This window comes from Anser brachyrhynchus, assembly GCF_964034855.1.
Source record: "Anser brachyrhynchus genome assembly, chromosome: 4".
In the NCBI taxonomy this organism is placed as follows: Eukaryota; Metazoa; Chordata; class Aves; order Anseriformes; family Anatidae; genus Anser; species Anser brachyrhynchus.
In genome coordinates, this window is record NC_137698.1 from 62874928 (window position 1) to 62947016 (window position 72089).

At 37.2% G+C, this 72089-nt stretch overlaps 2 long non-coding RNA genes across 2 annotated transcripts; both read left to right on the top strand.

Annotated features, from left to right (window-relative positions):
- Nucleotides 1–10018: 10018 nt before the first annotated feature.
- On the top strand, nt 10019–24202 carry LOC308193869. The gene is made up of 3 exons (XR_013950017.1): nt 10019–10964; nt 11556–11687; nt 23347–24202. It is a non-coding gene; the product is annotated as an uncharacterized lncRNA (long non-coding RNA).
- Nucleotides 24203–24871: 669 nt separating this feature from the next.
- On the top strand, nt 24872–34049 carry LOC308193870. The gene is made up of 3 exons (XR_013950018.1): nt 24872–25400; nt 29099–29192; nt 30065–34049. It is a non-coding gene; the product is annotated as an uncharacterized lncRNA (long non-coding RNA).
- The last annotated feature ends 38040 nt before the right edge of the window (nt 34050–72089 follow it).

A 72089-nucleotide genomic window follows, 5' to 3' on the forward strand; every position in this document is an offset into this window, starting at 1 on the left:
TACATACTAGAGCCCTAGAGTAAAAGAGTATTGGGGTTAAAGAAACAGGAGGAAAGGTCCTTTTGAGGACTCAAATCTGATTAAATGATATGAAACAGGTGGTTTTAGGAAGGAAAAGAATCAGTAGTGGAGACTGACAGTGATCAGTGCTGGTACTGCTTTTATTCAACACCTTCATCAGTGACCTGGAGAAGAGAATGTGCAGTGAAATCTCTGAGATCATGGACAATATCATAGTCAAATCCCACACTGATGGTGAGCTCTGGGAGGACCTTGCAAAACTGAGTGAGGGAACAAAAATAAGTCAGATGAACATCACTATAGATAAATGTACTGCAACACGCCTGCAGAAAACTGACTTAAAACATAAACACCGCAGATCTTGGAACTTGTAACTCCAGCTCAGAAAAGAGATCTTCAGAGCAGTCATTGATTTCAGTTCTCTAAAGCAATTGGCTCAATGCACAGTGTCAACCAGAAAACAAACAATATGTCAGGCATCATCAGTAGTGGTTTTGAGAACAAGACAGAGGGTATCATTTTGGTGCTATGTAAAACATTAAAGTACACACATCTGAAGCATGCATCTGAAGCATGAAGCGTGCTATTCTGCTCTGTAGAGGATATAGCAGAGCTATGGAAGAAGAGGGCAACTGATATGATTAAGGGGGTAACAAAGCTCTTGCATGGTAAGGACAGACTAAAAAATCTGGGACCTTTCACTTGGGAAAGGAAAAAGCTGAAAACAATATGCTTGAAGTTTGCAAAATTGTATGTGTTATTCAAGAAATACTCCAGCACTATATCTGGGTACACTCACTGAAAATAGGAAGAGGTTAAAAAGAGGTAAAAAAAAAAATTATGACATTTTTACATAGTAGATAGTGAACCTGTGAAACTGTTACCACAGGAGGCTGTGAGGAGAAGCAGATGGTATTACCAGGTTGAAAAGGGGCTTGGAGGACTTTCTGGTGAACATGTTGAAGGCAGATACTAAAGACAGAGCATGCAGGGGTGTATCTCTGAGATGCGTAACCCAATAACAGCAGCTGCTGGTACAGTAGGAGAGGTTTCAGCTGCGGGTGGTGGCCAGCTGATGTGCTCTGCCACGCTAGGAGCAGTCCCTGCTATGGCTGGAGATGGAGGACTGGACTGTGCTTTTATGTCAGATTGGGTATAAGGAAAGTTTTCCTTGATGATTCTTTGAGGTTTTGCTCCAGGTACAATCTAAATAACATGTGAGGGTCTTGTCATAGATCTCTACATGAAAGCAGAAGGGATGCAGTACTTCACAGGCTGCAGAGCAACCCTGGGTATATTCTCAGTAGTGGTTCATGGATCAGGGTGATTTTGGTTGCAAAATGGCACAGAAGTAGTTCCAATGACTGCTTTGAACTTCGTAGGTTGAAAAGATTGAAGAACAAAAATTTTCCCTTGTTTGCATGGCTTACATACGTATTTTTATTTTGCATGTATCTATTGACATTGCCACACTTCTATTCAGAAAGTATTTAATATCTTTTGTGGTTTTGACTGCTTAGATGTACTTGTTTTCCTGAATTTTTTCGTGTCCGGGTTTTGTTGTTGTGAATGCCTATTTTGTTACTATGGTTTTCAGAAAGTAAATGACACCACATAACACAGCTTAAAATGAGGGAGTTTTATAAATTAAAAATATAAATTTTAATTTGGATTTTTATTTACTACAGTCTTCAGAGTAGCCGTGCCTTGCCCTAAATATTCCTTTCTGTTCTTGATATTTATGCCTTTCAAATAGTTAGCTTTGCTGTCTGAAACATTTTCTTTAATTTTACACTTGATGTGTTACTGCCAGGGGAAGAAAAAAAAAAAAAAAAAGATACTTTCACATCTTTCACGTTTGCAGATGATGTAGTGCCAAAAGAGTTTCACTATTTTACAAATGTGCAGATCCCAATGGTTGCCATAGGGTTGCCTAAAAGTGTGTATTTTGGTCTATTAACATTCACATTTATTTTGAGTTGTTGATGATTTTGTCAGTCTCTAAGGGATGTCTACCTTGAAAGCTAAAGATAGATCATGCTTCAGGTTTTTAAAATCTGTTTATGTGCATCTTGCAGCATATCGATTCCAGTGTTAATTGAGCTGTAACAAGCTAAGAAATACTCTAAATTTGTTGAGTGCATGTTTATATGACAGACTTTTGCTGGCATAGCTCTGAGCCAGGTAAATTGAGCTCTGCTGGCTGATCCCACTCAGAGTCACATGCCTGGATTTCTCCGAAATGAGACAAGATGCTACCACCTGTAATGTTCTGCACTATCCCATTGCTATAGGTGAGCAGAGGCAGCAGATAGGAACTTGTGTCTTTCCATTGGGTGTTCCAGTTCACATTCTGGCATATTTACTTGAACTACTAGTTAAGACAGGCCTGTGCTAATATAGTAAACTATGAACTGGAGTTTGCTTTTGTTGTCTCTGCTGTGGGGGCACTTACCTCTGGGAAGTGGGTAAGGTAAAAAAGTGCAGACAATATTGTCTTCATCGCAGCAGTTTTCTTTACCTAACAGTTATGTCTAAAAACTGCATTTTTATTAGTTCTACTTTTTTAAACTCATGTAAGGATGAAGCTGTTGTAGATTAGTATAAAGCTTTGGTTTGTCAATATAACAACATCTGTTCTACTGTTACACTGCTATAGATCATGTTATACTTTATAAAATATGCAGGCATATATAACTTGTTTATATAACAGTAACGTAATACCTTTATAGATGCAGTCTAGCTGATATGTAGGTATGATCTAATTGAAATAGTTGCCTTGTGGCTCACCAAGGATGGGAAAGCAGGGCTTATACTTTATTGATAGGATTATTTCTCACTTTAGTTATTCTCAGGACTGTATTTCACATATTTTCCCCTCCTCCAGCAGCCAGAAAAAATGGAACCCTCTTAAATAAATGTTTCACAGAAAATGTCAAAATAATGGGCAGAAACAAAACCTCGCTGCATCCTTTACTGATCATTGTGAAACTGTTTTGTGTCATGCAAACAGAAGAATGAGACTGCTATTGTGATTTTATGTCTTCTCCTTCAAAGGGGTACACGCATGCACGAACTTTCTGTAGAAAGGCATGGGTACTGTACCTGGATAGTCGTGTCAGCTCTCAGATACTGACTAAATAAGCAGGTGGGTGGTGTCAAATTCTGTGTTGCTGCAGCTACATTACTGGTGACACCTGAACTAGCTGGTTTTAATCTAGCTTGTGGCTGCTTATGAGATCTAGAGTCACTACAAAGTAGTCAGACCATGAGTCGGGCTGAGGGGTAGGTCTACCGGTGGGGTGAGCTGTCTGTTTCTGCAGCATTCCTTTACAAAGGAAACCAGAAAGGTGTTGGTATAAATTTTGCCTGTGAATGTTGTAAATTCCAAGATTTTTAGATGTTTTGGCACTGTTCCTGGATACACACCCTTCCAGCCTCAAGATATAGTTGTGAAGTTCTGATTGTGCTGTTTGTGGTATGTCAGAACAGAGACGCTTCTTTGGTGCAGTCACCCTCTTCTCCATGCTGGTATGTTTTCAGTTTTAATATAAAAGTCAAGCCCTAGCTGTTAGCCTTGAAAACAGGCACTGGATGCAGGGACCTGAAACAATATCTCTGACAGATGTGACGGGCCCATTCATTTCAACAGTATTAATGCTGATACCTAGTTATACTGTAAATGTCAGTGGTGTTAACTATTTCACTGCTCATCAGAAGCGTGCCAGAGCAGGATTTTAAACAGCTGCAAAAGCTGCTCAGAACCACGGCTCATGTGGTACCACTAGTACCAGCGTGAAAGATAAGCCCCTTTCTACCTTAATCAGGTGGCAGCCCACTGTCCCATTGAGGCAGTAAGTCTTCCCCTTTCTGCTTTCTTCTCTTTCCCCCTAGTTGTCATCATTTCCTTATGGTGAACAAGGGTTAATAAGCACTGTGAGACATACAAAGTTTATTGAGGTGTTGAAAACGAGAACCCCATAAAGCTTATCCAGGCAATAAAGTCCAAGTGATGGGAACCTATGACCATGGACCCTAGTTCATTCTGAGAATATCTGCACTAAAAATAGCATATGACTTCTGCAATAGTAGAAGAAAAATAGATTATTCTGCAGCCAAAACCTGGAAGGGTAACGTTTTGCTCTGATGCTGTTGAGTGATTGTAGGACAATAATAATATGCCCTTGCTCTTGGGGAAGTGCCTAACAGGAAAGAAGCTGGCAACCAGTAACAGCAGAACATCTATAAAGTTAAATTCTTTATAGAAAAATGGTGGAATCATTAAAACAAATCAGAAATAACTAAATGTTGCTGGCTCATTACAGCATACTGCACAGGGTTAAACTTCTAAATAGTACCACTCTGTATTTTCCATAGAGCTGTAAAGTGTAATGATAAACCAGAGAAAACTGTTGTTTCCTTTTGATCACCCTTATTCGTAACATGAAAAGACAAGCCTTATTTTTATTCTTCATGATGCTGTTCAGTAATACCTGTTTTGAAAGGGCTACCAATAATGCGGCAGAGTCACTGCGGGTTTCCATCTCGTTGCCCTACCTCTGCACTGATCAATTCTTCTCATACCCTTGGAAGAGGAGTTGCTGCTCATCCTTTCCTGCTGCTTTAGTACATAGGTATCAGCGAGAAAACTCATTACTAACCATGAATCAGAGTACTTGTCTTATTTCAGTTTTGTTTCTTATCTGGTTATTTATGATCAGTGTTTAATTTTCTTTCTTAATTGATGCACTTGTAATACCAGGAAAATTCATGTGGACCCCTTCCCCTTTTGATAAGCCAGGAATAAAGAAGTAAAGTTACTAAATATGTACAGTGTCACAGTTGTAAGGCATGTGGTTTTAATTAAGTTTTAACTAATTCCCTTTATCTTGTCATAGTAATTATGACTGTACAAGTCATGTCACATTAATATGTGAAAGCAGCACTTTGGCATGGCTGGTCAAGGAACAAAGCCTTTATGACCTGCCTTGTTAAATTAAACCAGAGAGACTGATCAACTTGTATTTTGCTACCTTCTTTGATAAATTATGTTAAAGGTGAAGAAAAGTGCTAAAGGGCCAACACACATTGGTGTTAAATAATGCTGAACTACAGCAGCAAACAAATTGAGAGGAGAGAACTCACAGGCCTTTTAAATTTACGCCCTAGGCTTTGATAATGAAAAACAAAATGACGTGTAGCAATGAAATAGTTTAAGTGAATTGATAATGCTTGAACAAATCTAAAGTTTATCCTTTTTTTTTTATTTTTTCATATGATAGAGTTGGATACTCTGGAGTTCCAACTAACTTTTCCACCTCCTGTTCGGGCAACGGATGTATTATACAGAATATAACACTGAAGTTAGTTAGGGATTCCCAGTACTTTAGCTAGTCTCTACTACCAAATCACTGAGGTACTTACTGAGAAGAGTAAGTGCAATGCAGTCTTACCAATCTTTAGTAGGGTATAAGGTCCACTCCTTTTGGAGTAAGCTGCTTTTCACCTTTGACCTTCACAGGGAAGTTGTACATACACGATAACTTTTTGTCGTAGCTCACTTACCAGTAAGTTTCTATCAAGCAAGCTCTATCAGCAACCTGTTAGGCTAGGTAAATTGCCTTGAGTTTTGATTTCTGTACTGACACCTTTGCTGATCTGTGTATATTTGAACTATATCACGACAGTGGTTCCTCTTGTTTACAATGTGAAGTCGTGCTCATAAAAACTAGCAAAAGAATGAGAACAAAACTTTGAGTAAAGTTCTTCATGGGGGTTGTCTGCTTCATGCTCTCACCCCCCACCTCCCATGCACACTTTGAAGGAGCAGGAGAAACGTTCTTTTTCATGATATGCCAATAATTACTGGAGGTGTCCCTCACAACCCTTCTGACTATGTCAATCCTGATCTTTTTGAGACATTTTCCATTAGAAATTACTATAGTATTTGCTTCTCCTGGTTTTGCAAAAAGCCGCTGTAGGGACCATTTTTGAAGACTCCTGGCTGGATTCTTAGCTGGGGTCTGTGGCCTTTCCACAACAGAGACTTTAATCAGTTTTGAAATTCGTTTCTCTGTTCCATGAGGAATATGCTGAGTAATAACAGCATATCATTGTCACAACAGCATATTATTGTCACAACAGCTCGCAGGCAGATTCAGGAAGACAACCTTATTTTCTTTTCACACATCCACATATATTTCTTTCCAATATCTTGAGACAAAAAGGAATATATATATATATATATATATATTCTTTTCCAGACAAAGACAAGGTCATGTTTTAGGTCCTTATATCTGTATGAACCTTAACAGTCCTGGTGGATGGCATATTTCAGAAGAGGAGATAGTGTGTAAGAAATTACAGTGTGGCTCCATTTTGCTACATACAAATTTTAATGTTGTGTGTTTAAGTTCACATACCTCCTTGAATCAAAGTTAGTGTGGCAGACAAAGATGTGTGGTCTGACCTTGAGCAGTAAATGACCAGAAAAATAAGAACTAAGAATAAGAGTTCTCTTTAGGAGTCTGGAAAAGAAGATGGAGAGAGCAACCTATTCCTCCACATCAACATCAGGATGCTGCCTCTAATTGACACGCTGCTAAAATGAAACATAGCAACAAGATGCTGTGAGAGCCCTCAGTTTTCAAGACCTGAAAGATTATCTCATTAAAAAGCATAGCAAAGATCATAGAACTCAAATGGGGGAAAACATATTAATTTGGAGATGCTTGGATTAAGCTTTTCAAAGATTATGACAAGCAGATGGCTGGTATGAACTTCAGAAAGGTTCTATTTTCCTGACCATTTCAGTCAACAATTCCTAAAGCATAAAATACTAAGCATCTTGCAGCTGCAAAATAGACACCAAGGTCTGATCTAGAAAACGTGTTTTACTGAATTAATTATACAGAAAAGTAAGCATACACTTACTTTGACAAGACAATTTATAGGCATGCGCACATTGGGTATGGAACTATTCTAAAAACTGCGTGCTCAGAAAGCATTTAATCCAACTCTCTTATATTTCCTATGTAGTTCATTTTGGAGTTAAATGGCCCAAGGGCAACTTTGCAGTGGTAAGCAGAGTTACTGAATGTTTTTGGTGAATTAGCTCAGGCCAATTTGCAAAGCTCTGGGTCCTAACATTTTCCACCAAAACCAAATATAATTTAATTCTTTACAAAGTTTTCAGAACAATGTACATAAATACCATCCTCCTTCTCTACCACTAGATTGCCAACTAGCAAGACTTAACTTGCTAGTATGCTAACTTGCATACTTACTGATGTTGCTGTTTATTGCTCCACAATCTGCAAACAGGAAGCACCTGGGAGATTAAATCTCAGAGTAGGTTGTTAAAAAGGCAAGAAATCTGAGAACCTGACAACTTAGAAGGCAGAAAGAGACTGTTGATATACTCTATGAGGATATATGAATATATATATGTTTATATACACATAGTATATGAAACATCAGATTTATGAATCAAGCCACTGATTGGCAAGTTTCCTTCTTAAACAGAGTGAGATTGAAATTGGTAGAGGGTGGTGATTCAGAAAATGCAAGTGTTCTACCTCAGCTGGTAAAGAGGGAAGGCCTAACTACATCCTGGATACATACTAGAACTTTTCCAGACTTTTTGTAAATCAAGCTTCTAATATTTTTATACTTGCTTATCATTAATTCTGGTGAAAAAGTATGGAAATTACTTTCTAATCTCCAGGTAATTATCTCCCACTAATTACTGAAACATGACAGTTTGGGGATAGAACATGGATACCCCTTTTGTTGTTGGGAGGAAAAAACTAGGAGAGTTTTAGGAGAGTTTTCAATGTATCCATAGAATAGTTAGAATTTCAGGATTTGAAGATTTTTGTTTGTTTGTTTCTTTTCTTTTCCTTTTTTTTTTTTTTGGTTTTGTGCTTGAGTTTTAAGTGAATAAACTTCTTAATATTGTCAGTTCACTTTCTATTAAAGAAAGATTTTTTGCCAGCTGACCCTGCATTACTCTAAGCAATGAAAGACTTTAATCAGATGCTGCAACGTGCCCATTTCCTGCAGGCTTCTAACATGAATTGGAACCTGCTGGAAACAGAAGCTGACTTTCTCAGTAAGTCGTTGTTCAAAGTGAGCAAGTGATTTCAGGAGTAGCACTGTTTATCCTCCAGCAGGAACTGAATCCCTACGTCAGGTAAAAAAAAAAAAAAGGAACAAACAAACAAACAAACCAAAAAAAAAAAAAACAGGGCCAAAACACTAAGAGTGAAAACAGAGATTAAGGAAATAGAGCCTAACATTGAGAATGGGGGTGGGGAGGGGTATTAATGCAGGGTCTGATGGAGTCTGCTCTACAGAATCATGCTTTTTACTTCAGATTCTCCTACCTTTTTGCAGGGTTTGTCACTGTAGAGCATCTGCAGCAAAAGGTGTTCTAGCACTCCCCTGCATCTACCTTGGCAGCCAAAATCAGTTGTTTGCCATAATATTTAATCTTGTTTCCATCACAGAGTACCTAATAGTTGATCAGTCTTACCTGTTCCCAGTAAATAATTCAGTTCATCATCAAAGTCAACAAAAGAAACCCAAATCCACCTCTGGAAGTTAGAAAGCTGTATCTTGAATAATCTAAATTATAATCAGTATTATTTCATGTTATTTAGCATTCTCTGCCCACTCCCCATAAAATGAGGGGATATTTTTCTTTATAATATATTCAGAGAAGAAAATCTGTATCTTGTAGGATTTCCAGAGCTAATGGTGTTATAAGATTTCCCCCTCACAGACGTACCCCACCCTTCCCTTGGAAAAGGACAAATTACCTTTACCCCAGTACATTTCACTTGTCCTCAAAAGGGAAAAGATTTGCATTTCCAGTCCCCCACTTGAAGCAGGTTTCACAGCTTGGAGAATATGAAACATAATATACACTGGTTAGGCTCAGCAATGTGTGATACAAAAACAGTGGAACCAAGAGCAAGAGATGCAAAATGAACAAATGAACATTTGTGTCTGTATATTTAGTGGAAGGGAAACGGAAATAATATTCCAATCATAAGATGTTCCTTTTTAATTTGTAAGTGTTAGCACTGAAGCTGGTCAAAGACTAGCCTAGAAAAAGTCCCTCCTTGCATGTCCTGCTTACTCAGCTCAGTGCAGCAGCTGTTCCAATAAGCAATTTGATGTTTAGCACCTGAGAATTTGCTCTCTCCTTCAACCAGGATTGCAAGCTCAACAAAATGTGCAAAAGCATGAAGTTTCATAACTCTTTCTCCCTAATGCAATAACCATAGAAAATCTGGGTTATGTTGCAGTCATTAGCTTTCTAGTAAAATTAGTTTTTATATTTTGTGGCTTTCCTTTTTCTCCACACAACAAAAATCTCTTCTATCCAAAAGGAAGTGTTTGAAAGGAAAAGAAGGGATGGGGGAAGGGTATGAAAGAAAGGTGGGGCTACTTCTTACCTACAAATGACTTGCTAAATAAATACATTCCTTAATTGTAGCCAACAATCAGCAGGCTAGTAGCGTTTATGGATAAAAGTGGTGAAATAACAAATATGTCTTTAGTATCTTGTTTTGAATTATTTAGAAAAACAAAAGTATTTCTTTCTCACATTTGAACTTTAACATAAATTATATCTGTTCTTGAATGGACTTCTCTCCAAACTGCTAGGTTTATTTTTCAGTTTTGTCAGCAAACTTTCGTATGAATTTCAAATTTCTGGAGTCGTGGATCTTGTTGTTTTCTCATTATTGCATCGGAAAGGTTGGCCTAAATGTACCCTAAGGTTTCAAGAAGAAGAAGCCAATATGTATGTGTATATATATATATGTATCTATTTTTTTTACTTTTTATTTTTATATTTGTAAAATTCAAACCATAAAATCCCTAAGGAAAAGACTTATTTCTGATATAAAAATAAATAAATAAAATCTATTTGTCTATATTACATTCTTTTTCCTCAAAGAGTGGCATTGCTTCCCTAACACACTGACTCTCCATGGCTCTTGGGAGCCAGGATTCATGGGAGCCGGGGTGCATGAAGGATGTAGTCTGAGAAATAATTTATTTTTTTTGACAGAATGAAAACATGAGAGTGCTTCCCCCAGAGAGCCCCCCAAAATGTGGTTAGAGCCTTCTTTTCAAGTAGACCTCCTAGTGAGTCTAAGCACAAAAGGCAATTCTGGGAATGAGCTTTGTTGCCAAGCATTGAAGGTCTGCGAGATGGACAGATGGACAGGGTCTGAAGGAAGAAAGGGAAAATCGTGGGGTTGATGGGGGAGAGGACTGTCTTGAAGTAATCTCACTGCATAGAGCAGTTATTTGTCAAATGGTGCATTGCTTTTTATCTTAACCATATAGTAGGCAACCAAGCCACAAAGTGATAACATAAACAAATTCTGATGGAGATAAGAGCATTAAAAAAAAAAAAGTAATGAATCATCCGTTTCATTTATAATTTACTGCAAAAAAGGACTTTTTCAGGATCTGTATGAGCAAGAAGACATTACTGTAAGGTCTGTAGCTGTTGCTCTCAGAAAAATCTTGGTGAAAAATATTGCCCCAGAAGAGATTAAAGCAAACCCATCCATGTCTTGGAACAAGAAGATAGGTTTGAAGCTTGTTAACATATTTACCAGCATTACCAGGTGTTTCTGGGCCTATTTTCTGTGAGGCTGTAAGGCTCCAAGGAGAAAGGAGTTGACGACTGAAGACAAGGTTGTCAGTGATTGCTGGGTTCCTGCAAGTGTAGAATGCAAACAGAGAAGGTGAGAAGTGACATAGTGTTGCCACCAATATGGGTGGAGCTTAACAGAGGTTCAGGAAAAAACTGTAGGATTTCCATCTCTGTGAAGAGAGATTAAGAGCTCTTCATTATCTTGTGCCCATCAGCCACAGCACAGAAGGAAGAGAATTTCACAAGATTATGGACTTTCCTGGTATGTGATGAAATCTATATCCATTTCCTTGTGACCAAGATATCTTGGCTAGTTTTCATCAGAAATAAATTGCAAAACACATATGAAGATTTTTCTCCCTCGTTCCTATTGGTAGATATCACAGATCTGTAATTTGCTTGAAATTATTCTGTTTTCTGTTTCCTCTATAGATTTCAGTGAGTTTGCATTTTAAATTATTTTGGTCACAGTAGAGACCTTCTGCAATGCCTCAAAACTACTGTCTTTCTAGGGGTATGATTCTGAAAGAGAATTTGGAAGCCAAGATTTTTCTTTTTTGTAATTTTTTGAAAAAAAAAAGTGCTGATTTTATAGTGAAAATTGTCTTCTGTATTTGTGGACTTTTCAGTCTGATGTTCCTAAGTATTGTTGCTTGAATGGGGGAAGATGATCCTTTAACAAGAATCAGTAACAATATGTGTTAGCATATTACTTATGTGTGTAATGTTATCTGAGTATTGATGACAGTGTTATTAGAATAGGGACGGTTTTTAAAATTCTACTCTAATTCTGAACATTTCACTTTTCTTTTGTGTTTCTTTCTGTTTTTCCCCTTTTGTCTTGTCTATTCAGACTATAACTTTTTTGGAGTAAGGGGATTATCTCTTGTTATGATGGTTGCACAGTGATGAAACTATCAGAAATCCAATTCTCTGGAGGCTTTTCTAGACAGTGCTGTTATATGTGAAGTCATCTGGCATTCAGGTACAGTCTGGTTTTACTTCTTCAACGCCTTCAGAGACAAAAGCATTTTGCATCTGTATGCGGATAATAGTCTGGAAATATTTTTTGGTTCTCATTATTAATTCCATGGACATGCATATGCTATCTCTATGTTCCGCGTTTTGTGATCACACTACAAAACTAAAAATACAGACTGTTTTTGAGAGGGTTGTCAAGTGAGGCAGGCAATACAAACAACACAAGCAGTGCATTTGCCAAGATTGGTAGATTCATTGTTCTGGGAAGAGGAAGAATTTAGTTAAACCATCTGAAATGACTACCTGTTTGGAATGAATTGAGATTCAGTGGCAATTTAAGATGAATCAAATGAATAATATATACAATTGATAATGAAGTTTATGCAGAAGTTTTCTCTGTTCCAGTGATCTCAAGTACACATAATCAGTTGATTATTTTTTTTTAATTTAGTATTTAAATTAGCTTCAGTTTCCTCTGTTGCAATACGAAACTACTTTTGTCTGAAACTCAACAACTACACAAAATTCCAGTTGAGTTGGCTTTTAGCTTAGGAATCTCCTTTGCTTTTCCTGTGTTTTCCAATTGTGAATTTGAAGTTTTCTGCATGTGCACATGGTGCCACTTATAAGTGAAGCATCCTACACATTCATTTATCAGGTTTTACTGCTATGTTATTGTTACATTTTCGTAACTAGAACTTTCACAAGAAGAAATCTTCAATATGACATTAAAATATCTACAGGCATCGTTCATAACATTTCAGATGTGAAGACCTCACCAATTGGAATGATGTTATGTAGAGCTGAGGTGGTTATTAGTTAAGTATGTGGTAACTTCTATTAGCTAAAACAAATTTTAGACCTTTATTACAAAATAATGACTGAGTAGTCCGGCTATACTGACTACTAACCACATTTTGGCTTGTACCCACCCAAATCCACCATCAGTTCAGGTAATCCTGTCTCTAAATAGCAAATATGTGGAGGCAAAAGTGTATCCTGAGAAAGTAACACTAGATGTTTTCATGCTGTTGGCTCCAGTAGGTGTACTGTCAGGACTAGATCAACCTCTGCTGTAAGAGAGTTTGACCATTATCCTAGAAGTCCAAATATGACCTCCTTCCCCCAGTGGACAGAAATTAAGTCAAAACCAATATAGTTTCATAGAATGTTTTGTTACAAAAAGAGAGGCAGGAAAGTCTACAACATATTGGACTAGGGAAGAAAACCTGACATAATGTAACTACTACTACTTCTTCTTCTTCTTCTTCTTCTTCTAAAACTAAGAGAATACTTGGGAAACACAAAAATCTGAATCTCAGTTTACATTTATTCTTTCTACCACTAAAGTAATCCTCATCATGGACAGAAGTCTGTATGTGGTACTATGGAGGCAAAGATAGTTACTTACATAGTTAAGTAATTCAGAAAGTAGTCACTGCTGAACAATTTTCATTTTGAATGCCTATTATGCAGTTTGAAATATAAAAGACAAGAACCATATTTTTGTTGCTAAGTCCTGCTGAATAACAAATGTTGTATATAAAATAGAGGTGTTAACTTTATTTTATTTTTATTTTATTTTATTTTTTTTTTGGAAAAAGACAAGAATATCCATCAAAGAGTTATAAAATGTAACCTGTTATTTTCAAACGGTTCCTGCACAAAGCTTTCTGGAATGTATTGTAACACCTGTAAATGTTTCTGATGCCTGGGACCCAGCTCTTCTTGGCACAAATACTAAAATGGACATGGACTTTGTCCTGAAGGAGACTTTTTTATGTAATATGGGACATAGGGGATAAACCAAGGTAGAGAGAAGGGAGCTTGGCTGGTAATTTTGAGCCATTAATATGTTAGGCATGTCAAAATGCCCCGTGGAGCCACATAGTGCCTTAACCAAGGATTAATTTATACTGAACCATAAACTAAAGATAAAACAAAATTGCTGTGAAATGCTAATAAAAATTCTTCTTCCAAAGCTACTCTATCGAGCAAATCTTAAAAGAAGAAAATGTTCCATGGCTGAAGACTGATTAAAAGGCTAAAATGGAATGGAAGAAAGAAAATCATGAAAATTCAAAATAATACACAAAACAGAACTGCCAATGCTAAGTACGCTAATAACCTTATTGCTAAGTCACCAGTTTGCAGATCCTATGTATTTCATAAGTTGTGCCTTTCTGTAAAGATAATGCCACTGAAATAAATGGGATTCAGTCAAGGTGAGGTGGGGGTTAATCATCTAATCAAGACCAAGAAGAGATAAACCTCAGTTTAACCAAGATTCAAATGAATAAATTTAGGGCTTGACATTATGGTAATTAACACCAGAAAAGGGACTGTCTTCTTTTGGGAAATGAGTGAAGTAGACTCTGTCTAGAAATGATGGTCTAGCATTTAACAAGATTGGAAAAATAGCCTCCAAATTGATCTGGAGGGGTAAAGATTCATTTGTTAAGGGAAGCCCCAGTGTCTGCAATATAAAAACTCAGCACTTATCAACTGATCAGCTGTTGACTGTAAAAACTGAGGAACAGATTCAGGGAAAGGTTGTTGTGATTGCCAGTATGTTTAAAATAGAGTAAGGAAAGGCACTGTAAAAAGCCCAGAGTAAGAGAGTTCAGAGTTCACTTTTATCTAAACAAACAAACAAAAAAAAAAAGAGGGGAAAAAAAAAAAGAGAAACTAAAATGAAAAGGCAGAAAAAGTAATGTTAAAGTTGGAATATCTACAGTGTTTAGTAATGATAGGTGTATTTGTCCTGTAGGAACTGGAGATAAAAACTCCAGAAGAGAAGAATATGTATAAATAATAGTTCTCTATGAAATTCAAGTACAGAGATATGCCTTTAGTTTTTACCTTAAAGTCAGAGGTACCATGTTCTATGTGATGTTATAAGTTATACATTACCAATTGTAGTTTAAACATCCATATACATTTATGGGGTAAATAGTATCACTGCTAGTTTCCCTTAGAAGACCAAACAAGATATTGTAATAGATGGTCTTATCAAACGGAGATGTTACAAAATGTCTTGGCATGCACAAAAATGTTTTTGTGCTTGACACCTACAATGCTGTCTGGTCATAAAGTATTGCAGTAAAATGGAAAAAAAACATACAGTTTGCTGCAGCAAAATGAAGTGCATTTGAAAACCATTAAAACTGACCAAGACTTGACTCAATGCACTGGGCTCTCAAAGGGGGCGCGTGTTGCCTGATGAGCTGAAGCCAAAGCACTCACCCTTCAACTGCTGACCTTCTGAAATGTAGCATGATTATTTTCTGAAAGATTAATTACTTTCAATGAACAAGATGTTGGTGTTCTTTGTTTGTTTGTTTTAAACAGTTTTAAAAATGAGAACTTTGGTAAAGAAAAGTGCAATGAGAGCAGTCTACCTGAAAGGAAGCAGCACTCTGGCCCTGAAGAATCAGTAGGGCTGTGTATCAGAATACTCGGGAGTTGTGCAGGACAGGTTTTTCTAGCAGAACAGACTGGCATGTTCTGAGAGGCCAAAGAGAAGGAAGACCACCTGCCCTCTGTGTCAGGAAATTATTCACTTCACTGTAGTAATATGCTTCTTTGTCTTTATCCCACATGCTAGGTACCTGATTTTTCAGGAACCTCTGTGTGAATGAAGTAATTTCTTTGTGAGCTTTTGTTTGGAAGGAGAGGGATAGGCAGCTTTGGCCACTCTTCTTCATTGAAACCAATATGAAACTCATTTTCTATTAAGTTCAGCGGCTAAATATACTGGCTTCTTAATTTTTCTCATAAAAAGGAGTCATTGGTGGTGCCTGGTGATATCAGGAGATGAGTGATCATTGGATCCTTCTGGCTCCTGTGCAAACTGTTAGAGAAGGAAGGATTGGGCCTAGCAGACTTTTTAAATTTCTTTGTTCTCTGTTTAAATCAGACATCAGGTGGTTTCACTGACCTCCTGAAAATTGATTGATCAGAAGAAAACAGGCTCTGCTGCAGCCAGCCTGTGGAAAATCAATGAGCGTCCTTGGCGATGCAGCAAAAAAGAAAAAAAAAAAAGGGGGAAAAAAAAGAAGAAAAAAATAACAAACAAACAAAAACAACCCCCAAAACACCCTGTGAGTTACTTTGAGTTTCACAGACTATGCCCAGCTGGGCAGCCATATGGTAGAATTTGTAGCACCAAGCTTGGGAAAGGGCCAAGCATTGTGGCTGCTACTGAAGGAAAAACTTCCTCTTTGGGGGCATCCTCCACAGCTGCATATTCAGGCCAGCAGCACTAAAGATCTTTTAAAACATGAACACAGTATGCTTGCTTGCCATATATATCTTGTACATTTCAAAAATACTGGATTGAAAAAAATGATCTAATGTGACTAAATATTCAGGGTGCATTCATCATGAAATCTATTTAGGATAAAACTTGCCTGCAGGAAGATTATATAAAAACATTAGTTAAAAAGTCAAATGAAATAGCTCAATCAATGAAATAAATTATGCTGGTTAACAAAAACAATTGCCTGAACTACAAAACTTGCAATATTTCTATCTTAACTAAACATTTTTTTACTTTATGGAGATTCAGAATTATACTGTGTTTTGTTTTGTTTTTCCTGTGTTGTTGTTTTTGTTTTGGTTTGCTTTGGTTTGTTTTTAATAGACCACAAGCCTAGTGCAGAAGCCCATGTAAAGGCTGGGGACAAAAGGTCTTGGCAGTGGAATGAACTTCCAGAGGAGATTAGGTGAATTGAAAGTCTGACTATCTTTAAGAAAGGCTTTAAAACCTCTCCATCTGATAAAGATTTTTTCTATCAAAACTAGAATGTCACTCACAACACCAACAACTCACACTTCTTAAATAATCATAATTTTCTAAAATCTCAACCAGAACAGAGCTTTTCCACAGCCTCGACAGACAGAAGGGCCAGAAATTCCACATGGTTTACCAGAGACTTCATTAGCGCTAATCTGTTTTATGTAGAAACATTCACATTCTCCAATGGCTGGTGACAGTACAAACACTCAGATGAGAGGAGGAGGGTTTTAAATGCATTAGAGAATTTGTTTTTCTTCTTCTTTTTTTATTAGCTTGCCTTTCAGTATAAAGTCTGTAGGCTTTCACAAGTACTGATCACTTACAGTGTGAGGGAGGCTGAAGCCGTGTTCTGGATGAAATCATTTTGAAATGTCTGATTCTGATACATATAAAAAAGACAAGAACATGATGACTTTTTTATGGAATTATTTTAAACAGAATTATGTTTTCTTAAATATTTTATACCAGGAAAGTGAAACTGAATATGAAAAACACTTGGCTAAGAGCCAAGTCCTTTCTCCAGGGTCATGGCTTTTATAGCTAAATTTAATGTAGAATTATTTCATGGATGCTGGGAAAAAGAATCTTTCAACTTGCTGAACAGCAGGAAAATTATTCTTTACTTGTAACCTCAGGCCTCTGCTGAGGCTCTGCAGAAGGAAACGTGCACTGGACCTGCTCTTGCCTCCTCTCGTCCTCTCCTCCTCACCCCACCTCAGCACAAGATTTGCTGCAAAGAAAGTTCAAAGGAGGATAATGAGACAATTTTGCAGATGCTTAAGGGTACTCCTCCAAGTGTGAGCAGTAGCATGGAAAAAATGCAAAGGCGTTTATTTTAAAATACATCAAATAGGCAGGGTAGGCTGATTTAATGGATCAAGTCCAGTTGCCCTCTTAGCTGTGAACAGAAGAATTTGGAAGTGGTGATGGGTGGCACGCATCAGATGGTGTATCAGATAAAGACTGTACAAAGATTACATAATGATCTAATCTAATAGCACATTGAAAATAATATGACCAGGCTTCTAACTGTGTTGTGTTTAGGAGGAGGAAAAGGTCCTATGTAGTTCCGTTGCACTCTACAGGCAGTCCCCTAGCAGAGTAACAAGTAACTTCATATTTGTTTAATGAACGATCCTATTAGTAGTGCAGGATAACAAAATCCAAACATTAAAAATCTTGAGGCAGACCTCCAAAGAGCTGTGATATGAGCACTAAGTGTGCATGTTTGTTCATAAGTGCGTTTATATACAAGATTATGAACTTGTGTGCTTGTGCTTCAAAAATTTAGTGGTATTGGGTTATATTGGTGGGCCTTTTGATTTTGAACTTTTCTGTCTAGTTTCACTGTATTGGTGTGACAGGGTTATCAGCTTTTTTTGGGCTGCCTGATGTTGTGAGGCTTCCAAAATTATAATTAACACTGTGCCTGAGGATCATTGCATCAGAATCTACATCTGCTTGTCCTCAATCCTGATGCCCATTCTGAGAGAGGACTAAAGCTTCTCTTATTATAGTCAAATTATGTAGTTCCCACATTGATTACATTTCTAGATCCACAAGTTCTTACACTCCAATCTCCTGTATAATAATCTGTCTCAGCATTGCCTCTTAGTTTCATCATTGTTTTTCTTTCAGGCCTTGGGTTTCTTCAGTTTCTTGATGGGTGTTAAAGAAGTAGTTAGGATCCCCAGCTTCTCTGTAGTGCCTGGTGTTAGAGAGGGCAGGAGAAGAGACTTTTTTTTTTTTTTTTTCTTCTGTCAATAAGAACCAGATAAAGGAGGGAAGAGAACCTTAAAATGCTGGGCTTTTTCTGCTGTCTTGGGCATTTTCTGCTGTCCCTGAGAGTTCGGTGGGGAGAGAAGAACTACGCTAACCTTGTCCATCAGACTTGTCTCTTCTCTTGACTTGTCATAAAGAAATTTCCTTCTGTTGCTCCAGTCATTTTTGATAGGTTTGGAAATTTTCTACTTTTCTCAGCCTGCCTGAACTGCACAGGAATTCTTGCGATGTTGTAGAGTTTTGGAGCCTTTACACAGTACAAGATCTGCTTGCTCCCCATGGGTTCTGTATTAGTGCTCCCCAAGACTTCTCTGTTGCATAGGGAATGGAAAACCTGCCAAAACAGAGACACTGCTCAGAAGCTTAAGATCTGTTTGTGAAACATTTTGGTAATTATGACATTTGTGTGCATACTAACTAGGCAACCAAACCCCTGTGTTAGAGATAATAGCTGATAAATGGCAGACAGTTTTTATCACTGCATTTTTTTCCTGGAGGAAGTACAGTTATCATTCTAAGAACAGAATCACTTCATTTTCGGATAAACAAAATAGACAAGCAAAAGAAAGATCATTAGGTGGCCCAGTGTGTCATGTTAGATTTGTCCACATAGTTTATTCCAGATATACACTGCAGGGGCATAATGGGGTGCATTTAAGCAGCAAGCATTGTCACAAGACTGCCCAGAGTAGCAAGTTTCAAGGATTCAAGAGATACCATAATGTGAAATTGGATGAAAAACTCAGTGGTTACACATATGGAATAAAAAGTGATTGTAAGAGGAGCTATTTCAATTTAGGTAAAGTATTAAATGGGGTCCCTGGGGATCAATACTTGAATTGGTATTGTTTCTAATCTATAAAAATGTCTTAGTTAAAAAAAAAACAAAAAAAAAAAAAAAACAAAAAACCTAACTGCAAACCTATACAATTTGCTGGTAATAAAAACATGGGAGAAAGTGGAATACAGAACAGTCAATGAGTAAATGTAACTTTGAACTAGGTCAGCATATAGCAAACAGACTCTGTTAAAGAATATATAGCCAAGCAGATGGGATCTCAGAACTGGATAAATCGACAGGAATAGAACTGTACTTGGTTAAGAAAAATTTAGAATACAACACAAATGATTTGTGCTAGAAGGCAAGAAGGATCGGTCCTGTAGGCAGCCTGAAATGCAGGAGTTTCTGACTCTAAAAAGTATAGACTCAAAGTAATATTTCATCTCCAACAAAGGAAAGCAGAAAAACTTGCAAACTCTAGTCAGTCTTGGAAAAAGAACTTCCAAATTAATTTAAACATGAAATCTGATCCATCTTACTCTGCACCCTGGAGAAAGCTAGGGAAGTTTGAGATGAGTGCTGGCAAAATCTACTGCAGATCAATCTAGATAGCCTACAGTGATCTAGCCCATAAACCTGAGCCAGGATCAGCCATATTCTGCAATTTCTTCCAGCAAACTCCACTAAGGACACCCAGAAGAAACAAAAAGATGTGTCAGAATTTTTATTCAAACATTTAAAAATAATTTGTAAACCACTTTTCCCTATGGATTATTCACTTTTCCCCAGTTTGCTTATATGCTCTGCTAAGTTAATGCTTTTTCTATTTGTTACTTTTGTTATATGGGATTTATCTTTTTGTCATTTTGCTTTGTCTTAGTCATGGCCCTACTAGATTGCCCAGAGTTTCCAGTCACAATCTTATGTTATTTTTCCCCAATTTGAAGGATAATATAATTAAACCTAAGTACCATTTATGTATTTTCAAGTATTTGTATTTACAGTCAATACCCAGATATATCTGAAGTTCATGAGTTCGCAAAAATTGTATGTTTTTGTTGTTGTTATTTTACAAGGATATGATTTTTTTCCCTCATACATTACTTTATTAGGACAACCTCTCATATCATACATGAAAAATGTTTGAAATACATTGTATTCCTTTCCTTCTACCAGTATTTCTTGTTTGGCAGGTGGTAAAATGCTCTCTTTTAACATACCTGCTCCTTGATATGTAACTTAGCCATTCATAAAATATGGTATCTATCTTTGTTATTCTTTTTGTTTTTAAAGCAATATCTATGCGTGTACTCACTGTTACCTGTGTCTCCCTGTTATGCCCAGAAGAGCATGCCTCTTGGGCGCTTCCTCTGGCTTCTGTCACAGGTAAAGAACAATATATCTCCAGGTGATGGAATTAGCTATATTTCGCTTTCTGGAGTAAACTTTGTCCCCAGAAGACTGATTCAGACTCTAATCTTTTTGGCCTACCTGCTTGATGTGATTGAATATAGGATGAGTTTTTAGCATCTTTTTCCTTGGCGTTACTATAGGTTTTCTCACCCATGTGCTTAGTACTTAGTTCCCTCCTCAGAGGGAACAGTCGTTCCTGTAAGTTGCATTGTTTTACCCATTTAGATTATATTACCTGCTCCTAATTACTCACTGGTGCATGGGCTGTTGACATAAAAGGAGGGAATGTCCTGCTTGATTAAAATCAGGTTACAGACTATTCATCTGTATTAGAGCAGTGAGCTGGCAGAGGTGATGCTGTTTTCTTGTCAGCAGCCTATGTTGCTGGAGCTTGCAAACTATTACAAAGCAATAAAATCCATTTCATTTCATTTCTTCTTTCTATTGTTTCAACTTATGTTCTTTGTCATAGCCGGTGCTAACTTTGGAACACCCCCAAACTTTTCCATGGTATCTTTCTTCTGTTGTGTATACTTAATGCTGACTTCAGTGCCAAAGAATCACTTACCTTTCATAATCCCATAATCTTTGTTACGTATTGGACAACTATGCTGTGTTGTAAATTCTAATTGCATAGTTCAGGGTTAATTCTGGCTTTTCCAGCGAACACTTGTTTTTTTCTTCCAGATCTCAATTAGAATCTTATCTCATATCTGGTCCTAGTTAGACTTGCAAAATTGGCTTAGATTGATCACAACCCGCTCTGTAATTCCACATTCTTCTGTGCCATGATTAAAAGCACATACTTCATGTGTTTCATTTTTACAAGGAATGCAGTGCTCCTCGAGTTTCTGTTACGGTTTCATAGCTGGACTTCTGTGTCTGATAGCTCAAAACTATTAAACACTTGTGCTCTGAATCAGCCAATGCTACATGAAAAATCAGACCAGCTTCCATGTGTCTTCTTATTATTTGGCTCCTCTTGTTTGCACGTGCATATGAAGCGCTGTGGGAACTTCCTTAAGTTTTTCCCTTTTGTGGATATTCCCAGCTTTTATCATGCTTTTAGTAACTTAATTTGTCCAGCCTGTGTGTAGTTCAAAACCCAAAAATGTCATTACTGCATCCTGAAATCTGAGTCAAGTTTCTGGGCATGGTGCAAGGTATTACAGCAGTTTAAGCAGAGGTAGCTGCAAGCTGCCACCTTCCGAGAGGCCCTGTGCTTGTCCCTGATGCTGCCATGAAGTCCTGCAACCATCCTGCTGTATCACCACCATAGGTATGCAATCACCCAGACCTGAACCAAGGTCCTATAACTAAGTTAGTATCTTCCTGTTAGTTGAGTGAGATTGCCTGTTTGACTGAATAGGCGGAAGGAAGATGTGGGAACGTCCATCTGTTGAGGAATGGGGTAGGTGCAAGTGCACCTTTCTGCACCAGCTTGCTGCTTAAATCAGAGCCATGGGCCTGCATCACCCTGTGTCTCAGTTATAGCTGCTGCTGTGTTCCACAGCTGGAGATGTAAGGTACAAAATATTTCCTCACCGGCTGCTGCTTGCCTGTGCCTCCCACTGCAACATCACCTCTTGGTTAGGTAAATCTGAACTGTTACAAGCATAAGTATGGTTAACGCTGGCAAATGCCTAAGAAGTTTTAGTTTTCTTGCTTTTGAGCATTTTATTTTTTTTTTTCCTTTTTTAAATTCTGGACTATATTTTTATACTGGTATTTAACAAAGTAGAAAAATTACCTCCACACGGATAGTAGGGCAAATCACTATTACTTGTATGTATTACAGGTTGGAGTTACTTATTTGATAGGGCATAATTAAAAGTAAGAGACTCTTAGAAAAACAAAACCTTTCCCTTTCTTTTCACCGATTCTCATAGCATGGCCGGAGATGTACATGATCCAATGCTGAGGTGATATTTATTTTTCAGTAAAGAAAAACTAAATGAAAAAAACAACCTCTTTTCTTTCTGTCACTCAAATTTCTACTGAAACATTGTTGAATTTACCTACATAAGGCACAGGCTAAAGAATTCTACTGCTTCTCAATATACTTCCAAGTTTTAAACCCCAGCTTTTTGCTATTCTCTTCATTAAATTAAATGCAAGTCATATTAAAAACAAGAGTTAACCTGGTGTGTTTAGGTGGACATTTGAATGGAGGCAGGGAAAAGTAAAACAAATAATGAAAAAAAGTTTTTTTCTAAACCAATTTTAAAATCTTCTATGAAATGAACCCCTTTCAGGGTTCTTTTCTCAATTTAGTTGATACCCAGAGCCTGATGAGAGGGGCTGTGATGTGCAGTCGCTGTTTCAGCTGGGGAAAGCAACATTTCTCATGAGACTCCTTTGAACACAGCACCCCATCTGCTTCATAATGTCACTGCCTATTTCTAGGGCCGCATGTGAGACACAGCTGGTTGGAGGTCTAAGTGGTAGAGTCTGGTGTAGGGGGTCCTGGAGCTGGAGAGAAAAGCTTCTGTATTGAACTGGGAATGCCATTATGGATGGGCGCAACGAGAGGGGGATTCTCACCGATCCCAGATGAGTGGGATTCTGGAACAGCCTCCCAGCAGGACTAGAGGGACAAGAAACCTAACTGGTTTCAGCATCAGCTTTTATAAACTTATGAAATTGATTATATACTGTTATTAGTTAGTAGCAGCGGATAGGACTCCGTGATTGAAGATTTTACTACCAGATTTAAACTTTAAAGCAAATATATATATATATATTTTCTCAATTGGAATATGCAGATGGAATGGGGATGAAAAGAATTCAAAACCCAGAAACCTTCAGTACATCTGAATAGGTTTCCTCAGAGGCTTAACAGAAGGTTAACTCCAGAGCATAATAAATGCTTTTTTTTTTCTGCAGTACTGCTGGATACATCAGTAACTGCTGCAGAGCGCTCGTATGCTGTCATCTTAGATCTGTCACATCTGCCTGGGAACTGGAAGTGTAATCTGCAGCCCACCAGGTTACCTGGCCACCTTCATTTTACCAGTAACCTGTGCTGCCATAATGGTAGACCCATGGCAAATGGGGCACCGACCTGCCCATTGCCAATCTGAGGGGAGAGTAAAATAAACTGTACTGTACATAGAAGAAGAAACTTCATGGTAAACAGACAGCTTTCATGTTTAATTAAAAAGATGGTTATTTATGTAAGGCTGCTGCAGAATTTTTAGTTCCTGCACTAGAATTCCATAAAAATTCAGGCAAGTGGGATAGAAATGGTATTTTATTGGTACAGGATTTAGGCCCTGGCTGTTAAATGTGGCTTTTCTCCAGTGAAAAAAACAGAGAAATTCCTGTATTGTTTTTTGTCCTTTGGTGAGAAAATTTACAAGTAAACCTCAAAGATTGACAAAAAGAAGTGAAAGGGGAGAAGTGAAACTCAACAGATACAATTTTGGACCATGTTGAATTTAGAACTTGATTAGAAAGAGTCAAATGCTTATTCATGTTTATATAGTAAAAATATTCTGAAATATGTGTATTAAAACTTAAAGTTATTTTAAACCAATTTTAAACAATGTTTCAATTTAACCAAACACAGTTTAATCTTTCTTTTAAAAAATACTGCTTTACCATGAGCATCTCTCAGAACAATCCTTTATATTAAATGCAGAAAGCTTCTAAAAGGCTCTGATAGCAAGACTGTGAAGTGCAAGTTTACATGCAGTGTTGAGGATATTCATTAAAATTGTAATTAGACTCACGATTAAATTCAGTCGCAGTAGAAACTTTGTGTGTAAGTGTTGCTACAGGAAGAAACCTCTAGTCTGAAAATTAGTTCAGCAGTCTGAGCTATTTTAATTATGCAGAGTTGATTATCATTGGAGAAAGAAACCTTTATTACCACACCAGAATGCTGATTCCCTTCCCCCCCACCACACTGCCTGTTTTTCTGGGCTACAGTGTGGTATGTTTTGATAGCCTAATGATGTTCTGTGTAAATAATAGGAAAGTTAATCTGAGTAAGTTCAGTATCCTAATATTAACATTTTATTAACTGACCATTCAAACGGTCATTTAATGTAGCACCCATCTTGCTTATTATGTTACAGCGGTAGCTTCTAGTTGCCTACAGAAACTTGGATTTGTGGGGAGATGTTTTTTAATCTGCAGAATTGTGCAAAGCTGCATTCCAAGGAAACATCTTGTTTCCATTTTTGCAAACCTAAAGCTAGTGACAGAGATGCTGATGGATGGCTCTAACTGTCTCAAATGTCACAAATATACCTAAATTTGGCAAATCTGAGTATAGCAGAAGGGAATGTCCCTCCCCCCATTCATTTCTAATTTGATTATCAAGAGAGTCCCCTATCTTAGCAGCAGACGTTATACATAAGTTTAGAAGAGCTTGATTCCCTGAAATGGAACCCGACTCTATTTCAAGTCAAAAAGCAGAGTGCAGCACACGTACTCCTTGCCAGCCCCTTCGTGTGCAACTGTCCTATGATGGTGTGGAGGTGAGGAGAAGCTGTGCAGAGATCTGGGGGCATGGTGATCCCATTGCAGCACTCTGCCTTGCTCCCTGGGTGACTTGCTTAGGCTGTGATGGCCAGAGAAGGGATGTAATTATTGCTCTGGTCCCAAGGGTTCTTCTGGTCACCCCTTAATTTTCATCCATTGCTCTGGAATTTAATTTCCAAGCTTCACACATGGAGTAGTAGTGTAGTAGTTTAGGTTTTTATTTTTTCCTTTTATTTATTTTTTAATTCTTATTTTTATTTTTTTTAGATGTGAGATTTAACAGTACCTTTGGGATTCCTTTGTTTCTGATTTTTTGTTTTCAACGTCTGCTGCCTTTCAGATGCATGTACCTTTCCCAAATACGCCAACTTTCTCTGAGATGGTCCTTCTCTGTATGTGTATCTGTGATTCTTGGAGATGTCTAAATATTGAAATATAAGCCCTGTAAGGTATGAACTATTCCTTTTACTTGTCATAGAGAAATGGAAATGTCAAAATAAATTGACAAATTTAGCTAGATATACAAATTTATAGCCCAACCACCTACTAAGGTACTCTGATATGATAAATTATGCTTCTCCCTATCTCTATATTTTTGTGTTTAAATAAATATATTCTTATTTAAAAATCAAAACATTAAGGAGGACTTGGATTAATATATCCAAGTGGGCTAATTCGTTTGGAAAGGCAGGGTCAGACCAAAGGAAGAATAGGCAGTTCATGGAAGGTTGTGGAGAGCTTTGTTATGTGATGCAATGCAAACCTGCAGACATCCTTCACCCACCTGCTATTGTTACTGTTGCTAAAAATAGAGAAAATCCTCTGCTAAGACTTCAGACCAGAGATTTCACACTGTTGTCACCTCTCACCCAACTATCATAAAAACAGAATATACCACCTTTCTTTTTTTCGTAGAATGAACTGTTCTTTATCCCTCCCCCAGAAAGTAAGCCTTTTGGGATATACAAACTGAAGATTAATCCCTGAATTCTGTAGGTGTTGCAGCATGGCTAGTTTTGTAATTACAATTGTTTTCAATAGTGCAACTGTAGTAGGTGTTATCTGCCTACCATTGATGGTCCTAGCCTGCTATTATGGATGTTCCTTCTCCGCACGTTGTCCTTTAGGGGGTCCTATAGACCTACAACTCCGTGGTCTGATGTCCGTATTGCTGGCAAATGTATTTTGAAAGGTAGTTGCTCTCTCTAGTAGAGAGCAATCCTGGGTGAATATCTGGAGTTTTGAAGACTAGATAGTGACATGTATGAGCTGTTCTTGGCAATAGTCAAGCCATGATTTTACTTTTTTTTTTTCCTTTTTTTTTCCTCTTGGTAATAACGTTGCTAGAAAGTGCTCTGAAGCATTTCTCTGTGTTAACCAAGATTAGTTTGTTTATCTGCACATGCATATCATTGGTACCCAAGAGTAGTTTTTCCTCTGCATCCTTGGAAGTCCTAAGTCCAGTTGTGCTCCATGACCTTTGGCCAGAAGTAATGCCAAAGGCATTCAGAGGTTACGTTTCTTCTTGCAAATTTGGGCAAGTATAAGCACCTAGAGTAGGCAAACATGGTTCTTAATCTTTGCTTGCAGTTTTTTGCAGGGTGTGTTGTACTTGATAGGGAGTTCCCGATTAAGACAGAAACATGGGTCTACCTGTTGGATATTCCATAAAATCCACAAATGTCCCTTTACTGGGAGGGGACTTTCAGGGGTGGGCTGGGGGACTGAAAGAGGAAGACAGAAGGCAGCAGCAGTGCAGATCTCATTCTTGACCTAGAAGTGTTTTCTGAAAGGTTTTCAGACCTGTGATCGCACTTGAAATTACTTCTACAGGCATTGTAGTAGTTTCTTTTTTTGTGGAACCTACTTGAGTAGGTTTTAATTTTATACAGTACAAAGCACATGGTACTGGTGTTGGTTTTTTTAATTGATTTACAGAATACATTTTTTCTTCCATGTTATTTTCTATCTTGCTGTCGGTATTAGAGTAGTCAGTGATAATCATGTATTTGCTGTGCTTCTGCTGGCTGCCAGTTACTATTATATCTTTTTATTACAATGGAAGCTCTTAGTCATATGTCATCTCTTCAAGGTGTTTTTTCAAATACATAAGTTTTTTCCTTTATTCTAGCAAATAAAGAATCATCTGTGTTTATAATAATGTATATATCTTTCTCCATTGAAATATTCAATGCAGCAAAGATATGATTTTAAGAAATATTACTATGGCTTGATAAATATGAACCTTACCAGGTTTGACAGTAACACAAGTGAAGATGTTCTTTAGTCTGTCTCTTTGTCTTCTTAAATAGCTCTCTGCAGATCATGGAGGATAGATTGACATGAAAGTAATTTAAATAGCCATTTGTATCACTGATTTAAAACCTGAAGCAGGAAAACTTGTTTTAAGTAACAGACTTTTAAGAGGCTTTTTTTCCTACAATTTCTCTGATGCCTTCTGAAAGAAGAGTTAGTTTTTAACAGAGGATGGCCAATGAAAATTGAAGCTGCCATTGAGTGTTGATTTGTTGCAAAATATTGCCTTTACAATAAAAAAGACTCTTACTGGTTAGACATATTCACATTATTTAAGGTATTCCTCAGTAAAGAAGCATATACTCATGTTATCTGAAGGAATTTCAAACACTGAATGCTTTATTATTCTAGTGATTTATGTTTTGAACATCTTTGGAGGTGATTGGAAATCATTTAATAGATATAATATAGTACTGTAATTTTTAAAAATCAGGTAATTTGAACATTCTGAACATTTAAGTAAATATGTTGACCAAAATATGTTTCACATGTAAAATATAATTATTTAAACAAACAAGTGTTTTCTGCAACTAAGGAACTGAAGTAGTAGCTTTGGATGTCTGAGTCTGCCAGGATTTTAGAATAAATAGATTTCATTCACTAATTTTGAGTTTTAGCCCTGAACTTGGAGAGGGAAAATAAGTTTATATTTTTTTCAGGTTACAGATGATTGCTTTATTTTTCATTGTCAAATCACTGAATTCACTAGTTAAATAAGTAGAGAAAATATCCCCTCTCCCCTGGTCTTCCCAGACTACTGTCACAAATTCTGATTGAAACACAAACTGTAGTATTGAAGTTTAAATGGAACACTTAACCCTGCTTTGGACCTTTCACATAAATTGTCATAACTTCAATTATTATTTTAAATAAGTTTATTTTTCTGAATGAAAACATTTATTTAATTTCAAAATATGATTTTCAAATAAACTGCTTAAACATCACCTAATTACTCCTATTAATTTGGTTTAATGTTTTAGTTATCCCTATATAGATGAGGAGGGTATTTACTGGAGCTAATGATAAATTAACACAAACAGCCAGTAGAAATATCATATTAGAAATATTCCTACCCACCTCTTAACTCCAGCAGGCAGAAATGAACCACAATCTGTGCAACAGACATCTTTTGAATTCTGTCATTTTGCCTGGATTGTGCTTCTTTCTGTCAGGAGGCTGAGGGACATGCACTTGAACTGAAGAGGATGGGAAATTAAAAATGGGCACATATAGCCTTCATCCTCTAAACTGTGCTCTGTGAGTTGGATAGTTTTTGGTCCCCACCTGTGTCAAGAGGATGCAGAACATTTTAGCACACACAAAATTAACCCAAGTCCTTGGCTTTCAGCTTGTAGATATAGTGGAATAAGTACATATAGCTTTAACAAATATAAATTATGTGTTTTTTGCTTAAAGGGTCTTCTATCTTGAGTCCATAATGATTAAGTGAACACATAGCTTGAACCATCTTTTGGCAATGGTTCTTTAATGATGCATCGTGCAACAACATCCAGCAGTGAGGAAATGTGAAGGGAACAGGATTTGTTGTTAACAGGCTGAAACTCACTTCCTCATCAAATTTGTGATGTATGATTACTGGGCACAGTTGTGATGTCAGTGAGAAACTCTCACTCAACTCCCCGTCTTTTTTAAAACAGGTGGTAAAAGTTCATTTTTCTGCTTGAGTATCTTTTCATTGCTGAACAGAAAAATCATGAGTAGGTGTTATAGAAGGAGGTAAAAAGGCATCTAGGATTAAGGCCTCACAGCTGTTTGACAGTATATATTAAAAGATCCCTTTGCCTTTTTAATTTTTGATTTTCCTTTCAAGTTTCTCTGGGTACCTCGGTGGAATTGGAGGAAAAATTATTAACACAATACTACAGCTTGCAGTTGCAAGGGAACTGTATTTGTGCACTAGGCAGGTAAGCTAAAAATGGCTTAAGGGAGTAGCAAACATTTTTGGTGTGTGTTTTAAGTGCTTGAGAGTGAAGATGTCTGAAAAACACTGGGGGAAATAATGAAGCAGATGAACCTGTCTGAATATTTATTTTTCCTCAGCCATGTTTATATACTAGCTGGTCGATGTATTTATTTTAAAACTACCTCATAACTGCATACCCAAAATAATCTCGTGGGTTGCTTCCCTTGCAGTTTTTCCCTTATGGGCAGAATTTTACTTCTTTTCCTCATGTTATGAAGTGTGCAGTCTGCCATGAAACCTATGTAATTTTGTTTTCCTAGACCAAGAGCTGGTTCAGAGGTGGCAGTGTAGAAATTTAACTCTCTGTGTACAGTATAACAGCACATTGCTGTGAAGGAAATGACTTAAGAAAGGGGAGGGCTGGCGATTTGCCTGTGCTCAGGATCTCCTGTATGGAGAAGAGCAGAAACTTCATGGGAGGGAGGGGAGGAGAGGAGGGCTCTTTCCTGCTCTCCTTGCAGACTAACTGTGTGCCAGGCTCACCATGGACAAGGCAGGGGGTTCTGTGCAAATGAGTAGAGATCACCTATCAAATGTGTTTCTGGAAGATTTTAAGCTGCTAGTGTAGACAAGACAGTGATATAATTTTTATGTGTTAATTGAGGAGGACAAGTACTAGAAGCAAAGAATAACTTGTCCTTCTCAACTTAGGGCTGTCCAGACTTCAGGTCATACTTAGCAGTGGGTTTAAAATACCCTGCAGTCTCTCCACCTGCCCAGCCCCTGCCCTAATGTTATGATGAGTATCTGCAGATCACCAAGATTAAATTTAAGTGATGCTAGACATGATATCGCCTGTCTGATTCTTTTCAGTTTAAGAGAAGGAGACTGATACTCTGCAAATGATGGCAGAAGAAGAGCCTGATTCTCCATACCAATGTCTCTCAGTATCTCCTGAGAGACTCACATAGCAATTCAGCTGTCTCATCTGACACTCCTTTTCCTTGCTTCAATTACTTACTACTATTATTTCATGCGCCAGTGTTACTATCTTCACTGACAACCCTGTACTTACCACTTATTTGAGTGAGAGGCACCACTTGTCTCTCAAGTGTCCCATAATACTTCATACTCTACCTCAGTTCCTGATGGAAACCAGTTACCTAATGGAGAAAAAAAAAGGGTGTCACAAGTTGTGTGACATTACAATTATAGTTCCTGCAAAAATTGTTCTCACTAAAGAAAAAATGTAAAAAAGGTAGTCTGGAGTCAATAGACTCCCCCTGACGCTTATTGGAATGCTTAACTTTCTGTAAATATTATTTGACATTTCTTCACCTATGTTGATGTGGGAGTGACAACTTGATCGATAGATGGAAGGGCCTCATGGCTTTCTGCCTGTCTTTGGTTCTCCTATATTTGCATACCAAGTGCTGCTTTGCTACCCTCTGAGGCGAGCTCTCAGATAAATCAGATGAAGAAATGACTGTGGATCTGCGAGCATATGTGAATATTCTTTTTGTAAGTATGTATAAACGGAAGTGTGTTACTGTGGGAAAAGGTGGTGTTAGAAAGGGAAATAACATTTACTGCTTGCGAATTCTGTGTGGAGGGCAAAATGTACCTTGTTCTTCCGGAGCTGTTTGCAAAACAAAATTTGTTCCTTTTTAAATTCAAATGTAGAAAACAAAGTCTTCTTACTACCAAGAACTTCCCCTGCACACCTCCTACCTCTTTACCAGGTCTCCAAATATGCGGGCAACTCTTCTGACTAAGAACTTGATGATTCATGTGCTTTCTGGAAGGGTGACCAAAAGGATTTCTTCAGTGATAAACAACAGTTTTGGAGCTACCCCAGGTATCATTGCAAGGGTTCCTCTGTGCTCTGTAAACCCAAATTAATAGAAGAAAGTAAAACAGCACTTGTAGACAATCAGTATAACGTAATGAACCTTTTGAAGTTTTATTATCCTCTTTCCCTATAATTCAGGTAGTTTCAGAGGACTTGAAAGAATCAAGAGTGTTTTTTTGACTGCTTTCATACTCAAAGTGTCACAAAACAGTTTTGGAAGAAGAAAAGAAAAATAAGCAAGAAAAGACTGAGTTTTAGCATTGTAATAGGAGATACAGTCAGAACCCTATGTTTGTTGATTGATATTGTGTTAGGCAGCTCAACTTTCCACCTTTTCAAGAAAACAATTTTCAGAAGAAATAAATATGACAATATAAGACTTTTAAAAAGCTAGAATTTCTCTACTGCCCATTCAGAAGATTGCTTAAAAAGAATCCACCAGTTTGATTAGAGGCATTGTTACCACATAGTCTATGATCTTTGTCAACTTTTGAAAAGAGGATTTAATAGAATACTGTCATATTAACCCCTTAAATGCACTATTCCTTTCAAAACAACCTACATTTGCCCAGGTTCTCTGAATTTATGCAACTATGGAGAAAAAGCCAAAATGGAAACATAATTATAAGCAGTATAAGGAGCAACAGTTCACTGAACCGTGCTACCACTACTGGAATTAACACCTGAACCTTTCTCTCACCAGCAATCCCCAGGATTCTGTTAGCTCAGAATCATCGATTGCACTACCTCTTGCAAGCACAGAAATCAGACTGAGAAGCAGGCCTGCCTCAGACAGAGGAGCTGTTTTATACAGACAGATTCCAGGAAGTAGCCCAACAGCCCCTGACATGATGGGCTTTGCAAATGTCCTTCTCAGTAAGTGGTTTCATATTGATGTTGGGCCATTGTAAAAGGTGCATAATTGTTGCAGTTGTGCTGAAGAGAAAGGTGAGCTTCAAATTCCTTTTTTTTTTCTTTTTTTAATGTTTGACTTTGGGGATGCTGTTGAACTATGTAAAGTATTTGAAAAGGAGGAAGGAGTGAATTGCAAGATTGTATGTGGCTAAAATATATTTTCATTGCCTGAGTCCTTTCCAAAGTGCTTTTGAAGATGCTTCTCAGCATGCTCAACAAAAAACATACCTCATTAGTAGTCACTAGATGAAGCTGCACTTTCTAGTAAATGGGCTAGCTGGGCAAAAGCATTTCATGCCAGAGACCGTTTCAATAAACTTTAGTAGAACAACATAGTGAAGGAGCATGACTAGGCCAGGAAATTTCTGTATTGCTAAAACATGAGAGAAACATTACAGACAATTGCTCTGTACTTCACTGAACAAGATACAGTTTTACTTCAGCTGAATTCCTGAGTGAAAGTTCCTGGTCTTTCTACTGAACAGGGCAAAGCTGTGTTGAGCCATTCAGCATTTACATATTCTATTAATTCATTATATATCAATAGGAATAGCATTGAGAGTTACAGTGAAGTCTTCCAAGTCTGAGGTATGGGGAGGGTGCACAGAATTTGTGTATTTTATCAGCTTTCTGAGACAGCTGGTGTTCGTTTTGGTGATTCCTTAATGCAAGGGGAAAAATTATAATAATAAAGAAGACTCCAAAAGCATAGTTAATAGAAAAGAGTTCACATGAAGTTGTTATTTGTTAGCTATTGTAGAAAATGAAAAACAACGTAGACTTCTGCTGGCATCTCTTATACTTCTGAATTCTCCTGTAATACCCATGGACTTGGGGCAACAAGGGTCAGTCAGGAGAAATTAGACATGTTCCTGGGCTTCAGCAGCCCTGAGTCATCAGTTCTAGCAGTGAACAAATGTTAAAAGTAGCGCATACATTACCCTTCACTTTGCATATTGTGGACAGCTCTCAGAGACTGTTAGTTACATTAGACCAAACTGCTGCCATTAGAATAAGAGTGATTACAATACAGTTAACCAGTAAATACCTAGAAAACTTGATGGAACAAGCCAGACCTGAACATTTAACATGTTACTACACCAGTTTTAGAACTTACACAAACCTTTAAAGATTATTCATGAGGGAACACTGAAGAAAACTCCTCCTCAAAAGACCCTTTTTGCATTAAAGATGCTAGTAATGTCTCTGACCTTGTTTCCGAACAGTAGAGAACCTGGGATTTGGTAACACTTTTGTTTTGCAGCAAATATCCAAATAGCACCGAATGAGTTAGCAATGTTTCATGCAATTTATGTGCTCTCGTCTTGCACCTTGATACCATGTGTCTGTGCTCCCATGCAGCCGTTCTTTAGCTCTTCCATGTCCTGGATGGAGCATGAATCTTTGGCTGCTGGAGGCTGCTGTTTGATCAGTGGCATTGGCAATGGGAGCTGTTCTTTCCGTTATGTTCCTCCTGAACCACTGCTTACTTTCCTGAAATAATTTTTGTTTGTAAGCTACATGAAATGTTCAGTGGATAATCATCACTGAAAATGTGAGCTAAGATATTTTTTTAGACTGTCAGGAGGAAACAACTTTGTGGTGTTTAATTTCCTTTCTTTCTGACCAGCTAAAAGTGGGCTGTTCTGGAAGTGGTTCCTGTAGAAGTTAGGATCACCACTCTTTCAGTTACAGCAACTTCCCTGGATTTGCAAGTGCATTTCCTTGGATTTAGCAAGTGCTAGAAGCTAGAATATTTAGCTAAAAGTACTTTTCCAGACAGATCTCTTTGGCTGTCTTCACACAACTGCTCTTTCATCACAACTTGCCAAGGGACCCTAAGGAAGAAATTCTTTCTCTGGGAAAATTTCTTCCATGGCTTTTATGTCACTCCATTCCCACTATGCCTGTATGGACCTCACCAGTAGAAATTTTTCACAAGAGGATGTCTTTGTCTTATATATGATTAAAAATTCAACTATTATAATCCCAGTAGGAAAAAAAAAAAAAGCAGGAACAACAATGATTTAGGTAGTCACCAGATGTCCTGTTTTCAGCATTATTGCCCCAAAACAAAACTACAAGACTAGAGTAAACCGTAGGTCTTAAATATGAACTTGTTTTTTGCCTCACTCTGAAAAAGTAGAAACATCACAGGTTGATTTTTAGGTCTTACTTAAGTTTCAAGGGTTAGTAGATAAGAATTCTTTTGTTATAAACTGGCCATGAATAAACTATAGCGCTATTTTCTGACAGTAACTACATTTTAAAAATCATGCTAGAGACTCTTTTGGAGCTAATTTTTTCAGCCTGTTCTGTGGAGAACTCACCTTGATAGGATTGATTAATTCATTACTTGAAAGTTCTCCAAATATATGAATTTATCAGAGAAACAATTCAGAAGTGATTTTGACCCCTAGCTTTAAATAAGTTACAATACAAGGAAATAGTTCGACCAGCAAGAACAAATCTGATAATGCCACTTAGATAAATCAAAGACACTTTTTTCACCTAAAATATTCCAGTTATATGAACTAAAAATTCTGGGATGAGATAATAGTACAGAATACTTCTGTAAATAACTTTGATATTGGTACAAATAATCCTGACTTGCTTTATAAATGTACAGGGAATGTCACACACTGTTAACAGCATATACAGCTTTCCAGAAAATATCTAAAATGTTTGCACATACAGAATTGTCAGAATGAAACCTCTATTGTTGGTCAAATGTTCAAAAATATTTTTCCTTATTCCATGCCACTAATATCTTGTCCCCATAATGCTTGCATTATTTCTAAAGGATTGGTAAACACACTGTAGTTGTAACTTAATTAATATTCATAGAAAATAATTGTCAAGGGAATATGTTGATCTTGCAATCTGAATGAAAGATAAAGTAGGTTTCTGATGGAATTTTTCAAATGCAAACTGCATGCTTCTTTTTTCTCTTCTTAAATTAAAAAAAAAAAAAGGAAAAAAAAAGCTGAGAAAGATTCTGTCATACCGATAGTACTACCAGCTGTCTAGACGTATAAGCAATGTGAGGTGATGCTGAGATGGAGCACTTTCCATTCTTCCTCCCTGCAGTTAGACTTTCTTATTGAGGAAAATGTATAATCTTTGATTAAGTATTTACAGCATGAAATAAAAAAGATTTTTACTTTTTTTTTTTGGGCGGGGGGGAGGGGGGGAAGATACTGTTATCATTGTAACTTTTTTTTCTTGCATAATCTTTATGATAAATGAAAATAAAACAACAGAAGCTAAAGGAAGGTTTTTGTGGCATTGTGTTACTGTGTCTGTAAAACCTTTTTCTCTCTCTTTTCTTTCTCTCTAGAATGTTAAATAGAAGCCCTAGCTTGGGAATCGATAGTTCAATTAGATTATATGGTAGGTTTTTGGATGACTGTTAGCATAGCCAGGAGATTACTTTCCTTGGATATTGGGAGGAAGCTGCTCTGGAATGGAAGCCTGTAACTGCACCTACAGCTAGCCTGCACTGGGACAAAACTGCAGCAAGAAAAAGCCATAAACTTGTGGTTTTATATTATGCTTACTGGATGCCCAGGGACTAAAACATAATTAGCTATCCCACATCCAGAAGGAAACAGAAACCATTTGCAATACATACAAACAGTGAGAGGAAGTATTAAGCCCAGGTCCCAAAAAGTATGTACTTAACTTTAAGTATGCAAATTGTTGAACTGGAGTCAACAATACCGTCTAAGTGCTTTAGTGTATTGGAACATTAGTGCCATAAACTGACACTGCACAGACATTATGGGACAGTTGACTAGAAGACTTAATTTTGAAAATAGCAAAAATTATGTTACATGTTGGGGTAAAATTCAAACTGTAGTTTGCTTTTTAAAATCTTTAACAAATATAGATGTATGCAAATAGCCCTGCCTAATAGTGTCACAAATAGCTTGGCTAAAAGAGAGAATGCACTATTGACCTCCTAAAATAAATGTTTGTAAATTCTCTTTTCCAAAAAAAAAATCAAGCAGAATGTCTGTTGTTCTCTAACATCAACAACCATGTGCATTGCACAAAGCCATTTTGAGTATTTGTTGGATACCTAACACTAAAATGTTTTAATGTGCACTTATTTTGTGGCTATGAGATCTTTCATATAAAATGCACTAGATTAAATAGGCTTTAGTTTGCACTTTTCCCCCCTCATCACCCACAGGCAAATATATTTCATTTTGGGAAGCTTCAATTTTTTCTAAGGACTATTCCTATAAAAATGCTGCATGGACTGTAGTAGAGATAAGCATCTATTCCTCTGTGTTAAATAGCAGCGTGCCATTTCTAAAGCAAATGTTATCTAGGTGGTCTTCTGGTAAATTCATAAAATAAGAAATAAACCTGAATTGTTCATTTAAAGAGGGCTAAACATTTCCATAAAGATGCTTATTCTGGAAGCAACCTTTTACTATTATAAAAGATCTATCTGTTCAGTAGTATAGTAGCATTACAGGCATCCTTTGTGAAGCTCAGGCATTGCTCATTATCATAATATTTCCGGATGAGAGGTTTGAAAAGGTTAGTCTTTATTCTTAGAGTAACCAATTTAGAGAAGCTGTAACGAATCACAATTAGAAAAATCACAGATTTTATATTGATCAAACTCAAATTGCTCACTCAAAGAATTAATTAGAAGGGAATGAGAGCAGCAAAAGTGTTGGGGAATTCTGAAGTACAGAGTGCACAAGAGAGCACTGACATCCTAAGGAATCCTGGCTGCTTGTTCCTGGTATTTTTTTCTTTTCTCTCTCTCTTTTTTTTTTTTGTTTGTTTCTATGTGTCTGGAAACTTAAGCTCTTTGTAGAGAGGGCTAAGCTTTATAAAAGTTGGAATACACTATTGGTGGCTTCAGCTGCACGAGGGAGAGTGGAACTGCAACTGATCTCTGAACGCAAAGCCGAGGAGAAGCTGGGGACGAGAGGGGAAGAAGCAGGAAGAACCAAAAGGACCGCTTTATCAAGGAAAACTGAAGCTGGGGACAGAATGCTGTGGGGTTGAAAAAAAGGAAGATGTAAGTAGAAAAAGGATAACACTAGCAGTTACTCTCACCGCAAATAACACAATTCTTTTCCTGACCTCAGCTAAGCTAAATATTACTACAAAAACAGAATACTGTTTTTTTGTTTGTTTGTTTTTCTGTTGCACACTGGTTGGAGAGAGCTCTGTTGCTGTCTCATTTCTACCTGCAAATATAGCATAATATAAGACATAAATGTATTATCTAAAATCTAGTTACCATCCATAAGCACCCAGAATGGTGAGCTACACTGTATGCAGTAACAATTTTGAATGTGTCTATGAACAGCTTCTGAACTCTGCTTGGTGTTATAGAGTCTCCATAAGCACCAGTTTCTGTTTTGAATGCACATTTTTTACATATATCGTTTCACCTCTACATTCAGCCAGAAATCAAAGACTAACAGTGACAGTTTACATGGCAACAAACCTGTAAGTGTAAATAGAAAAGAATTGATGGGGTTATTAGTTAAAAAAAAATGAGTTATCAGCTGAGGTAGGCCAACTGTTTCTGATCAAGTCTTGTCAAAGTCAATGGAAAGTGTTTGAGAGAAAATCCACTACTAAGCACTGACGATGGAGACGGGCCAAGATAAGATTGGATGGAGTAACCAGAACCAAAGCAGATTTACATGATTTAGAAGACATGTGCTAAGGGAGGGAGATCCTTTGAGGATAACAAACAAAAGCTTGAATGTGGTGTTTAGGCAGAGAATGTAATCATGCTTTACTGGATTTCTGTATATCTGTATATTCCTCATTCAAAAAATAGTCATGTTAGAAACCTCTTTAAAGTCTCAGAGTTATATATGTAGACTAATATATATCCCTGGACAAGAAAACTAGAAAGCAAATGAATAAAGCTTTGCTTGAACTTCAAAATGTGCACACAAAATGTGGTGGAGAGCCAAAGAAAGACACAGCTGAAGCCTGAGAAAGATAAATTTCCATGAATGCAGTGTGATGGGACTCATACACCATGCATATCTGACCATGGAACAGCAATGGACCTGTGACACATGTATTTCACTGCAGGGTTGACAGAACATGAATGATTATTTGTTTTTCACTAAAAAAAGAGAGAAGTGTAAGCATAAAGGATAGGAATTCTGGTCCATCCTTTAGTCTGCTATGCTGTTTGAAGACAACAAAGAAAAGGAGTCTCTGTTTATTTGGGAAGCGTTGCCATTTCGGATTACTTTCACTACAAAGTACAGATGAGACCCAGCAACAGAGCACTAGATCAGAACTTCTCCTGAGATTGGGAGATGTCTTTGTTCTTTGTCTATGTACCCATGTGGAGACGCAGGAAGTGGTTAGACTGCAGTTGTTCCATGTATTTATATGATAGACAAGGAATGACCAATCTTTTTTTGTCACCCCTGAAGCATGTTATGTTGCATCAAAGTTTAGCCTGGAAAAAACACTGAGAAAAATAAAATGATAAAAATCCCAAGAAGTAATTGACCGTTGCATCTCTTAAGGGTCACAGCCTTATGGGCTTTACAGGCAATTCTTATGGTTCATCAGACATGACTGTAAGAAGGACGGGCTGCCACCACTCCTGTGGTAACTAGTGCTCTGTCTGGTGTCACTGGGTTATTCTCCCTCAAGAAAACACCAGCTGTAAAAACAACCCATTGTTAGAGCAGGGCCGCCATGCGAATGAGAACCTGTCATGATGTTTAAAAATGCCCTGATGACAATGGACACGCGTCCCTTTCTTCTTGCTCCCTCTGCTGAAAACCATTAAAAGGTGAAGAGAGATAGCTGATACCATGCTCGCATCACCAATGGGTATACTGAGGTGAGGAACAAGTACATTCAGTGTGAATTGCTCTTTCACATTTTCTGCTAAAAATCAATGACTGATACAAATTGAACATCTCTCTTAAATAAAATTTTAGCAAACCTACAAAAAAAAATGTGCTTGCCTGCATCTTATCTCTTTAGAAGTGATTAATATTTTGTGACATCAGGGCTGTAAGTCAAGCTAGACACATTATTAAAAATCTAGGAGAAACAACGTGAAAAAATGATGCATGTGATGAAACTTCAAACCAAAATGATGGTAGAATGGTATAGGTTGATCAGTTTCTTGTTAATCTAAAACTTTCATGCCATAAAATAGCCTGATCCGTAGAGGTTCTGAATGCAGTTTAGTAACTGTTTTGTACAAATATAGTTGTTTGTTTGTTTGTTTGTTTGTTTATTTTCTGGCAAGATACAAATGGAAGCATAGTATGTGTTCCAGTGAAGTTATTTGAGAGAGTGGTAGTTAAAACTTGGCCGCAGAAGGTGCTTAAGAGAAGATTAATCATATTATGTGATTACAGATGAAATAAACTCTGCAGTCTCAATTGTGTGACGTTCCTGACCTCGTGTTGCTCCGGGAGAGGCCCTGTGTCTCACTCTTGCTCATGAAGTGTCTTCCCTTCTTTGTCTTCCCACATGTTCTTGGATGTGTTGGTCATGTCATTTCTTCTAGTTTCTACAATTCAACACCAACAGTAGTCTTACTGAGGAGTGCCACTGTCCTTTGATCTGCTGCAGTTCTTTTTCTGGCTATTTTAGACTCTGCAGGCTGTGCAAAGGAAGGCGATGTTTTTTTCTCCCGTTTCCCTTTCTGCTTTCACATGGGTGTGGTATTTTCAGGAGCTCTGAAGCAGGAATGTACCGTGTTGATGTCCAAGTAGCTGTTTTGCTCTAGATACAATGTCATGGCCTGAATGGATATGTCTTGTGGTTTGAACTTAACCTGGAGACTGCCTGTTGGGTGTCATTGATCTGAAAATGTTTCTGTGAAAATAAGAAAAAAAAATACCTTGTATTCCAAACTTCTTCCCAAAGCTATAACAGGAAGTATGCAGCCGGCCCACGAGACCATGTTGCTTTACTAGAGTTCTGATCAGTTAGTCAGGGTGTTTGGTGGTCTGCAAGAAACACTGAGATTTCACTGAAGATCCATCATTCAAAAGCTTTGGAAATCAAAGATGACACTCACTACTGTTTGACAAGGCTGAAAATCTGACACATTCTCATAGATGTCAAGATAGATATTGGTCATTAGACTGGGTTGAATATTGAAAGGATTTTCAAATATCCTGCGCATCTTGAAAGCAAGCCTGAAATTGCCAATGGGGAAATGGAAGCCTGGATGTGAGGCTGGTGTTGTAGCCATGACAACAGAAGCAGAGGAGATGCGAAAGGAAGGCAGGCATTCGGCAGCACAGCTACGCAGGGCCTCGAAGAAAAGGCCAGATACAAGGGAAGAGGTGGAGCTCATTCCTGGTAGAGGGACTCAAAATGTGGGACAGGAATGCGATCAGAAAAAGCACAGATGCATTTTACAATGTGTTGTGCTTGTGAATGGTCTATGGAGACTTTTATGATGTGTGAGGAGGGTGTTGACTCTAAAAGGAGGAAAAAAAGGAACTGTATAAATTATTTGGAGGAAGAAGGATATGGGGCGATATGGTTTCAGTACAGGGGCAGGTATCTATGATGTCTGCAGACAAGACCGCAGTATTGACTGAGACACAATAGGAAGAAGTGGACAGATCTGGGACTGGAAATTAGTAGTGCTGGTGGTTTAGTTATGAGTTATTCCAGCCGGAAATGTCCGACGTGGTATTGCCTGGACAGAAAGCAGCTGTGAGTGCAGATGCACAGCCCCAAGCTGGCAGCAACATGTCGGCAGTTGGAGCATGTGAATAGCTTCCACCTGCCCAGAAGGGGATGTAAGCCAGAGAAAGCAAAGAAAGTAGATGATTTGCTACGTAGATACATGTCTGGATTCTATCTGAGCTCTGTCCCTGTCCTGCTATGTGGTGTTGGACAAGTCATTTAAATCTGTTGCTTGTCCTATCATGTGATTTTATATAATTCACAAATATTGTGAGAAGTATGTTTGTTTGTTTTGTTTAAAAAAAATCTGTATACTCCAATTTGTCTCATTTTGAGTGGGGTCTTTTAAATGCTACCTTAGTAAATTTACAAATGAAAAATAAGACGGTGTGAAAAAGTCTGAGGAGTGCTGCAGAATATGCCAAAGTCACCGACTGTCTGTCATGTATCTCTCACTGCTTACACTCGTTACCTTGGGAAGATTTCTCCTTCTGCCCCAGTGTTTGGGTTACCAGAGGGCTTTTTCAGCTTGAAGGGAAACTTTCTCACCCTTAAGAGTGCTAATATTGTTGAGGTTGCTTGCCTCTAAAAAGTTTGACAGAATGTAAAAGGATTCTAGATTTATTATACTCAACAATTAAACAGTATTGTTTGAAAAAGAAAATTCTTCTGATCTGTTTGTTCTAGAATAGTTATTTATTATAAATAGTTATTGTAAATAGTTATTTATGATAAACATTTTAGACAGTCAATTTGATTTTCCTGATTACAAAATAAAGTAAAGCTACTAATGAGGAGAGAAAAAAAAAAGAAAAAAAAAAAGCTAAATGACAGTTCTGTTGTTAACTTAGCCAGTGACCTGTTCATGTGCTTCAGCATCTTGGCTAATTCTGGGGAGGCTGACAATTCAATTTCCTTCCTCCCAGTTCAGACTAGTATGTCTTGGAGAATTTTTCTGAGGTTACACATCCTCTGAATTGTTTATCCAGCCTTAAAATAAGGCTGTGTTTAGTGCTTAGCATGTTTCAAGGCCAGTTTTGCTCATGGCCGGTTATATTTTTGGTAAACGAGTATAGTCATTCTCTTTTTTTCTAATGGACTACCCTGAAAAGCAGTAAGTTGAAGGGCTCTTCAGGAAGGCACGGAACTACACAGAGACTGGGGCTAAATCCAGCTGAGCAAAGGAGAGACTAAGGCTACACAACTTCCAGTTATGTGACAGAAGCAGCCAACTCTGCAGCATGAGCCAGCTGTGGCCTCTGATGTGCTCTGCTTCCTTTCCAGGAGCTGAGGGTTTCACTGCAGAAACACATCCAGAAGATCTGGCTACTTCGCGCCATTTGCTAGGCTACTCTAGTTGATACAGTTTTTATGTTACTGGCACACAACGACTAACTGTGGAGTCATAAATGTGACCTGTAATGTTTTTTTGTTTTCCTGTAAAGTGGCATATGTATTTTTTGGTTTCCCATAAATTCTGATGTTGCTCAGAGCACATCTGGGTCTATTGCATGGATGCTGTGCTGGCTTGATATCAGGTGACAAAGTAATCTGGGAAATAAGTTGCAGTGTCTCCTTAAAATTTTTGTTTGTTTATTTGTTTTTCAGTGCCGTGCAGCCGAAGAACTATTAATGTAATCTTTTTTAATATGGCATCAGCAGGCTGCTACTTAAAGGGTTAATTTCTGGGAACATATGCTCAGAGCCAGAATTCTCCTCAATCAGTAAAGAAAAAAGAAAAAAACAAAAACAAAAAAACCCACAAAAAACAACCAACTACAGATTAAGTTACTACTTTATTGCTTAATAACCTAGGAGCTTTTGCTTTGATATTTCTTCTTTTGGTCACTAAGAAACTCAGATACTTTTTCAAGAACTACAGAGCAGAGTAGGTGTTTCTTATTATTTCTTCAGATGCTGTTTACATTTTTAGTACTGGAGTCTCCAGTGGCCTAGGGACAGAGCAAGCTTACAATTTCAGGTTTGTGGTAATTATTTTAAATACTTTTGACTATCATTACTACATGAACAGAACTTTATGCACCATCAATATTTCAAATGTAAATAAAATAGTTCTTAAAAAATGAAGATCACTTAAAACATAGTGCTGCTTGAATGTTGAGGAGCCATTATGTTTAATAGCATTTTTAAACTATTAAAGTTGAGTGGTTACTTTTTATTTTGCATTTAGTCACTCATGGGAGACATTTATTTTGTCTCATACTCTGCAAATAGTGATGCTGTTAGTGGAGAAGGTTCTCATTTTGAATAATGGTCTCATTTATATAATATCTCAGCATAATATATTCATATCTTAGAGAGGAATGAAAATTCACAAACTGTTAAGGGGTGTACAGGAAATCAAATGAAATGTATGGCTATAAAAATCTTGGGGGAGGGGAAGCAAAACTGTGAATGTCCTGTTCTAGTAATTATTTGGTCTGAAGTTAACACCCTTTTTTTAGTAATGATGACATCAATAAGAAATAATGGTAATAAAAAAATAGTTTGTATTGTGGATTAGATAAGATTTTTTGCAATATACTTGGACAGTGAACTCCAGGACCATTTGGAATGGCTGACTGCATGAAAACGCAGAAAGAAATTATGGAATTAGATGCAGCAGTTTTTATAGCCCTGACTTAGCTTTATGTAGGCATTTGAGAGCCATTCTTGCTATTTTTTATTCACTTTTTATGGCTATTCCAGCATGTTCCAGTGATTCTCTTTTTATGCTGTGGTAGCACCAAAAAGAAAGGCTCATTTATTTGCTACAAACCTTGCAGAAAAATGAATAAAAGACTGATTCATCATTTGTTCCACACAACGTATTTTTTTCTATTACTTTTGGGTGCCTTGCCAAATGCCTGGGTTTATATTTCCTGATCCCAAGTGCCTTGAAATTCGAACCAGAGAAATGGGCAAATTGTAGGTATAGGTGTACTTCTCTGTTTGGACACTCCTGATTAAGGCAGAGAAGTAGAAGTAGGAACCAGAAACTGACACAAATTTGGAAGTAGTTAAATCAATGGTGGGGTGATGGATGCTTGGCTGAGGTAGATAAACATGCATATGTATCTACAAATGCTAGAAGCTGTCTATCAGACTCTTCTTCTTGAATGCAAAGCTATCAACAGGAATTTGACCAGAATCGTATATGTCTCTACCTATTTAAGAAAATATTGCTTTTAAAATAGTTGCTCACAGGGTGAAATTAGCATTAAAGTTTCTAGACTTTACAATTACCGAAGCTGCAAATAGAAAGTCAGCATGAAATTTTGGAGGCTTCAGCATGGTGTTGGCCTCAATGTTTTGCTTGCCTCAGATCACATTGGAGAGGACAAGTCAGTGCGTTTCTGCTTAAATCCAATGGGATTCTTTAGAAGGAAGTGAGATAGCCAGAAATTTTACACTAGAGGACTACCTTTCAATTTGTTACGCCATTGTAAATTTTAAAATATACTTGAGTTTTAAAGAAGCAAACCTTGCAAATTCCTCTTTTTCCTAAAGCAATCAAAATCTGTATGGATTCGGGCAATATCTTTTCAGTATCAATGTATCATTTAGCTACCCATTTGTGCTTTGTAACCTTGACTTGATAAAGCTGTTTAAAAAGTTTTAAGAAATCTTTTGTATAGAGGGTTGTTAATACATGGAAAAGATCCTATTACTTTATCTAAAGACTAATGCACTACAGTAGCCTTTTCAGTGAATATAAGCTATCTTCTCCAACATGTCTGTAATTCTGTTAAATATCTATTTAAAAGATGTCTAACAGTGTTACTAAAGTGATAGATGTTATTTTTACTTTTAAAAATAAAAAGTGCAGCACCTTCCGAAATACTTTAAAATCATTTATGTGCAAAATGAATGCATGGTATACTTTAAAGAATAGATTTTTCAACTCGGTAATTTTTGCACTCTTTGAGATTGTTTCAATTGCTACAATAAGGGAATTTGAACTCCAAATAATTGGCGCAGCATTGTGAGTTTTATGTGGAATCTGTGGTCTTTTGAGCAGAAACGTAATTGCTCTTTGCTTTTAGAAAGGTTTTCTTTCAATAGCACATTCACTCATTCTCATTAATGGAAATTAATTTTTTTTTTTTCTCAGCTTGCAAAGTTTGGGCAAATTTCTGTCTAAATTTATATCTGTGTTATCTATCTGTTCATCTGTTACAGGTATTTTTGTATTTTAACTGTTGTTGTAAGATACAGATGCTGTAGTTTATTGATGCAATTTGTATTCTGCTGTGTGGCTCACTACAAAATTTTAATGCAAGCAGGAATTTGTGAATAAATTTTTAAAGAAAATGAGCTGATATTCATACTCAAAGAATTCTTATGAACTTTAGTATCTCATGTTGTGTAGAGACCAAAGCATAAATGCTCAATACTTCAATTTCTCTATGAAAAATAAGTTCTACAAAAATAGAGGTATCTTGGAGGAGTTGTTAGCCAACTTTCTGACTTGTTTTGCTTTCTTCTCTCTGTGGAAGAGCTTTTAAGCCAATAGATACATGGTGAATCTCACTTCTATACTGCAAATAAAACAAATGTTATCTGTATGTTTGTAATTACTCAAGCCCCGAGGCTGTACTCTGTTGCAGACAATGTGCTCTTCTCACTGCCAAGACATGGCCCTTGTCCAATTTATACAATCTAAAGAAGAATTTATACTCTAATGGCAGGTTTAATTTTTCAAACCACTATAGGTTTTGTTATCTACATTATATACGTACAGTAACTAATGAACAACAATTTTGCTTGCACACTATGGGCATTGTTTGGAAATCAGTGTATATTCTAGGCCAGGATTTCTATGTATCTTCTTTCATAGCAAGGTTTTATGAATTTGGGGCTTATATACTCTACATTTTGGGACTTCTACCTAAAGCTGTCAGAAGTGTGACATCTGGAATCAAGCAAAGGATCTTCTATGTTTCTTCTCCATGTGCAAGCTATTTTTGCGCCATAGAAAAGCTTGCAGCCAGCTGTTCTCTGAAAGTTTATTGTCACATATTCACATATTCTTACCCACCACATTACTGTTGAAAAGAGAAAACATGGATATTCACAGTGAAATAACAATGCTGTGCACTTGTTCCCAGGAAGTTTTTGCCTATTCCCCTTCCAAATCTCTCCCTACTTTCAATCACAGACATAAGTTTATGATCAGTTAGAGCTTAAAAAGAAAAAAAAATATATTTTTTAACCATAAAAGAAAATCTTAAGGTCTAGAGCAAAAGTGGAAAGAATTACCAAAAGCTTTGCTGAATAAGGGCCTCAGCTCTCAAGAAGTGCAAGAATTTGAACCCATGCCTCTGCTGAGCAGTCGTTGCTTAGCTGTGTGTAGCTGCTGGTATAGCATGCAAGTTTTCTGGCTCACTATGGAAAGATTGTTTCTCCTCTGATGGAACAGGGCATCTGAGTCATCCTGTTGGATTCAGAAACCAATTTTTTTAGGAGTCGCTACAGTTGTGTTCTTAAATGTTATTGATCTGTCCATTGTGCCTAGCATCAGGCATTTAGCAGAAAAAGGACAGTTGCCAGCAGTGGTATGAAACTTGTAAGGTTCATGGTTTCTAAATGACTTAGTCTAGAAAAATCCATGTTGCCTGTTTTTTTTTTTTTTTGTGTGTGTGGTTTTTTTTTGTTTGTTTGTTTTTGTTTGTTTGTTTAGAAGATATAGCATATTTTATGTGATGACAGGACATTCATAGACCTTAATAGTGTGACCATTACTCCAGGTTAATCTCTTCTGTCTGACTTGGGAAACCTTTTACTAGATGCATGGAAAAAAGAAAGGAAGTGTTTAAACTGACCAAAAGTAGCTGTAAGATATGGAGTCTCCTTTTCAGAAGACTTGAAAGCAAAATAGTCTTGAGACTGAGAATACATAATAATAGGTTACATCTTGTCCAAGTCCTAGTTTTGTAATGAATTTCACACTACCTTCAGAAGAAAAGAACATTCTGAGGATCAGGAGTTGAATGTTTCAAGTGGCCAGAGTGGAAGGTTCAATAAAATCAGACCTGCACCCACAGGCACAGAATGACAGAAATATTATATGTGGACATAAAGTAAAAGGGCCAGTAGTGAGAGACTTGTGTTTTGTGTTAGAGGTTTTTTTCTTCTTTTTACAACTAGAAGTACAGCATGCCATCCTGAGGAATTCAAACCATGCAAAGGTAGAGTGCCCCTGCACCAAAGCACAGAGTCATGGTGTGAATGCAAAAGAACCTTTTCTTCCTGGAAACAGACCATAGTATATAAGCTTTTTAAAAATAAGTCTCACTGATTATGATCCTATGTCTTGTAACTATTTTTTGGTCAACCTGGAACATACTGGCAGAGAGAGTACTGTGTTCTTTTCATGGACGTAAGAAGATACTCATTGTGTTTGTCTTCCTGCATTATCATATGAAAGAATGGAGAGTTTATATTTACTTTTGTTTGTTTGTTTGTTTGTTTTTGTCATTAAGTGAATGCCAATTTACATGCCCCTCAGGTAGAGAAGAATAAGACCACCAGTTCCCAGGAATGCTTAAATTCTCCTCTGACCCTCATTAAGCTTTATTACAATGCATCATGTAAGGCTTCCTGGAATTGGTCTTACCCACAGTTAGAGTCTCTCTCTACCTGTGGTTCAGGCTAATCCTCTGGCTGTTGATTTCATTTGGGGTGGTTCAGCATCTCAGTGATTCTGCCTGGTACTTGGTTTACTGAGTCACCAGCATCCTAGGCATACAGGGTAGACCACAGCAAACTGGAATAGTATTTGTGCACCTCAAAATAATGGCAGCGATCAAATTGTACCTGGACTATCTATGGTTCATCTGAGCTACTTTTACTTTCTTACAACAGTGAGAAGAGTCTTAATTGTGCCTCTTTTTCATCATTTACTGATGTGTCTGTTTTTATGTTTGCTTTACTATGCAGCTGGACACTCGGGCAAGATAAAGCACTTCTCCCCAGGGCTTGATAATATCTCATGACAGACAGGGGAACAAAGCAATATGAAGCTGATGAATAGTCAGAAATGTGACGTGACTGTAGGAACTACTTAAGAAGTGGAATTAGAAAAGATACTACTTGGTTGTGAGCAACAGTGAAAAGGGCCTCTGATGAGCATGGTTCTGAGTAGATGAGGTACCCAGGTAAACAGGTAACCAACAAGGCAGATAGGAAAGTAACACATGGAACTGATGGGAATACTGGTGCATCAGCATCCTGCTGGAGGAAGTGGTGCATTCACACCTGGCTTAATGCAGATGAGGTGTATTGTAAAGTCAACCTCACAACTCCTAGTAATGTTGAGGTCTAAAAATACGTACGGGATAGAGGTGCAAGGTACTCTGAAAGAGCTGAAACACATATATATCCCGAGAGCACATTTCTCCAGAATAGAAACATTTAAGCTGAAATCTAAGTTACATAGTACCAAAATGAATAAAAAATACCTACTTTTTATCTGAGTGAGTGGTTCTTCTGATCTTTAAATTACCAGGAGTATACCCTTACCTCTTATATGTAGTCCACAGAATTTATGATGGTTATCCCATCAATAACTCTCATAACCTGTATTTGGCTGGAGCTGATTTTCTAGTTGTTTTTGCTTCAAAGTTATCAGGACATGGGGCATCATCCACTTCTCTTAGTACTTCCAACCATCTATTGCTGTCATTGTTGCAGCTGTGCCTTCCTTCCAGATTTTATCTGGATATAAATTCCAGTCATTGTTCCTTGTCTCTTTCTGTGGAATTTAATGAGCCATTTACAGCTTGGTGATTTCTTCTTTTTAAGGTATTTAAATATTAGGATCACATCTCAGTTTTGTTTTGCTAATATACAAAGACCAAATTTGAACCTTCATTGTAAGTTCTGCAACATTTCGTACCTCAATTCTGGATCCACTTTCAATAGCCTTTAAAAAATGTGGTCATCAAAGTGTGCATACTGTCCCAGCACTGCAGCAGAGAAAGGTAAAATAATTTCCTTATGACTTCAGAAAACGAAGGGAGAAAATAAAGTTTCTGGCATTATATCTTAATTAGAGATGCTTGTTTGCTTAAGATTGAAAAGGAGATGTGTTCCCTCTCCAAATGATGTCATCGCATAAAAGTTTAGTTCTGTGAAGTTCTTACCCTCCTAGCTTCACTGACTCATCTGATCCTGACCAACCCATTACCTGCTATGCAATGGGAGGTTGTGTCAACCTGCAAATTGTCTGTAACAACTGAAATCTCTGAAGGATGGGACTGTCCTTTACAAAGGCTTTTTAAAATAATACTTGGCACACTGGGTCATATGGTAGATGCAACTTTTAGGTACTATGAAAAGATAAAGGTTAAATTTATTATGATAATAAAAGAATGTGGGAGCTGTGCTGCTGAAATCGATCAGAGTAAGATTAAACAATAAAAAGCTGGTTCAAGTCAAAATGAAGCAAGGGGGAAGCATTCAGTGGACTTTGGATCAGGCCCAAAATTAAAGGTTTCTTTCTTAAAAAAGATTTTAAATTCACTATATAGATCTCCTACATATTTTTCCAAGGGTCTTTTAAGAAATAATAACTTAAAAATCATCACCTTTCTCATGTTCTATGCTACTTGGAAGTGTCTTTTTTTTGGTAAATCTGTAACACAAACTTAAGTCGTAAAAATAAATATTTCTTATTTTGCAAATACCACCTTCATGTCTTAAAGCCAGTAAGGTTCTGCCTGCGTGGAGGGGAGAGAGCTGATGTATTGATCAGCTGAAGTGCTGCAGAGACTATAAACTGAAAGTCAGAAGCAGGAAAGAAAAACAAAAAGAAATCATAGGAGAAGACATAGCAGCAGAAAATCTATTGAAAATAATCCACTGCTGTCTTCTTCTCAGCTTTTATGCTCAAATTAGACTATATCTCAGTCTGTTTCTGGTCAAGCACAAGCATAACAAACCTTAAACATTTGGTTTGTATTTTTTTCCCCATGAAACTTTGAAGGAATTAGAGAGAAAATCAAGGCATGTCTTTAAAAATTCTGATCAGGTTTCCTCTGGAGTCTTGCTGCTGGAAGAATGTCTTATGGGTAAATTTCCACTCTCTCAGCGGGGCAGTGTTTTGCATGAACCAACTCCCAGGAGAAAATGTTGTGTGCTTATTCTGTACAGCAGCGCTTAGGCAGCATCTCCCTCTTAAACTGACCAGAGGGAGGGGAAGCAGTTGACCTGAGGGGAAGGGGGAGGGATGAGAAGAAGACAGTGCATATTTCCAGAGCCAGACATAGTGCTAGTCATAAAACCAAAAAAAAAAAAAAAAGCCCTCTATATTTGCACTGCTTTTCAGTGTGCTATATTACAGCAGCTAAAGAGTGTGAATACCACCTTACCAGAAACATTCTCGTTAAGGGTATGAGACAAAGCTCCTCAAACAAGAAAGTCATTTTTTCAGTCTCTTTTAGGGAAAGTCAGAAAAATACTCCCCCTCTTTATTCTTTTACTGCTTGGACTTCAGGCTTTTTCATGCTTCCTAAAAATTTGATTTCACTTTTCAGTCTTTTTTGAACCAGGTTGGCTGTACATGCTGTCTCACTAATGGAGCTTGTTGTTACTGGGCTATTTCATGGCATGGTTCTGTGATTCAATACTTTTAATTATCTTTTTATTACAACATGTACCAGGTCCTAACATACAGTAGATTTACTGATAAGGCCATATACCACTTGTATTGTACCCATTTATAGTCATTTTTTATAATGGTATCTTGCTAATAAAATGTTATCTTATTCATTCAATTTGTGTGTAATAAATCAACAGCCTGTTCGTTTTCTTCTCATGCAGATATCAGTGTAAGTATGTACGACTGTGTGCATGTACTAAACCTGATGATGTTGCTTGCATACAAATGGAAATTAGCTTAAGAGCATTTCATTAATGAAATTGTAGCTGTTTGCCTTTGACCTGACTAAAATTAATACCATAAATAATAAAATAAAATAAAATAAAATAAAATAAAATAAAATAAAATAAAATAAAATAAAATAAAATAAAATAAAATAAAATAAAATAAAATAAAATAAAATAAATAAAATAAAATAGGACTTTATTTCAGCTCTATGCAAGACATTTGAAAAAATGCATCCAGCCCATTTTTTCCTGTCACAGTTCCCACATTATAGATTACAGAATGAAATAATTATAAGTGGTATATGATGCTCTCTTTCAGCATTTTTTCCATTGCATAAGATAAATCAGGGGTTCCCCAGTTTACATTTTTGTGCAGTACCACTAAGATGCTGCATTAGCTATCTGTGGAAGTAACAGCACATCTCACTCTACATATGTGCAAAGGATGTATTTAGATGCTTATACTGCATCAATATCACATTTATGGATGTGTGATACGTATAATGGAAGATGAAGTATTGCTCTATACCCTTGCTTTAAAGGTGGCCTATAGAAAGCAGCACGCACATTGTACCTCCTTTCAGAGGAAACTGAAATAAAACTACAAATATCATGAGGATGTGATGATGAGCACAAAAATACCTTGGATTTAGTCTGGATCCTTTAGAAGTCTAATTACTCCCATGCAGATAGTAAAAGTATGGAACAAGCCTTAAAATGTTTGGAGAAAGTGCAGAATTAGGTTTTTAAATCTTCTGTGAAAACAAGCAAACAAAAAAGCCCTCTGTAATTCTGTTTGTTCTTTATGCGACCACCCTCCCTGCAGAAAAATAACCCTAATAGTTGTAGTATTTCAAAAAAAAAAAAAAAAGAGTTGAAAAATCAACCCCCCACATTAACAACATTTTTAGTAAAATATAAATTGGAATTCATTGTTAAAAAGCAAATATATTACTGTAGCTATTGTGGCATGGACAGCTTACACCTTAAACATGAATTGGATCACCAAGAACTGCATACGATAAAGAGAGCAAAAGTGTCAATAATGGTGGTCTACTGATAACTTCTCTCTCTGATCCACATTTTTAAGTCTTTCTCTCCTGTTGAACATTTGATCAAACCATCTTTCAGCTGGCACAATCAATCTGTGCAGATCTTCTTGGTGTTTGGAATCATCTTGTGAGTAAACAAAAATGGAAACTAAATTAACGATCAGATTTACTCTCCAGATTTCTAGCATGATTATTGTTAATGTGAGAACCTGGGAATAAAAGGCGGCTTAGGACTGATTATCCATGTCTGTGTATCTTCACTCTTCCAAACTGAAAAACAGCTCTTGTCCTTGTGTGAATGAAATGCATGGACTTAATTTCTTGATTTCAGAAGCAAGAAATGTACGTTTTCTGTTTCTGAGAGCAGGATGGGAAGTGTCTCCACTCACTCCAAGAATTGCCTGCTAGTTTTCTCACTGGAGATTGCAATTGGCATTAGCTGTTTAATCCAGGTTCCTCAAAAAGTCAGAATCCATTTAAGAAGAAACTGAAGGTCTTGAACAGAAAATTAGGTGTTTTTTTCTCAGGGCAGAGAATTTTAAAATGAAATTTAAAATGAGAATTTTATGGCAATGGACCTTTTCTCTTTCTTATTAGTCAGTTTGGGGAGGACATTTACTATATTTTTTTACTCCTATGAAGGAAGCGCTTGCTTTCCTTGAGACAGCTGGTCAGTGAGCATGGTTCATCTGCTTCTGTTGTAGATTCATTTCTGGCTGGACTCCTGTCTGATTAACTCTCAAAGAGATACAGGTCAGGCTCATCTTGCTGTGGTAGCAACCTCTATCCAGAGAGAAATTTTAACTTTGTTTTATGGGGTCCAGGTGAATGTATAATTTATTTACATGTTTAGTTTTAATCCTATTGAGTATGGCATGTTAAAAGGTAATCAGCAAGACTTGGTTAAAGAATCAGCTCCTTAATTTCACCAATAATAATATTCACTAATAATATTTTCCTTCTTTCCTCTGAAAAACAATTTCTGAAAACCTTTAATTTTTTTTTTCCCTGGTTACAGTTATAGTATTAACCTCTGTAATTAAACCCTTAGGAGTTCAAACTGTTGAATCTCTATTTGTGATCTGCAATTCTTAATTCAGACTATAGTGTGAGCTAATCAATATCTCTACAGTAATCCTGTTCTCATTATTAAGGTCTGCTCTTTCCCCACTAAACTCAGGGAATGGTTTTCCCTCTCAGCACAGGCAAGGTTAGGATTGGACCATATCCTCACCAAAGCTGTAGACCCTCATAAAGGTGACAGAAAATTCTATTGACATGTTTATACAAGATACTTGATGGTTTAAGTTATGACAGGTTTTAAATAAATTTGTCAGAATGTTTGCCAAAAGGCATATTTGAAGGAAAACCAAGCAGTATCCTTTAAGGTAGCAGCCAGCATGTTAACTGTTGAAATAGGGTAACTATGCTAAACTGACAAATTCTTTTCATTTCCTTTCTTCTTTCAAAGACGTCCTCATTTTCTTTCAAAATATTACAGAATACATCATAAACCCATAACGATGGTCTTCCTTCTGATTAAAATAATAAAAAAATGAAGTAGGGGGAAGATCTAGGTCCAGAATTTCCAAACAATGTTCTCTTTTAAACCAAAACCAAACCTTCAAATCTGAATCCAGTTAGAGAATTAATGTAACCACACTGGCTTAGTCACCTTTCTCATGTGGGTAGAGCGAATTTTGCGAAATGCCTCTAAGTGAGGAGCATTTTACTGTCTAAAACCTGGCTGTTCCATGCCCAAGTGTTTTATGAAATATGAGAACTAGATAAAGGAGTACTACTGAAAAAGTTATTTTAGTTAATAGTTTCTCTGTATGAGATTAACCTTTTCTGTTTGTACACAATGTTAGTGAAGGCTTCCCTGAAATCTCTGAATGAGGTACCAAAGCTGGAATCCTGGACATACACATCAACCACATTAGTATGTTGTATTTCCTTTCTATAACTGAGTCCTGGGTCACCAAGCACCAAGGTATTCAATGTTAGTGTTAAGTGCTTAAGACTTAATCAAGTGTTGGAGCTTTGTAGTTAACTTATGAAATGACTTTGAAATGATCAGAAAATTTACTTGTTATTTAATGACATTGTTTTGGAAAGAAAATTTGAATTATGCATAAGTATTACAGGGAGGAGGAAGTGGCTGATGCTGAACATGACAGATCATTGATAAACGGTGATCGCAGACTGCTTGTGTATAAAACGTATATATAATAACTGGAATCATGAGATACATATTTTAATATGGTCATATGGAGACAAATAAGAGACGATGACAGTGCTTGGCAAATGGAGACTTGGTTGTGGGAAGCTGTGAATTCTGCTAATCAGCTGAAAGTGAACTCCCAGATACCTCAATAGGGAAACTAATGTGGTGTTTGGATTTATCCTATGGGAAATCTCAAGTAAAGAACAGGAAAAAAAATTTTTATTTTGGGTGGTCTGGTGAAAATCTAATCAGAATGCTAACTGAACATTCAGTTTTGGTGCCTACTTCTCAGGAAAGATGATGATGCTTTGGAGAGTGTCAGGAGAAATAGAGAAGAATGGTTAAAATATTTTTTAAAATATGCCCTACAATGAAAGAATCTGAGATCACCATCTGTTTTCTTATCAGAGATGGTTACTTAGTCATGGTGTACAGGTACTAAAATAGAGAATAAAATTCTAGAAGGTTACAGACAAAAGCAAAACAATGACCTGAGGCTAGAAATTGAGTTGGTTTTTTTTTTTTTTTTTGAATTAGCCTTTGTAATACACTTTTAAAAATCTATTGAACAACATACATAAGATTTTTAACCCTGTGATTTCCTATTGCAGGAAACATAAAACTTGTATAAGTAAAATAGGTATTTTTGTTAAAAATCTGTGCTCTTCTTCAAAAAAGAACAACTTGGAAGAACATCCATAGCCTCAGTTACAAAGGGAGGTCAGTTTTTGTGACAGCAATGCCTCTTGAAGCCTTATCTCTTTCTGATAAGAATCTGTGGAAAGCAGCTCAGTCCCCGTTTTTAAGCAAAAAAAAATCATACTAGTTTTCTCTTTGGAGAAATGAGAAATGACTCTATAAAATTGGTAGGCATCTTCCTCTCTCAAATTCTGTGCTCTTTTTATACAAAGGTGAGTATTAAAACTATAATTCCCTTTATATTCGTGTGGAAAAACAGTGAGATGGAATTGTAGTAAGAAGTGACACTCGGTCTTTCAGAGTTAAAACAGCATGGCAAAGAAAAGCAGGTCTACCACCTCATTACCAAACAAACAGCCAAAAATGCCATTACGTGAAGCACCGCAGGACACGGATGTCATCTTGCCTGAGGAGGGCTGTGGGTAGAGCTGCCTGTTCCCTGGGGCTGGCACAGAGGGATGTGGGCACTCCTGGAGCTGGTGGGAGATCTTGGTGCTCGCTCCTCCCAGCACCCAGCACCGTGCGAGTGGTGCGGGTTGGGAAGGAGAGGGTGGTTCAGCTCCACGAAGCAGCACTGGCCCAGCACTGTAACATGCAAATGTGGCTAACAAGCCCTGTTTTTCAGAGGGGCTGAATGCTTTAGGAACAACACCATGAAGACACATCTGTATGGATCTTAGATCAGCATGAGTTTGGTGCTGCTGTTCAGTGAATTGTATTCCAAGGATGCACAGGCTGCACTCCATTGCCTGGTGTAAACATGCCCTCAGCGCGAGTGAAGTGTGCCCTGAGCTGGCTGCTCTGCGTAATGAGATCAGAGGTAATGGAGATCCTCTGCTGAAAGTGTAATTGCATGTGCAGTGTTATTTATGACTCAGCTGAGTCTACACTTGAGAGCTACCTGGTGATAAGGAGGATAAGTACTTACAGGATGGTGTTTGTGATTTCCCTTGCTCTTCCAGACCCTGTAAATGGCACAATCCCCTGACAGTTGGTTATTTTTTTTAATAGTATCACTAAATCCAAAGCATATAGTAGTGCAATTACTTTCTTACTTTTGCTTTTTGTTCTTTTTTCTTTGGCATTAATTTCCTGATTCACCTCTACAGCATTAAAATTACCCTTTTCAGGGCCTGCTAACATCAAGAAGATGGGAAGTGCCTATAGCATTTTCCTTTGGTTTTTTCCTCCAAACATTTTATACAAAACAAAATGTCTGTTTAAAGCCACAAGTGGAAAACTCCTTGTTGTTTTTAGAAAGTCTGTTTGATAGTTGTATTTATTTTTGTCCCAGAGTTTGTGTGAATTTCTCTAATTGCATTACCATCCTGGTATGTTATGACTTTTCCTCAACTATAGGTTAAGTTGTACTGAGACCAGAGAATCAGCATGCTTCAGTGTCACATTTTCTATTCAGTGCTCCAGCTCTAGGCCAAGAAACTGCACTTTTTTATCCCATTTTTAAAATTACAAAAATGTCATTGGGGTTTCATTTTTTCTTCATGAGTGGTGAGTATAGGTGATCCTAATGCCAGAAGGAAATAGATTTTAACATTATCACATTGTCATATACCCCATCTTAAGTTATAGAAGGAAGAAGCTTCAGAAATAAGTCATTTAAGGAGATTTATGATGTTTAGGCTTGATCCTGAATGGTACTGAGCATTCTTTCCCTGATCCTGTAAATTCTTAACTTTTACGTCCACTGCAGCTGTCTTTGTGGTTTAGGTCAAGCATGCATTTAAGTGTTTTGTTGGATTTGGGCCAGAATGCTCAGCATTATAACTAAAGAGGTTTAACCTGTGGAATCTGGATCCCTTAAACATGAAATCAGACGTCTAACATTTCCAAGACCAGCAATTAAAATAACTTTCAATCTCTCTTGGCTAGAGTATTGATTAAGAAACAAATTTTAATCATCATCAGTTGTGCTTGGACTCTGATCTTGCAAACAGCTGCACATATGCTTAACTTCACTAACCTAAGTAGTCCCATAGATTTCAGTGTTAGCATGTAAAGTCTTTAAGTGATTTGGAGAGAAAATCGTCTTTACTGTTAGTGTGTCTCCTGACCTCCCTCACTGCAGATATTTCACAAGGAGAGCAGTACAGTGAGGTCTGCTAGTGAACAGTAACCTATTTTGTTGCAACTTTAGATACCTCCTGCTTTCTTTGACAAAGTTTGCATTCAATTATGATAAGCAAGGAGGCATTTGCTTGCTGTAGTTTGTCATTTGGCAGGGGGATATTTTACCAGTTGTTAGGAGAGAAATGAGTTCTGCTTCCTAGTTAGGACTTTGTTTTCATTGGATGAGAATGAGAGCAAATATTTGGACATAAATGTTTTATGGCAGTACCATATGGTCCTTGGTATTTTATTTTTAATTTTTTTTGCAGTTGCATTAAAATTCCTTTAATATTACCAAAGTATTTCATTTAAAAGATAAATGCTGCATGTAACCTGAACAGCTGTTTTTCCTAAATATGCTACAGCATCAAGAGTTTTGCTTCTTTGAAACTCTACGGTTTGGCTGAACGGACCAGTTTTAACTCTGGTTGGTTTGTGGAGAACTTGTTTCTCTTTTAACTAACGAATACCATGCCAATTATATTGCATTGTAACAATTTTGCTCTTAATTGTAGTTTGTGATTTATTTGTAATAGTGACCAGTGAAATTAAATAGTTGGTTAATGTGTGTTGCCAGGATTTTCTTCCCCTAGAAAGGAATGGCACTAAATTACACCCACCCACACTTCCACACCCCCCAGATTAAACAAAAGTCTTGCATTCTTTCTTTTTCCCTTCCCCTCCTCAACCCCTTGAAACACTCCACCCTAGAGGGGGAAAAAAAATAAAAAAATCCTTTATCTAGTGCTGAAGAGTCAAGACTGAAGATTTACCTTATTCTCTTCTCCCAGGGCAGTACTACAGGGGAAATGAGCTTCAGAAACTGAAGTCCTTGCAGCACCTGGGGACTTACCAGGACAAATGAAACTCACAGGGTTTTAATCTTACTAGTATCTTCAGAGAAGAAAAATGCTAGATTGGTGTAAAATTACTATAATGTTAGCACTTAGTTTTTTCCAGTGTCCAACAGTGTGAATGCTTTTCAACAAAAGCAAATAGGGACTAAGAGCTGTACCCAAGCAGCTTGTGTCTGCACTAAATCTTAAATTGGGAAGAAGGGCAATGAGGACATTTGAAATACTCTTTAGCCTTTTAATTTTATCTAGCCTTCTTTCTCTTGTAAAAATTCTGCAGTTTGGGGGAGAGGGGAAGGGAAGAGTAAGGTTGCATATCAGTCTGATTTTTTATTTATATTCTAAAATCTTGTTTTCTATCAAAAGTTAATTCAGTAATAGTCACCAGATGGTGTGCAAATACTAATGAGGGGATGTTATGACTCTTGGGTTCCTTGTGGAGGTTGTAGGAGTCGGCATCTTGCCATCAGAAAATAGATGTCAGGGGAGTAAAAGTGCTCCCTGGGGAGGATGTGACTGGACCAGCAGGGCTTCAGTTTTGTTGCTGCTTTACTTGTGGGAGTTCTGTGAGTTGTGAGAAACTTTCTCTTCATTAGTTTTAATGAAAGGGAAAATGGTGGGACATGGTGCTGTGTATCACTACTTTGGAGAGTATGATTAATCTTTGTTTTCAATGAACCTGAACAAATAATTAATACAATTTTTGAAAGTGAAGTAAAGCACTACTGTAGCCCAGATAGGTTTAGAGTTTGGGACACAATAGGAAAAGGTCATTTGTGGGATAAAGAAAGAGTTATTTCAAGGAAGAGGGAAATGTTCTTATTTCTAGCAGAATACTTAATACTGCCTCTTTAGAATGATAATGCTGTGTGTTCCCTGCCATATGATTTATTGCAAGTTAATCCATCACATCTGTTCTCTGTCCCAGTGGCAGCATATAAACATTGTAACGCAAGGAAGATGAAACAGAGCTCTGGGATGTCTTTTATAACAGATCTATGTAAGTGTGAAAGTAGAAATGTCTGTTGATTCATAGCAGCATGCTAAGGAGGTTCTAGTCAACAATGGGCACTGACATGTCAATTCCCTTGTGCAGCTTGGGCTCTTTTCCCATCCACTCACTCACTCATCCCCAGAATTTACAATGCCAATCTGAAAAGGAAAAGAAAATGTTGACAAATACATAACGCTGTGTCTTCCAGATATATTGCATTTATGTTTGCCAACAGGACAGCTACTAACTTCAACTTTTGGAAAGCCTTGGGCGATGCATGCACGGGTTAGTAATGAGATGTAGAGTATTGCACTGCTATGCAGAAGTCTGATGCAAGGTGGTGTTGTCCTATCTGAAACAGGTATTGGCCTTATTCTAGTTCATGAAAGATGTAGCCATATTATATAATCTGGATCTTTTAAATCCTTCCTAGTGAAAATTCTTGGACACAGAGACCTCATGGATAATCCTAACATTTAGGATTGCAAACACAACTGTGAAGCATCTTGGAAGAATGCCTTTTTTTCTGTTTTCACTCATGGATAGAGTTAAATACATACTTTTGTAAACTTTTTATGAATGCTAAACTCACTCGGGAAAACAGAGTCAAATCACAAATTTCTTTATTTTGATTGATGCCATCAGTAAAACATATAACATGATACATCAAACATGATGAATTCAGGAGACTTACAAAATGGACCATTTGACCAAAGTATTGATAGACAAATCTTAATACAGTCTACTCTTCACTCCCCTAGATCAAGTTTGGCTATATTTTACTCTTAAATGTTTTGAGTTAAGTGTACTGTTATTACTTCTGGTTCTAGGCTCCACAGAAAAACCAAACAAAGGTATTTTGTGAATTTGATTCATCAGCTTCTGGAATTTAACAGATATCTCTTGGAAATACAAGGAGACTTTTAAAAATCCTTTTCTAAACCCAAAGTCTATATGGTTTCCATTTTTGCATCATGCCTCCATTAATTTAAGAAACATTAGCTTTCAAAATCAATGACTTTTCATTCTATTTGTCTCTGCTTGTAACTGTACAGTATATGGCAAAAAGCTAGAATGTATATTCTTACCTTGCCAATTACATTTTTATCTTCTTAATTATCCATCTTATTTAAGCAAACACCAAGGTTTTGAACCTTATATCTAAAAGCACTTTGCTGTCTTAAGTGTCTGCTGTGTCACAGATTCCCACTATAACTGCCATAAAAACTCCAGCATGTGTAACTGGTATGTCAGGAGATAGATCTGGAATCTAGTTCCAGTACTACTCTGATGATAGCTATCAAAAAAAAAAAAAGTAAAAAATAAAATAAAAACTGGGGAGTCTGTACTATATGGAGATAAGAACTTGATCACTTGTGTCAGCAATCATTGGCATATACGTTGCTCTATGGAGCCCCTCAACACCCCCAGGTAGTTTCTGTCTGCATCTAAATTAATATGTAAAGAGGAGAGAACTAGCATGCTGCTGAACTTCCACTGAAGTTTCAAATGGGTTTGGATCAGAAATTTGATAATCACAGAATCATGGAATGGTTGAGGTTAGCAGGGACCTCTGGAGGCCATCTGGTCCAACCCCTGCTCAAACAGGGCCGCCCAGAGCAGGTTGGTCAGGACCACGTTCAGGCGGCTTTTGAAGGTCTCCAAGGAGACTTCACAACCTCTCTGGACAACCTATGCCAGGGCTGCACCACCCGCACAGCACAGAAGTGTTTTCGGATGTTCAGAGGGATCCTTCTGTGTTACAGTTTGTGCCCACTTCCTCTTGTCATGGCACTAGGCACCACAGAAAAGAGCCTGGCTCCATCTTCTCTGCAACCTCCCTTTATGTTTTGATAAACACTGAAAAGATCCTTCTGAGCCTCCTCTTCTCCAGGCTGAACATCCCCGGCTTTCTCAGTCTCTTCTCATAGGAGAGGTGCTCCAGTCCTGTCATCACCTTTGTGGCCTGCTGTTGAAATCTCTCCAGGAGCTCCAGGTCCCTCTTGCACTGGGAAGCCCAGAACTGGACACATCACACTAGGTGTGGCCTCACCAGTGCTGAGCAGAGGGACAGGATCACCTCCCTCCACCTGCTGGCAACACTCAAGCATATCTAATCAAATAATAATCAAATTGTACCTCTTGTTATTTGTAGTCCTTGGTACCAGCTGAGATACAGCCACATCTAACCGTCTTATGCTTTCATTTTTCAAGCACCTGAAATCAGCTTCAGTCTCTGATACGCCTTATCAAATGGATCTGTTTTCAGCTGCTGCTAGACTTTTGAATTTAGCATGGCCATTACAATAAGAAATTACTTTGTGCATCTATAGGAGCCTGTTGTTTTCAGTTTGGGAAATTATATAAAACAACTGTTTTATATAAGACAGCAGTTCCTACCAAATTTAATTTGTTATTGGTATTATGGAAATGTCTGGGACATAATTGAACACCTGTACTGCTTCATGCTAAGGCCTGTATGGACAATTAGAAGGGAAAAGAGTTTGCTGTGTCTGTACTAGTGACTTAAGCAGCACCCAGGTGTGCCCCTAGGCCCAGGTGTGCTCCTAGGCACTGCCATTCTGGGCTGTGCCAGCCAAAACCTTCCAAAACAACTCCTACACATAGCTCAGAAATTAGCACTGATGAGGGACCACTCCCAAGAGGCTGTTCACACATGTCCACCCTGTTTTGGATGCTAACGCAGGCTTATGCGGCTGCTCACATTTCTGGGCCTGCTGACCTTAGTGCCACAGGATGGTCCTGGGCACATTTAAGTTACTCGTATAGGCATAACCTCTGGGTCCCATGATGCCTCCGGTATGTGTGTCAGGATATAAATAAAGAAATGTGGTTATGGGGGGAAAAGTTAAATGAACACAGTGGAACAATAAAGTAGAGCTTATAATTCCTAATCAATACCAGATGGAAGAGATTTGTAAATACCATAGCAAAAGTAAGGCAAAGAAAGGATTTAAAGGATAAAGTAATGGTGTTTTAAAAATTTGGTGGAGCTGTTCTCTCTGCATACCAAGGCAGTCTGAGAAAAATCATCACTGTTTGTAGGGTTGCAGGAAGAATTTGATATTCGTGTTGTCAGGCTGAAATGGGGGTTGGAATTCAATAAGGTAAGAAATCTACATAGCAGATTGTTGGGAAAGTCTGAGATCTCATTTACTCAAATGGAAGTCATCAGCTAGTGGGCCTGAGGGCCTGTGCACTTTGACACAACATGCACCAAACTGTAAGGCCTAGGAAGTTTCTGAGAAAGAAGATATAAAACACATCAATGTGCAAAAAGGTGGCTTAATCTTGTAATTTGTGATTCTCTAAGCAAATACAAATGTTCTGTTTAGTTATATATTTTGCAACATATATTCTAACAATCATACGTAGGAGCCAGCCACCAAATATTCTAATAGTTCATGATTGATGTACATTAGATGTTTAACCTACCAAAAGTTAGATAACTTTTCTTGTTTGCATTATCAGAGTCTTCACAGTTTTTGTATTAGCAAATGCATGAAGATGTGAGAAGTTAGCAGAAATTGTTTTCCTCCCAGACTTCTGTGTGCATAACTCTGTCTAAGTAGAATGGAAATGTTATTAAGGCATATTAATGCAAGGCAATATTTAATGGGGTGGTTAAAAAAAATAAAAAATAAAAATCAACCAAGCAACTCACTACTGTTTTCAGAGTTCACATGCTCCAGGTCATCCCCACAGTGGATTATATAGGTAACGGAGTTCTGGATAGTTTTGTATTGCTTCTTAGTCTTTCATTAGACCAAACAGTGTTGGTTTTGCTTAGCTTTGCAGTGAAAGTTATTGGTAAAAATGCATTCCCAAAGGTTCTGTTTTGCATGATTTAATACACTGGCAAAATCTACAGTAGCAGCTAACCTAGAGGGTAAACTCAGTCAGATGATAGTAAAATGATTTTTTGCTGTATTTAATCCAAAGGCACACCATGCCACCTTCCCACTGACACACTCAAGAAGCAAAGGACAAAAGTAGAACCATGAAACTTGGAGTCTCAAGTGCTAATTGAAGGAGTTTGGTGGAGTGGGGAACACTGAAAAGTCAAAGAGAATGAAGATGGAATTTTGGATCCTCCAAGAGGCGTGCTTTTTGCTTTCAATTTAGAAATCTCTTCTGCAGTGGGATGGAACTTTACCTTTTTTAATGTACCATTTAATTCTTTTTCATATTAATATAGATTTATTATGCTGCAGAAAAAAAAAAAATTCTTCAGCTGTATTTCAAATAAGCCTTTTAGCCACCTGTGGAAATGGCAGAATAACTGCACTGCATGGACCTTAAATCTTTTTCAGGTGGTTAGATGTCTAAATTAATGAAAAGCTCTTCCTGTTTCCTCTGGAGCTGGCTTGTAGAAGTTGTGACAAAGACTTAAACATACAATTAGGAATCATTTTTTAACGTATGTAAGGAACATAATAAAAATAATAATTATATAAGTGTAGCTCTCCAGTAACTTGTGATTAGAAAAGACAGAGAATATCCTAAGGTTAATATTTTTATATGTGACAACAGCACCGACTTCTCCCAAAGGAGGGGATAGAACCCAGGGTTGCTATGCAATTGCCCTTTGACATTGAATAGTTATGACAAAAGAACTGGTAAATCTCTGTTTTCATTTTCCTAAACACTCCTAGACACATGTCTAGGAAAACAAGCTGAGCCTGAAAGCCAACATGGTCTTGGTCTGAGCCAAGCCACTAGGTCTTGTTGCATCTTTCTGTGGTGATCCATGCGAAATGGGATCATCCTCCCTGAATACAGAAACTGGTCAATGTTGAGTGCTACCTTAGTCAGTGTTGCAGTTTTATGGCAAACCACAGTATTTCTGAGAAAGGTTCAGACACTTGCTTTCCATGTATGTGTTCAAAATGCTTTTGAAATCCCACTACAATAGTTTTATACTAGCAGTTTGTTTGCCTTGTGTCGAGAGACATTTTAAAAATCCACATAAATTAGGTGAGTATACATTACACCCAGTTTAGCCTTCACAAGTATTAGTGCTCCTTCATTGCTTTACGCATTGGGCTCTTCAGCATGGAGCTCTCTCGAGTGCCAGGGACTTGGGTGTGAATGGCTACTCTGCAAGACAGGTTGTCAGTGGGTCTGGTTGCTGCTTCTGAGACAAGAGTTGCTCCTACTGAAGGCTCTAGGACTTCTGTGATCACCCTGCCCGGTGTCCAGGGCTGTGGAAAGGCAAGACGGTCAATGATTCTTTCCTACAGACTTGTGCTAGATAAGAACTGCTTCTTGGGGTACAAATGAAGGGTTATGAGAAGCCTTTAGAGGCTGAGACTAAAACACCCGGCTGAGCTCAAGTGGTTTACTTTGCATCCCCAAGCTGCCAGGTGGGCATTTAGGCTAACACATAGAGCGGTCTGCCCGACTGTAGCCAGACCTTCACATGCGTGGGAAAGGATTTCTGCATGCATGAGATAGCTGTGTGTAAATTCTAACATAACTACATTTATGTAACATATTTAAGACTATATATAAAACACCTTTGATGATTTTTTTTTTCCCCCGGGGAAAAGAGTGTTTATGTTTACTTACTGATTTACAATGATCCTGAGAGAAAATGTTTGTTGAAGTTTTGCAAATAAGGATTTTCTTTACTCTCTTGCAATGGTGACTCTAAATATTGTCTTGTAAGTGTCATTGTCTTGAGTGTTACAATTGTTAAGCAGTGCCTTGAAATGTGGTTATTTTCCTGAATACTGCTGAAGATCATTTATTAAGTGCCAAAAGTGCATTACTACAATATGAAGAGCAGAATAAGACTCAGTTTGGCTCCAAGGAGATTACAAGACAGCAAATATTTAAAGGAATAAATATATTGGGCGATTCAGACGTTCTGACTGGCAGTGGCATCATTATTTTCTCTTCATCTGTCCTCCCTCATAGCTTGTGTGAAAGACGGCAAATGGGTAAAACACTTCTAGCTAGGCTGGTTAGTGCTGAAAGGAGGAAAAAAAAAAAAAAAGATTTGGCCTGGGAAACACAGGCTGTCTACATATGAGAGTTAAAGGGAGGCTTTGGTGTGTAGTACTAAAAGTTGAGTTTTACTTCATTCCTGTGCCACCTGTACAAAAAGAAGGCTGCAACACTTGCATTGTTTAGTAGCTGGAGAATAGATTTTGGTATGAGGACTATAAATTTTATTTCTGACAAGCTGTATGACCTTAGGGAAGTTTTTTTTTTATTTATTTATCTGAGCTTCAATTCATCCAACTATAAAATGTGGAAAATATTGATTTTCCACCTTTCCAAAGTGCTTTGAAAGCATTATAGGTACTATTTGCAGAATATGCAAAATATTGGTGATAGTCAGACTGAGTTAGAGGGAAACGCCTTATCTTTTTAGAGATCCCTTGGGACATGCAGCTGTCTTAAGCAGATTTTAGGTGCTTCTCCAAATATTAGTATTCATAAATCAGTTTCAGAAAAGTTTTCAAAGCTGTACTTCATGATTACATTTGGTTCATTTCTTAACATAAATGAAAGCCCAATGTATTTCTTTTTAATGTCATTAAGTACTCCTCTGCAGAGTTTAGCTAATAAATTTTAAAGGCTGGTGGGCTTTCAAATGGTCACTGTCTAGTCTGAACTTCTGTATAAACCCTCCTTGAGTCCAGTGGCTCTGCTTGAACGATAGATTATCTTTCAGGGAAAAAAAGAAAAAAAAAGACAGAAAAAAACAAAACCTCATTCTAGTCTTGGTTTAAACATTTCTAATAATAGAAAATCCACTACAAACTTTGGTAAACTGCTCTGAGGTTAATTGTGTTCACTGCAGAAATATGTACCTTTTCTCTAGTTTGAATTTGCTTAGCTTCAGCTGAGGTTTCAGTGTTAATTCTTGTATTGATTTTAAAATGTGAAAATTCATTTTTATTTTTTAACAGGAAATGGGTCTGAGTTTCTGTACACTGTGGAATAGGAACAATGTTGAAATTATTTTTCTGTGAAATAATTTTCCTGTTATTCAGTCAGCTCTACTATTATCCTGAAATAGTTTTGTGGTTTTTAACTCCTTGTCATTTCTTGGGAATAGAAGTCAAACTTATGCAAGAGCAAATTTCATAACTCTTTTTTTCCATGAATACTTTGTTCCTTCATTTGCTTTTCTTCAATCCACTACCTCCACAATTCTATTATTTTCATTAAAGCACCATCAGTGGTATACATGTCATTTCTTTTTAATTCCATAGAATGAATACTAAGAGGTCTTCACAAAACTGATGGGGTTATGTGGTGAAAATTAGAGGCTGCATAACAGCATCACTTTTGCTGGAGAACAGTAGAGGACTTCTGCCTTGATTCAGTTTCATATTAAAAATATATTGCTACGAATACATATTTTTTTGTTTGTTTGTTTTTTAAAGTGATTTTGGCAAATTGTGACCATGAAATCATGTTATATAGAAAAGGAAATAATTTATAAACAGTGGGTAAAACACTTGCAAAGATTGGGTAACTTAATTACCCAGTAAAGAAATGTAAAAGTACTGAAGTATATAGGATTGAAAGCAAGGCTTGCTTGCAACTACTCATGCCCACACAAATGACTGATTTTTCTGAACAGGATCTGAATTGTAAATTGTTTTGAAAAACATCAACGCTTGTTATTTTTTTATATTATGGTGGTGAATGTACTAACAGAACGTAATTCAGAATATATAATAATAATAATAATAACAATAATAGTAATAATAATAATGCCGAGATGCATAAAACCAGAATGAATGATTCTCTAAATGATCCCCAGCAATGCTATTTGCATATGTGCTATTGCATATAAATTCTGAGACCATTGCTTTAGGGGCAGGGGGTACATGTAATTTTTGGTAAAAGAAATGTCAGCAATTTTGTGATAGAAAGGTTAAGGAAGTACTGACTGAATACCAGGTGGGCCTTTCACTGGTAGAAGTGGCTTCCCATTTGTGTTGGCGAGGTGCCCCTAGACTTGATGGCTCCAGTCCCAGCAGGAATGGAATCTGCTCTCTAAGATAGCTCTGGAGAATCTGTCCTGAAAGACTAGCTTCAGACCATCTGGAGCCAGATGGCCAACTTCAGACTTCTGCAATTTAAAGGGCAATTTATTGGGCTTATTGAAGTCTATGTGAGCTTTGCCATTGATTTCAAGGAGGGACATGAATTTGCACAGCGTTTTGGGGTTCAGAAGTATTACCAGGTTAGAAATCTTTAGAATGGAAGATGAACACTGTAAGAGAAAATGTGTGGGGGCTGTACTGGGAAAGAGAATCTGGATTTTCCAAGAGCAGATGGTGAAAAATAACTTTGCTGCTAGCTGGTGCCTGAGCTCGAATTGCACTACTTTGCTGTTAAAATCCAGCCTTTTCAAAGTCTGTCTGCATGAACTGTACATTTCTAAATAAAAGTGTAATAGGATAATTTAGTAATTTGGTGTCTGCTGTCTACTCTCTCCTAAAAAATTACCAAGATCCAAATACACTCGCCACTCAGTGTCATGACTGCAGATACTGCTGAATGATTCTTACTGCATTCATTGGTAAACTTTTGTTTCTCTTGGGTGTTTTGACTCTCTATTGCAAGTTATATTCACCTTGTTTACTGAACTATCAGTCTACCATGCTTTTGTAAATTGAATTATCTTCTGTTCATGATTCTTCCACTTAAAAGCCTCTGCAAAAAAAAATGAAACTTGAAATATTAGAATTACAAATATTAAGTTCTTCCTTTGATACAAGCTGGGTAATTCAATATGGGGGTGAGGGCATACTTAAAAAAGAATAGAGAAAGAAAATCAGTATATTGAGAAGAATGGTGAAATATGTACTAAAAAATGTGACGACCTTTTAACATTTGCATTATTCAGTGCATAAAGCTTGTTTTGGGCAAAATCTACTGCTATACACTTAGTGTATAGTGTCTATATAGACTTTTCAGACAATGTTCTTATCTTGAAATATCTTGAAATTGCATTGAGTTCTGTCAAATTACAGCATCCTAAGAAAAATATTCCAAATACATATGTAGTATTGTACAAGAACAGGATTAGATAGTGAAAAAAAAAATGTTTATTACTAACATACACGTGTATATATATATATAGAACAGTAATAACAAAGTAGTAGTAGTTACTACTAGATGAGTTCTTATGATTTTCACTGCAATTGTGCAAATATTTTATCTCATTTTCTATATATACAAGTAAGGACTGTAGTTTTCAGCCTATAGTAGAAAAGCTAGTCTGGGGGTTTTTGTCTATGTATGTGCATAAGGAAATGTACTTGCAAGTTTTGTGGAAAACATGTATGTAGTGTAAACTGTCGACTTATTGAAATTAATGGGATATTTTCCATGTCCTTTCATAAGCTGGATCAGTTCCACAATATCTTAACTGGTGATTAGCAATAAGTATATACTGCAAGGGCAGTAGCATAGGTAGATGCATTTCAGGCGTAGTTCAGACACCTGTCTTCAATGGAAGACACAGTGAGACAAAGCACAAGTTTAATTCTGAAGTGACTGGCTGACTTTCCATGTTTTTCAGTGTACAGGAGCTTGGATGATTGCTTATGGCCCTAAGCTCTGTGACTCTATGGACATGCCTCTAAGAGAGGATATAGGATTCCCCCAACAGGTTAGGCAACAAGTTATGTTCACTCAGTGTATGGCACCATGGTAGTCCAGAAGTGACAAACATAGAGTAGTTGAGCATTGCTTCCAGGTTGCAAACAGCATCAGCTGTTCTGATCCCGGCAGCCTCATATTTCCCTGATCTTCACTCCTCTGTGACTCACGGATATGCTCTATCAGTCTACACAGCCCCCTTATGTTAAAGAAGAGGGGAAAGAGGGTTGTACACTGAAATATGTAGAACATGTCAATAGATACCAGAGTATAATAGACACTAGCTGCAGGGTGCAGGTAGTTAGATATAAGATCTCTGCTATCTAAAATATACCAGGCTTGGGCCCATTCTATTAAGGGATGGGCATCATTCTGCTTTCTTCTATATGTTCGCTATGCCTTGAGTTTTAATTTTAACTTGAAATCTGACAACTAGTGATCTTATTATTATTTCTAAATTATCATAAAGGAGAAAACTGAGTATTTTAAGACCAGACAAAGTTCCATGGGACTGCCACTACAAATATCCCCACTTGGCGATTCCCTGCTGACACTGTATGATAGCTCTTGATCAGTTGGTCAGGACTTCATTCATATAACACATGCTTTATTGATATTGTAGAGTGCTCATGATTCAATTGGGTTGTTATACACTGCAAATTAGGGCCTTATTAAAAGGTTAAGTATATTACATTCAATTCAATTACGTTTATCAATTTTTCAACTTTTGTCAGACTTGTAATCTATTAAAACTGAGCCAGATTTGATTAGATTTATTATCAGTAAAATATTAACTGGCATTATTGAGGCTTCTCTGTGTTGGTTTTTATTCAGGTTAGTACTGTATGTGGTATCCCACTGGTTTAATCACTGGATAATCACCTAGGCCAATAGTTGCCTGATTTTATCACTTGGTACTTTTTGAATATTTGCACAGTAGCACTCTGCAAATCATCTAGAATTTCCTTAATACAAGATCTATTGCGGATTAACATCAATATGATGAACATTTTCTGAGCCTTTCCTTTAACATATTTGGGTGCAGGATACTGAGATCCATTGACTTCAAAATATTTGTTCCAAGTAGCCATTTTTTAACACACAGCTATGACACTAATGCAATACAAAAATATCATTCCAGTGTCATTATATGTTAACTTGTCTCATAGCTAAACCTCATCAGCTTTTTCTGTATGTCTTAAAAATTTGTGACCTTCACATATTCTATACATAGCTAAAACTCCCTTTAGTTAGTAATATCCTTAGAAAAACCATATTTATCAAGAGCTCTACCAGTTCTGTTCTCCTTTTTTTAAAATGTCTTTTTCTTTTTTCTTTTTTCTTTTTTCTTTTTTCTTTTTTCTTTTTTCTTTTTTCTTTTTTCTTTTTTCTTTTTTCTTTTTTCTTTTTTCTTTTTTCTTTTTTCTTTTTTCTTTTTTCTTTTTTCTTTTTTCTTTTTTTTTTTTTAATTGCAGAGTCATGGCTTTATTGAGTAGATAATGAGCTCTTGTTAACGAAGTCCTTATTTTTATTTATTTCATGTCTTTCATTTTTCTGCCCAATCAACCTAGCTTAGAACTTTCTGTAGCTTTGGGAAATGAGCCATTTGTAAACCTTCAATACATATGTGTTATTGGCAGGTTCAACCTCTGCCCATATTAAATGTCATCAGGTCATGATTCTAGGCTCTATCTATAGTTTATAGTTTGACCTTAATTGTTATTAAGAGTCTAAAATAGTTGGATTCAACTTCGTTTAAGTTGTTTTACTGTTACTATCGATTGGCTGAACTGCAAGACACAAGTTTGTTATTATTTGTTAGGTGAGAGTTTTCACATCTGCCTTCCAAATGGAAGTAGTCCATAATAATATATTTCTCCTACACACATTGTAGTGTTAAGGAATACTTTACCCTGGTTTTGGTTTAATTTATTGCTGTTGTTTTTAATCTTACTTTGTTTTGCTTTGTTTGTTTGTTTGTTTGTTTTTCTTTAAATCAGATCCTTGCTATGGGCATTATGATACAGCATACTGGTCTGCTTCCACTCAAGTGATAGATCTAAAACAAGTATTGTCTTTAGCACAGAGCGCCACCCTGTTTATAATCAAATACTTTAATATTCTAATCATTCAGACTATCCTGTGTTTCAATGACTATTCATTTTCTCAAGATGCAAGAACAATATAATTTTGAAGAAAAAATTTGAATACAAAGAACTTAACTTAGAACTTTGTCCCCCTGTACTCTGCTCTGGTGAGGCTGCACCTTGAGTACTGTGTTCAGTTTTGGGCCCCTCGCTACAGGAAGGACATGGAGGTGCTCGAGAGAGTCCAGAGAAGGGCAACGAAGCTGGTGAGGGGTCTGGAGAACAAGTCTTACAAGGAGCGGCTGAGGGAGCTGGGGTTGTTTAGCCTCGAGAAGAGGAGGCTCAGGGGAGACCTCATCGCTCTCTACAGTTACCTTAAAGGAGGCTGTAGAGAGGTGGGGGTTGGTCTGTTCTCCCACGTGCCTGGTGACAGGACGAGGGGGAATGGGCGAAAGTTGCGACAGGGGAGGTTTAGGTTGGATGTTAGGAAGAACTTCTTTACTGAAAGGGTGGTTAGGCACTGGAATGGACTGCCCAGGGAGGTGGTTGAGTCACCATCCCTGGAGGTCTTTAAAAGACGTTTAGATGTAGCCCTTAGTGATATGGTTTAGTGGAGGACTTGTTAGTGTTAGGGCTGAGATTGGACTAGATGATCTTGGAGGTCTCTTCCAACCTAGACGATTCTGTGATTCTGTGATTAAATTCCTAAGTAAAAGCTCTTCTAAATATTTCTCTCTTCTCTATTCATCTTTGACATCTATAATAAATATCTTAACCATGCATACATTGTGTGCATGTCAGAAGAAAAGGACATACAAAACATCTTTCTGCACATATCAGGGAAAAGGGGTCCCATGAGTCTTCATCAGTTTATAAACAGAATCAAATCCTCTGTGTCTAGGGTTCCACGGAGTAAAAAAATAGAAGAAAAACCTGCCCTGACTCTATGACACAGCAGGTCATAAAACATCTTGAACCAATGTTTGAGTTTCAGTTGCTTATAAATCAAGAGTAACAAATAACAAATAGACAGTGGAAGTCAGTTCCTAGAGTGCCAGGAACAGTCACCTCTTCAACACTAAAATATTTTTAGTATCTAGAGGACTTTGAAAGTCTTGGAGACCTTTGCTATGCTTTTCTGTAATTTGCATAATGATTCCTACCCCCACCTGCAATATGATTCTCTGCAGTATTCTCATCCCAGACTGCTTCCTTATGTCATTATTACAGTTTTCAAGACTGATTGTTTTATCAGTCTGCAGCAATATAAGGAATCTGGCTAAAATTATTTTCAAGTACTGGTTATTTAAATGATAAAAGTGTTTGACTGTGGTCACAATTTTGAATGACCAAATTCCCAAATATTTGAGAAGCTGAATAAGTAAAGATTTTTATATATATTACAATATATCAATTTTATAACCATCAGAATGATTATAAAATAGTTAAATTTTATTAAAATTTTTAAAAGACCTTTTAGATTTATTTTTAAATTGATCATCATATGTTTTGGGAACAGGCCAGTCGATTCTTAGATATAAAGGATATAAATCATTAATTTCTCAGTTATGTACTTAATTTTTCTCATAGAAGAAATAAAATAAGCATTTTAGCTTTTGATAGTGGATTTCAGATATAAAATTTTGTTGCTAAGATTATTAACCTTAATCAAGATGTACCTGTTCAGCACTTTGTGATGTTATTCTCAGGGATGCAAAGCACTCAAAGAACCATTGAAGTCAACTGAAATGGTGATAAGTTCCCACTACTCAAAATCTAAAGGGCTATTTGCTTTCATCTTGTTAGAGATCATGTAATATTAGCTCAGATCCAAAGTTCAGGGATAAAATCAGTGTTACATCCA